General features: G+C 41.8%; 1 protein-coding gene across 1 annotated transcript; it reads left to right on the top strand.

Moving 5' to 3' along the window:
* The first annotated feature begins 1,248 nt into the window (after window positions 1-1,248).
* On the top strand, window positions 1,249-52,448 carry SHROOM1 (shroom family member 1). The gene is made up of 8 exons (XM_020813670.3): window positions 1,249-1,434; window positions 31,193-33,870; window positions 37,689-37,759; window positions 42,688-43,152; window positions 45,191-45,754; window positions 47,541-47,691; window positions 51,008-51,280; window positions 51,745-52,448. The coding sequence occupies exons 2-8, from the start codon at window positions 31,321-31,323 to the stop codon at window positions 51,997-51,999; spliced, it is 4,329 nt and encodes a 1,442-aa protein (XP_020669329.3). The 5' UTR covers window positions 1,249-1,434; window positions 31,193-31,320; the 3' UTR covers window positions 52,000-52,448.
* The last annotated feature ends 8,500 nt before the right edge of the window (window positions 52,449-60,948 follow it).

Raw genomic sequence — 60,948 nt, 5'->3', positions numbered from 1 at the left:
CGGTGAAAAAAGTTAAGGTGAATTATATTTTCCTGATCACAGGAATATACATGTCAGACCCATGAGTATGAGTACAAACATAGGGGATATGCACCATAAAAATGTTGCCCCACATGTGGAAAGTCATTGGTAGTTCCATCTGTAGCTCCCAACAGAAGAGCAGGGACTGTGAAGTTTCAAGGCTACCCTTCAGACTGTTTCGTTTATTCTTCATGAAGCAAAATTGAAAGGTGAGGCTGTGCCTCTGTGTGATTACAGTTAGGTTTCTCTGAGGAGAGTATGTCCACAAGGTCTTTAGTCTGTTGTTGTTTTTGTTAATAAGAATGATACCACAAATTACTTCTTGCCTAAACTAGTGTAGTAGAGAAATGCTGTCTTTGGGCAATGATAACTTCTGCCTCAGTTCTGCCTCATTTGACTGGCAATGCCTCCTTGAAGCTGCAAGAAGCGTGTATTCCATGCTCTTCTGACATCTTTTTCCTGGGCTTGCTGGGCCCAGATTGGCAGTCCCATATATTTGCAAAGCAATGTTTTCACTGGACTTCAGCGGTCCCTCCCAGTGGTTATGTATCCTTCAGGTATAGTCAAACCTGTGTTGTCACTGGATTCTAGTAAGTGTCCAATGGCTGCACAAGTAGATATGGGTCTAACATTTCTTCACATCATGATTCTGTATATAATTTTCAAAGAGTACTCTTGTAAAAAAAAAAAACTGTAAATAAGGGAACACTAGCTGCCCATCCTCTTTAGGAAAGCCAAACTTTTGCTTCTGTGCTTTAAATAAATTGTGTTGTGAAGGGGATGCAGAGCATTCATATCAAAACTGTGTGAATGCCTGACAGGTGGAAAACAGAATAAAAAACAAGGGGGACCAAGGAGCCCTTTTAAGGACCAAGGAGGCACATGAGGTTCCTCTCCTAAGAAAGAGGACATGAATGACATGTAGCTGTCCTGTGGGCCTTTCAGTGCCATAAGGGTTCCTGTTACAAACTGAACCAGTCTTGACTCATAGTTTAATCAGCAGCATAAATCCTCCTGTTTATCCTTTTGTCCAGTGCTGGCGGGTGCTTTTCTTTTCCTTGTGCTGGAGGAGATCTGGGTCAGGCTGACAGGCTTTTGCTCTGAAGGCTGAGTTTCAGGTTCAATTATTCTAACTCCACCTACTTCCACAGGATTGGACGGGGAATTCTTCCAATTACCTTGATGATCTAAAAGTAGCTAAGGGAACCAAAGAAAACTCAACCAGCTGAGTCCAGCTCCCTTACCACGTTTAAGGAAATGCACACAGGAGTAAAAGAAGAACTGCAATAAAGTAGTTTGCTCTGTGCTCCCAGTGCGAGGGAAACAATATTGGCTACATCACTCAAAAGGAATCTCAAGCTACGGCTTGGAAAATACTGTTAAACGAAGACAACATCAGAGGATGACACGCAGGTAATTTTGACTGTTTTTTTTTTATCAAGGATTTGCTCTATAGTTCTATATTTAGAAATGATAAATCTGGGGGATTATGTATGGTATCTAAATTATGTTGATTGATTCAGATTTCTGATTATGTGCACATAGTTTTAGGAAAAATGAATAGAGGTTTACAAAGCAAGGTGGACTTGAAACTCTCAGTGGAAGACTCAGAAAGGGATAATTGTGTATCTTAAAGTTCAGTCATGCCTAGAGACAGTGCTAAACAACCGTTTTAATGCAGTTTGTTGCACTCTCAATGAGAAAAATAAATTAACAGTGAGGGCAGCAAGAGATGCCCAAAAAGATGAAGAAACACATTGAAATGCTGTTTCTCACCCATTCCATTTGCTTTTTGTACTGATGTCTCTTTTGTTATATTAACCTGGAACCTAAAGGTTTAAACATGATATTATCTGCTAATAATAGAAGAGCCTGATATAATTAGGTTATATCTTGTTTAGGACAGGAGCCCTTTATTAATTCAGAATGAGCTGCACTAAAAGTCCAAGCCTTTTTAGCTGTAAGCCTGGGTTAATTTACACTGGAGATGTTTCACTGAAGTAACTTAAGAGCAAGTGGTTTTGCGGGCTATGAACATGACAGTTGCCATTGTTTCCTGATATCGGCTGCTGTTTGAAGCTAAATGGATCTTTACTATTCATTTGTAAATTATTTGTAGCCATCCAAGGCCAGCAGTTAGCTTTTAAATTGTGAATGTGCCATGCAGGGACCCATTAATAGAATTCTCAGCTGTTTCTTCCTTTAGTCAAATTAAGTAAGGGCAGAACTGTATAAAAAACTCCACCTCTTTCTTGACAAAATGCACTGGGGAAACCCTCAAGCCAAACTTTGAAAATAAGTCCTGTTTGGAAAGAAAGAGCAAAGCATGAAATCATACATACTGGAGTCACATAGATGGTTTGGGAACATCATCTAGAATCAGAAGACATAAATGTATTAAAATAAAACATATAATCTGTCACAGGATCACTGCAAAAAAAAAATCAACCAAACAAACTTTCAAAACAATGAGCAGATACGTTAAAAAGGGTATGCCCCAAGAAGCAAATGATCATTTTTTCATAATGGGTCTGTTTTGAGTGAAGAATGTTACTTCGTTATGTCACTCAGTGCTGCTTTCAGGTGGCCTGTTGGGAGAGAACCTGTACAAGAAGATCCCTGGGAGGATTTACCAAAGAGTTTGCCTGGGGTTAGGGATTAATGTCATCACACAGAAGACATCTTTGAACCCATGCAGAAATGCACATCTATAAGGTTTGCAAGGCATTACAAACCTTTGTAAGGCTGGGAAGTTGTAGAACTGGAATGGTGAACTGAATCATGCTGTTAGTTATAAAAGACAGTGGGGATTCAGGCTTTAGAAAGGAAGGTATTTCAGATATAGGCTTCGCAATGAGCTCTGAAAACATGCTGCTGTATATCTTCTGGACTAAGTTTTGAAAAAGCAATGGTTGAAATCTAGTAGTAAATTACACCTGGTGTAGACCCATTGAATTAGTGAGAATTTGTTGAGTCAACACCTATGTAAGTTGAATGATTCAATGGGCCTACTGTAATTGTGATTTACTATTGGATTCTGGATAATTAATTTTATTTACAAATGCAATAACACTCAGTACTATTGTGGCAGGAGTAACAGTATGATCAACCAGCATCAGGCTGCAGTAGCTCTGTGTCTAATGGGAGGTCTAGTCTTGTAGGATCAGAAATGTAGAAGATGTGACTTCAAAATTAAAGTTTAAACATCGGTTTCATGACTCATGAGGTAGTATTTATGGGGGAGTAGCTGTCTTGACATATGTGTAGCTACTGCCCCCCCACCACCTGATGCTTGAATGCTGGCTGAAGATATGCTTGCTCTTTGACCATTACTTCCCCCAGTGCAAATGCAATGCTGCTAATGAGGTGGCCATGTCCCACAAGGGACAGTGATGAAAATCCCTCTTGTGTTGCTATTGAGAGCCAGTTGTATTTGTGCTTTCTTGATACTGTGCAGCAAAGCCTAAGATCAGGTTTTAAGATGCCTGAATCTGGGAAGTGAGGACTGCAGACAAGAAGGCCTTACACAGAGAAATGGTTGAAAAATGTGACCACTAAAATGGTTGGAAAATCTGACAGATTTGTTCCTTTGGTTTAAGTAGGGTGAAGTGTGTTAACCTTTATCTGAACGAGGTATAAAAATCTGTAATGCCAATACTGGCTCAAAATGCATATGCATACATGTACATACTCATATATATATTTACATTTCTATCCTGCCTTTGCACTGTAAGAGGCCAACACAGCTAAAATGATAAAACATGAAATTAGAATATATAAAAAGATGCAAAGGAAAAGTGTAACTACCATTGTTGTTCTGTGTGTTTTCTTTTTCTACATGGTTATTTCTGGGAGCAGAATCATATCCCTGATTCAAGAGTTATGTAGCAAACAAACACAAAATGGGCTAGTTTGTCTTTCTACTGCTGCCTTCGCTCAAAGCCTTCCCTCAGTCTCAATGACAAGAAGAATGGCGATGTGTGGTGCAGCAAAGGATGGCTGCTTTTTGCCTAGTTGATGCTGTTTCATTTCTGAGCCGTTTCCCCTGATTTTTTTGTCACTGTACGGTATGCAGTGAAACCAGAGACGTTAAGTGTAAACCTTCCAGACCATGTAGGCCATGGTATGTGGGAGATGGAGTAACCACAGCTGTGGATGGGTTTTGTTCCTGTGACAGATGCCCTTTGGCTTCAGGCGTCTCCAAAAGGCTTTTAAGAAATAAAGACTGTAGCATGTTAATGTACTTTCTGTATACATGAAAATGTAAACGACTGTATTTTTGTTTTATATAAATAACTTAAATATTTGGAGAAATGCTTGATCACTAACGGGTGGTAATTGTCTGCGCCCACACAGGGGGAAACCGTTCCTCCCTAAATTTTAATAGTAAATCTTGCAGAGAGGCCAGAAACAGATGGTAGAGATGGTAGAGCCCATGTCTGGAGGAGATAAATTCTCAGCAGATGTGAGTTTAGGGGTGTCACAGCGTAAAATTATCTCGCCTTTGGATCGGCTTGCTTTGTTTGGTGGTCTTTCTTTCTTTCTCAGTATCAAAGTCTTGTAATATTTAAAATTATGGCTCTATATTAAATATATCTTAAGAATTAAATACAAATTAAAATATTAGAAATTATTGTCAGGTTTGGTCCTAAAAGGGGCCACAGGGTCATTTTGCTCAGCAGCAAGTTTGCAGTGCAGTGCTTCTGGAAGTGAAGGTTCGACCGGCTGCACGTCATGGCCCAGGAGGCATCCAAATGGTACAAACAATGCTTTCCCCTCTTCCAGGAGGCTCCTTCTACTTCCTCTTGCTTTGTGGTGGGTCTTCAGCACTTAAGTAGGGGATTCCTTTGAAATTTGAGTTCACAAACTTCGAAAGACTGCTCCAGCCACCTTTGTGTAATATTAGCAGGCTTTTAGCTCCACTCGCAGGGTCTACCTAATACCTTTTTCTGACCTAGGCTAAGGGAGGTACGTAAGAGGTCTGGCTCAACTTTATTACAGATGGCCTGCCACTTGATACAAATGAGCAGGAGTCCTGGCACACGATGTTTCCCACCCAGAACAGAATCTGTCACGAATTTGCCTTGTTTACACATTCCATAGAGTGGGAGAAATCAGAGAGGTGCAAGACCACACTAGGTTCAGGAAAAAAATCATAGATGATTGTTCCCCATGTAGAAGAATGACCGCTTTGTTCTGATTTCATTTTTATGAAAGGGAAGTAGGGAATTTTGGATGGAGGACTACAGTTCAGTTTATATAAAGTCACAATGAAATCAATAAAGGACACTCAGACACTCATCCAGCAGATCTTTCCAGAAGACATCAAGGCCCTTTTCCACAACTGCCTAACAACCAGCTACTTTCCGTGGCATAATGATTTCTATGAACAGACAAATGGAGTGGCCACTGGGAGCCCCCTCAGAATAGCAAACTTCTACATGGAACATTTCGAAAAACAGGCCCAGGCTTTGGCACCCTTCGCACCCACAGTCTGGTTCCGATACATGGATGAAACCTTCGCAATTTGGAGCCACAGTGAAGAAAAACTGGAAGAATTTCTAAGCCATCTCAAAAGCATCCACCCAAATATACAATTCACCATGGAAAAAGAAATAGAGGGCCAATTCCCTTTCTTAGATATCATGGTCATACGCAAACCTGACCTCCTATTGGGAAACAAGGTCTACAGAAAACCCACCCACACAGACCGGTACCTACATAAAAGCTCCAACCACCACCCACAACAAAAAAGAGGCATGATCAAAACACTGGTAGACCGTGCACATTGGAACTGTGAAGCTCAATTTCTCAGCACTGAACTCAACCACCTGAATTGGGCCCTACAGCCAAATGGCTATTCCAAAATAGGCACGTACAAATAAAATATTTCTGCCATGCATCAAAGTGGTCACAGACCGCATGGGGAAACTTTTGAAAAAAAATCTACAAACAGTATTCAGTCCCACCTCAAAAATACAGGAAATGTTTACCGTCAGCAAAGGACAAAAGGGGCCCTCTCACCTCTGCAGGAGTATACCAGATACCTTGCAGTTGTGGCCAGGTATATATTGGGATCACAAAACACAGCATCCACACCCGAATCAAAGAACATGAAAGACACTGCAGATTAAAACAACTGGAAAAATCGGCACGAGCTGAACATGCCCTGAAACAAACTAGACATGAAATTCTATTTCAAAACACTGAAATACTGGACAACACCAGCAATCATTATGTTAGACTGCACAGGGAAGCCATTGAAATCCACAAACACCAGCAGAGCTTCAACAAAAAAGAAGAAAGTTTAAAACTCAACAAAGTCTGGCTCCTAGCACTGAAAAATACAGCGTGCAAAAGGTCAATGAACTCTACCCAGCCACAAGGACTGGTGATCACTGCACACAATAGACTAGCTAATGAGACGCATCAATCACAGATCGTCTCCCCCCCTTATCACAACAATATACCCATAACAAAAAACACCTTGATCACCATAATCATCCAGTCTCCTAAAAAGAACAAAGAGCTGATCCCACAGCTACAAATACTCAACTATCCCACACACTACACCAGAACACAGAGTTCTAACTCCTGTCCTCGGAAGATGCTGGCCACAGAGACTGGCGAAACATTAAGACGAAAAACCTTCAGAACATAGCCAAACAGGCCGAAAAACCTACAACAACCATCGGATCCTGGCCATGAAAGGCTTCAATAATACATAAGAATGAAATGTTGTTTCTAGCTGTATGTGTTGTCCCTTGATACATTACACTGTGGTGTAATGTGTAGAGTGCTGGACTAAGACCCAGTAGTACTGAGGTCAAGACTCCACTCAGGCATGGAAGCTCACCCAGGGAGTGGAAGTGGTAAAACCACTCTTTAAAATCCTCACATCCCAAAAGCCCTATTAGTGTTGCTATAAGTCAGTTCCAATGTGACAGCACATAACAATCTTGTCCATTATGAAGTATTGTTGTTTTGTTCCATCAAGTTGTTTCTAGCGTCCAGTGACCCTAATGATGGTTTTTGTATTTTTTTAAAATTTTGTTTATTTGTTTTAGGCATGAGTTTACTATTGCCATATCCGATGTTGTATATAGAATATTATATACAATGTGTATATGGCTGAACAGGTCTCCTGAGTCTGACATTCAATACACTGCACCCCACTGGCTCTCATGACAAAACATAGATTAAATATTGATTATGTTTATTTATCTTGCATTATTTGCATGCTGCCTTTCTCCCAGTGGTGGGAGTTGAGCTGACTCACAGTGTTAAAAAGACATTGTATCAAGTCTCTTCTGTGCTATCTACCTAGTCATAACTCAAGGAGGCAAGTTATGTTAATTGAATTTAAGACATCTTAGCCAGATTTCTACTGAACTCCAGCAAAGCATAATGCTTCCCTGGCAAAATTCCATGTGAACTCTTGCTTGCCATGAAAGAAGACAAGATCATCCCACTGGAATGGATGGGGTTTATCCTTATGCCAAGAGGTGCCATCTGCCTCCTTGCACAAGCTCAGAAGAGGTTAAATCACTCACACCATGGATTATTGACACAAGCAGGTCCATCAAACAGGTTTCTAGCCACTGAAACCAAAACGAAAAGTTAGTCATGTTGGCTTACTGATTTCTGACACAACTAAATTAGTATGGCTCCAATCCATTATTAATTAATTACTTAGCATATTTTAAACCTGACAGATAAATGTAATTTGTCAGAGTACCTAATCCAATTTTGCCATTCCATGTTGATCTAGTGAATTTTGAAAGCAACTCTCACTCCCACTCTAGCAAAGGAAAATCAAAACAAAATGAAGAGCAGAAATCCCATCTGTTAAGTTATGGCCAGAATCCAAGTGAATATTTATGCTTCTCTAAGTACAGTGATGTAACGTGGAGCAGTGAATAGACCCTGAGCAATGAGTCCCTGATCTAGTTCCCAATCATGTGCTGAATCATGTATCTAGTGTGCTAATAGAAAGTCAGTCGGAGACTTGTTAATTAGAAGCTATTTGCCCCTCTTAAGTTACACAAATGTGCTTGTGCCGATGTAAATATTCAATCAGATTGTATCCACTGAAACACAAATTAAGCTAAATTAATATTTAGAGGAATAGAAAACATGCTGGTAATTGAAAACTATTTGAAATTAGCCAGTTTTTGAAAGAAGGCTAACAGGCATGCTTGTTAAAATGCTTAAGCAGCATGAGAAAATCTCATGCAGAATCTGTTATTAGTGAAATTATTGCTGCCACCGTAGCCTGTCACATTAACAGCACTGGGGGTTCCAAATAATGTTTTCCAGCTGACAAACATCTTGTCATGTCCATGTTTCTTCTGCATGCTCCATTCCTTTGGCATTCTGAAAGCGTGCGGTTGACCAGCAGACTTTCTGCATAATGACAGTTTTCCAGGGCACCACCTGCGGAGGCTAGACATGAGCTATACCTAGAATTAAGTGCAAATAAATAACATTCACAGATGAAACCGCAGGCCTGCTTCTGGTTGGAGTTCCTTTGCTTTGGAAAGCTGTTAGCTCCAGCAGGTGCTTTTGTCAGCAGGATGGAAGAAAAGCCATGTTTGGAAGTTCTGTTTTTCTCTGAAGCCCCCGTTCCTCCTCCCACCGTTGAGGGAGAACCTCCAGAACAGTCTGCAAGGTGGCACAGGAGACGTCAAAGAGGGAATCAGTGGAAATTGCTTTCCCTTTCTGCTCTAATGATTAAAACCTCCACTGGGTGAAAGAGCTGTCTGTCAGCAGATGACTACCCATAGAATACGATCCAGGGTATCCCTCCCTTTTTTGAACAAAAACTGGATTACAATTTTATGTATTTGAATGATTATATTCCACTAATCTATCAACTGATTTTTGAAGAGGCTGTTAGAGCTGATGATATGATTCAAAATGAATTATTGCAGACAATTGTTTTCTGGTTAGTGACCATCTCTTTCAGTTCACTGAAAAGAGAGTATGGCAAGCTGGGTGTGGATATATCTTCAGGTTTTTAAATCACTTTAATGAAGGGGTGGGAAGCCAGTTTTGCATGCCTGGCCAGGTCCTCACCCCTCTGGCTCTAGGCAGAGCAGATGATGTCACTAGGCATGCCCACACCCTCCCCTGCTGTTACCTCTGTAACCATGCTAGCCTGGTGTCCCAGCACTGGGTGGAGCTTCCAGGCATCACTGAGCTGGATCCTTGCTCTTTCCTTGCCTTCCCAGGTAGGGAAGCTGCAGGAGTGTTTCTCCAGCCAACCCTTTGGTCTGGTTTCCCCCGTGGCAATGCTTTCTATATTACTGACATTCACATTTGAAGAAATGGTGATGGTGGCCAATGAACCCCTCGCAAATGTTGTAACACTTGCCTCCATCCTGTGTTCCCATGTCTGTAAGCTTTTTAAGGCCACGGTCACATGAGCCAAATGTTGCCTTCCTGTCCCACATTGAGTTTGTATCATAAATTTGTGGTCACATGATGCCCAGCCATTAGAGAATCATTTACTTGGTGAGTGTGCTAACTGTGGATCATTTCTTGCTCAGCCAGAGGCTTCTACTTTTTGTTGTGGATTTTTTTAAAAAGTTGCGTTACTATGTGTGTGAACAGTCTTATCACAGCTTTTTTGGACTATTGTCACTGTGCATGTCCTTTTAAACTGTTTTAATTTTAAAAAAAGTTTTCTGCTGCATTTGTGTTGGTACATTGGTTAACGTCTGTCAAATAGTGTCATCAAGAAGGTCTATGCACTTAATGAATTGGAAGGAAATGACTCGGTAACTCAAAAACACACTGGGATGCACATCCTGGTATAAATACCACATGACCTCGAACGACGACAGGAATGCGATTCTAAGTTGCATAACTACAGGGGGACATTTTGCTGGTGTGACCACAGCTTCTGTTATGTCCATTCTTAGTTTAATTGCCATCACTTCTGTGGTGCTAAATGGAGGTGCCGTGTGCCGAGTAAGAATCTCAAGCACTCACAGCCCAGCTTTTACCAGCGATCTTCGCTTTGCAGAATCTAAAATGAGACCATCCCTTTTTCTACCTCACGTTTGTAGTAGGCACATGCTCTGCATTATTGAGGGATTTATACATTTAAGGCACCTCCCAATTATAGCCAAAATGAGCTCATGCTATTCATATTTTGCCCTGATCCACAAAGGGGTAATCTGTCTTCATGGCAAATGTTCTGTTTGCACCTGTCTGTTATATTCCCAGCTCCATTTTTTTCTTCTTGCTGTCTAACTGAGAGGAGGTACAGTGGGGTCTTGACTTAAGAACGGCTCGAGTTAAGAACATTTTGACTTAAGATCCACTCTCATAGGAAAATATTGACTTGACTTACATACTTAGATTTGAGTTAAGAACTGAAAAAAACCCACGTGGGAGGCAGGGAAAGTGCAAAAAGTGAACTTTCAGTTAACTGTTGGCCAGTGAAAAGGGTGCCTGTCTGCTTCCTCACTCCTCCCAGCGTTTAGAGAGTGGATTGGGAGACAGTCTTCAGACTGCCTGGTACTGCCTGGACGGTCTTTTCCCTGCCTTTCCTGAACCTTTCTTGACCTAAGAAAAAAAGAAACAAAATATCCCCCTCCAGTGGTCGAAGGCGGAATAGCAGCTTCCCATTAGTTTCTATGGACGGAAAAGAGCAGATACGGATCAAATGGTTTTCAATGCATTCCTATGGGAAATGCAGATTTGACCTGAGAACTTTTTGACTTGAGAACCGCCTTCCAATACGGATTAAGTTCTCAAATCAAGACCCCACTGTAGTTTTATTCAGAAGCATAATTTGCACATTGGTATCTGTAAACAAATTTTATTTGATTGGTTGTGTTTTTTTTTCATATACAGTACTGGAACTGTTGACTTCAGAGCTGCTTACTGTAACTGCATCCTATCTTATTTTCCTTTGTTGGGTTCCAGACATTCTTTCTGATTAGTGGGCTGTAATTTCACTGGCCAAAACCCTGTTGCATGGTTGTGTCTGCAGAAGACAAGCACCGCAACCCACAGAAGTTTCTCATCAGCAATTAATAAGTCCCTATTTGGATGTTCAGGCACAAACCTACCCAACCAAAACCATGCCCAAAAATCCACATGGTGGCCTATCCACTAGAAGGGAGGAGATACTGTGAGTTGCACCATTTGCTTCATCAGGCGTAAATGAGCAACAGGAGTTTAGGCACTGTGATTCAAATAGTGAAACCTTTCCCAATTTGGTATGTGTTCACCTACAGTCAATTGTAACAACCTAAAAAGGGTTCGTGGTGTTGATAGTGAATGTGACCAGAGAGACATAAACTAGGAAAGGAAAAAAAATCAGACCTCATGGTTAGCAGTTCAGATCTCAGATTTTCTGTTGCCAAGCTGAATGGCTGGAGAAAACTTTCAAAGAAATTCAATCCAGGAAGGCTGTTTTCCCAAGAGGACTGAGGGTGGGGATACTGAATCACAGAAAAATACTGTAAACAAATGATCCAGAAGTGGAGAATAGGAAAAAGAAGCAGGCAAAAACAATAATAAATCTAGTGGAAGAGGGTTAGTTAATTCACATTAAAAATGAATGTTAAGTATAAAGGTAGTGATGGAATGCACTCCAAAGACTACATGAAATTATTAACCTGAATAATCGGCTATTTCATTTCAGAATAAAGCAGAATGAAGCTAGAAACAGAACTATGTAGAAGTATATAAATGCTGCATTAATGCTGTGAGGTAGCTCTGAGCAATCAAATATTAAAGAAAATCCTGTCAAATCACTTTGTTCTGCAATCTATCTGGATGACCTAGTGCTCTCATCAGTACTGTATAGAACAAATCTGAAACAGACAAAATGTATACATTGATGAATTTAATCAAAGGAAGAAAAAACTGTCAGGTGATGAAGACTATGACAAAGTTCAGGAAGCAATTTTAAAAGCCAAAAGGCACACATATATGCAAGAGGAAAAAACCAGAGTATATCTGAGGTGTCAGAAGAAAGGTTCTCTAAAATGAAATTATTCCCTGTAGAAGACTGCACAGAGGCAAGTGCCTCTTAAAGCCAATGCCATGAGTAAATTTTAAGAAAACGTGTTCAAGCGACACAAAGAACCTCCTTCCAGTGGTTCATTCAGGAGCAGCAAGTCACATGACAACTGACAGAGCATTTTGAAGGCATATTTACAAGCCCACCCCTGCCCCACCTGTCTTGTGGGCAGGGACCTGGTGAGGGTGGATGCAAGCACAGAAAGTGAAATGTCAAAGGGACAATAGTATTTATTACTGAGATTGACATTGCTGTCTTTCTGAGTGTGCGGATTAAATAAATAAATCCTTATATTCTAGGGGATGTGGTGGCGCTGCAGGCTAAACCACAGAAGCCTGTGCTGCAAGGTCAGAAGACCAGCAGTCGTAAGACTGAATCCACGTGACGGAGTGAGCGCCCGCCGCTTGTCCCAGCTCTCGCCAACCTAGCGGTTCGAAAGCATGCAAATGCAAGTAGATAAATAGGGACCACCTCAGTGGGAAGGTAACAGCATTCGGTGTCTAAGTCGCACTGGCCATGTGACCACGGAAGATTGTCTTCGGACAAAACGCTGGCTCTATGGCTTGGAAACGGGGATGAGCACCGCCCCTTAGAGTCGAACACGACTGGACAAAAATTGAGTGTGTTCTGAGTGTGCGGATTAAATAAATCAATCCTTCTTCTATTCTACACATGTGAAGCTTCAACAGTTGAACTGTAAGACATAAATCCATCTATGGAACCTGAAACTTGGCCCAGGCACAACAGAAACTTAGCTCAGGCTTTCTCACTATCTCCTATTTACCTGGCCTGAACTTCAGCTTCGGAAATGAGTCTCAGATTTCAGGACATAAATTAACAAGTGAATTCAACTTCCTGCTTCAGCTCTGGGGACTGGGAGAAGATGTCAGTCACTTCCCCTTCTTGGTCACCAAATCCTACCCAAGGTGGTGGTGGTGGTGGTGGTACAACTGTTCCTGCTCATACTAATCTTAGAAATGTCTGAATCTTATTCTGGGGCTCTTGCATTCAAGTGTGAGATTTTTAGATATGTCGTCCAAAGAAGCAGTTTTGATGTGCAGTTGCCTCTCTGGTCAAAGTGAAGCTTCCCTAAGCAGCATTGGGGGGGGGGAGAGAACTAAAATCTCATTTATTTCATGTGGTTCCTGTAAGAGCCTGTTGCTGTGATACCAGATGCTCAAACATAATGTCTTTTGTGCTCACTACCGTAATACAGTTTAAATGCTCTGTTTCATGTGTCGCAATGATCTTGCTTAGAGAATTTTTAACAAGTAGCAGATTTTAACTTGCATTTACAAATAGCAATAGTTTTCAATTCATTATATAGGTATAACAAATTGCCAAGTGTTTAAGTGCTACATAGTTACATTTTTTTAAAAAATAGAGAAGCCTGATTGATTTCACAGTCATTTTGCCTAGAAATGGGGCATTCTGCATACGTTTCTGGGTAAGAGCAGCACTAGTGGTTGCAACAGACTCCAAATTACATGTCTGTGTAGCATGATTTTCTAGCCTCCTGGTCTACAATCCATACTGATGGCTCTGCATCAGTAATGCTAGCTATGGCTTGTCTTTTCAGAGAAAATTATCTACATTATCCTTCTAATGTGGTTCAGTTCTACCCTTTTAGCTGGGCCAGAGTTAATCTGTTTGGGAGTTATGATTCTTCCAGAGAAGCATCTTATTGTTCAAGAGTCTTCTTATCTACCTCATTCCCAAACTTTCTATAAGCCTTATCTGACTGCTGTTTAGATTCCAGTCTGCCACAAAGCAGTTCTTTATGCGACTCTAAATTGATGTTAAATTCTACTTGAAGAATATTTATAAATATCTTTTCTAACTCTGGTGCTAATGAAGTTCCAAGAAAACTGGCATTTGATTAACCTTTCGTTTCAGCTAGAGAGAATTTAATTCCATACAGAGTTTGGAAAATTATCAGCCCTAACCACAATTAGTTGTAATTTGGAACCTGAAGCTCCCACTCCGGCATTTGTTGTCAGTGGCATTGGATTTTCTATTTGTGATACACTGAGTTACTTGTTATGCCACTCGTGTCATTACTCATTACAGAAGAAATTATTCATAAATATACATACACAGAGAAGAAAAAATAAACCAAAGCAAAGAAAGGACCAATGTTGCCAAGTCTTACATTTGCCTATAAAACTTGAGTCTTGTACTCCAAAGGAGCTCTTTCTGTTTCTCTTTCACATTTTATTAGTCAGCTTCCTAAGTGTGAACTTCCTCTTCTCATCTCCATTTTTCATCCTCCATTGTCACAGCAGGCTGCGTTTCCATGCTGATTTTGCAAACATGGCTATTGTTATCATTTTCGAATCCATGTTATAATGTAACAGCTCAAATCCTGTTGCTTAGTTGTAGTACACTAAGCAACATCTACAGTAAGCCCATTCAGCAGAACTGATGGAAGAGTTGACTCACCAAGTTCCCACTGATTCAATATATCTTTGTATAGCTAATACACAGCTTCATAACCCTCATACATCTAGAAAATGGCACTTTATTTCTTCAGGAGATATGCTTGAATTTTAGCAATAATGCATGCTTTAGAGCCAGAATGGGTCCAAGGTCTTTCGTATATGTTCTTCTGCCTACATGGGTATGTGCAGTGAATCCCCATTGTTACTTGCTGACATTACACATGTGATACTGAGCCAGTTCCTCCTGCAACAAAAGCAGGAACAAAGAAAGATCAAGTCAAAAATACCTGCTATCAATGGGGTGAATGGTTCTATGGGAGGTCAGAGATCCCGTATCTTTAAAAATGTGTAGTTTTTCAAAAGGTGGCAAGTTGCACCTACTGAGAATCTTATCTTCCAAAAACAAGGAACCCTTGCATTTGATAGTCCTATCGGTTGCCTTTCCTTGCATATGGCTTTTTCTCACTCTGCATGGAGATCCCAGTCCAAAGCACCCCTCTTCTACAGAGCGAGTAATTGAATCACCTGAGATGAAAGGGGCATGTCTCCATCTTACATGAAAATGTCACTCACACTGAAGTGCAGAAGGAGCTGACCTTGTGAATGAAGGAGCAAAGAGCTGTGTGAGGCCAAGGAGCTGAAAGTTCATATATAGCACTAAGCGATCAAAGTCATCAGGGGTTGTGAGTTTTCCAGAAGACTCACTTGGGAGTTTTCCAGAAGAAGAAAGGTATTTCACTTCCATGCATTTGAGGGCTGCATTATTTGTTTAGGATGCTTGTAATAAATAAACCATTGTTTCAGAGCCCTGGACAAAGAAAACAGAGAGCCAGGGCTCCCCTCTACTATGTAACAAAACTGGTATAGCAGCAGAAGCCTTCCTTCCTTCCTTCCTTCCTTCCTTCCTTCCTTCCTTCCTTCCTTCCTTCCTTCCTTCCTTCCTTCCTTCCTTCCTTGTCATGCACACAAAAGAGACCAAAGCGGCTGAAACACCCATCATATTTAACCCTCTTAGTCATTTGCTAGGGCCTTTGCCTTTGCTACAGCAGGAAAGTACTGCTTCTTTTGGGAAAAAACTGTAGTAGATGGATTCATTTAAAAATGCAAACAGAAGTTGTTTCTCATTGACAAACACAATTATCTTCAGAGAGAAATTAGCACTAAATGGAGAAAAGAAACAGATGACAGAAACTAAAGCAATGCCAGCATGCTAGATCTCACTTTAGAACCAGCCTGGTCCAGTGTCCTTATCATTGTAACTAGAAGTGTAAAATGCCAGTAATGTCTGACAGGTAGAATAGTATCCCCAAGATTTGAACTGCTGCTTCGGTTTTCCCAAATTCTTCCTGCCATGTTTACATCTTTAAAAGAAATGGCCACTAGAGGGCACAAGGGAACCTTTTCAGTTTAAATAAATAAATAAAATGAAATGAAATGATGGTGGTGGTGGTGATGATGATGATGATGTTGTCAAGTCAGTTATGACTCACAGCAACTCTTTTCAGGGTTTTCCAGGTGCAGAGTATTCATAAGTGGCTTACCATTCCCTTCTTCTCTACAGGTTGCCCAAGGCTACACAGGCTGGCTCTTCTCCCAGGCAGCACAATGAGGAATTGAACTCCCATCCTCTGCCTCTTTGCAGCCAGATAACTTAACCACTGTGCAATCCAGCCAGTTTTTTTTCTCAAAGGGAAAAAAAATTAGGAAGGGGGTCATGTGAGGGAAAGGAGTATGTGTGGATGGGTGTGTGTGCAGCTGCTGGAGATTGCCAATGGATTGTGAGGCTGCAAAACTCTTCACCGTTCATGACATTCTCATACAAAAAAAAGCAGAAAACCTTTCTGGACATGGAAGGTGACCCAAATCCACATAAACTGTTTTTCAAAGCTTTTATATTTTTTACTTTTTTTTTTAGTGAAAGCTTTTGTATAAATCTTAGTTCTCTTAACATCTTTTGGAGTTTATACAATGCAACCTATAATATAGGTCAAAGATATAAATGTAACTAAAATATAAACAACTCCCCATCATACACTACTGTGAGAAGAGTCTTCTACTATTGTAGGTCCAAAGAACCTCCAACCCATGGGTCTTCTTTCTCCTTTGGCTCTGGCTTGCCATGCTACATGGTTATTTGCCCATCATCACTGCATGTCCCATCATCATTGTAATCCCCATCATCCTCTTGTCTATAATCAGTGTTTGTACAACTAATGGGCTCAGATACAGTTCCATTACCTGCCCCAATCCCTGGCCTCAGGTTTTGGCATTGGTATGTCAGGAAACAAGATGCTACTGACCAGGCACCCCAGACGTCATCTGTTCTGATTCATCACATAAATTATCCCCCCAAAATCCTCTGTCTGCAAATCGATTTGGGTTCATTCCAGCTGATGACAAATCAATAAAAGTAACATTTTATACTTGAGATATTTTGGGGTTTTTAAAATCTTATATCTTTTTAATGTATAAAATATAAAGCATTTATTTCCTTTTTTTATATTTTTAAAGGTTAATATAAAACGGTGTACAGTACAATCTTTTGTATTTTTTTGTTCTACTCTTATTTTCATTACATTGAATTGCATTTATTTTTAGATTGGTTATGCAACCCCATGCATTGTATTACAACAGGATGGAATGAAAGGGTCCTGGATAGAGTATTTATCAGATTATACCTGAGATCAACTTTAAACAGAAATGTGCTATCGCTCTTCATCCATTTTGCCCTTTTTACCTTTCTAAACTCATTTGCTGATAAATCAGTGATACAATTATATACTGTATATGCACATCCAAGAAAAGCAATCAGTTTGCTTCTCAACGCACACAGTTTCACTTGCGCACATATGAGCCTCGTGGCGCAGTGGTTAAAACGCTGTACTGCAGCTAAAACTGTGCTCACGACCTGGGGTTCAAATCCCAGGTAGCCGGCTCAAGGTGGACTCAGCCTTCCATCCTTCCGAGGTCGGTAAAATGAGTACTCAGCTTGCTGGGGGGGGGGCAATGTGTAGCCTGTATAATTAAATTGTAAACCGCCCGGAGAGTGCTTGTAGCGCTATGGGGCAGTATATAAGTCCAATAAATAAATAAATTAAATCAACAATAGGATTTGGTCAGCGGGTATGAAATAATTATGAAGGAGTTTCCAGCTTTCTGGTTTCTTATTTTTGTGAATTGGTGATTATATATCATCTCCGACTTATGGTGATCCCAGGAATTAATGATCTCCAAAATGTACTCTCCTCAATAGCCCTGCTCAGCAATTGCAAATACAAACCTGTGGGTTCCTTTAGGGAGTTAACTTCTCATATTTGGTCTTCCTCTTTTCCTGCTGCCTTTCCAGCGTTATTGTCTTTTCCACCTTTTATTTTAGGAAATAAGAATAAAATAATAATAGGACGATGGAACCAGTTATTCGATAGTGGAACCAGTTACCTTGGGGGTTAGTGAGTGCTCCAACACTGGAGGCACTCAAGAAAAACTTAATCACCTGGCAGATCTGCTTTGATTGTATTCCTGCATTGAGCAGGGGGTTGGACTCGATGGCCTTAATAGGCCCCTTCCAACTTAAATGTTCTATGATTCTATGATACATTCAGGAAAATGTCATCTGAGAAGATTCAAGCTCAGCATTAGTGGTCCTTCTGCTGAGATCAGGACCTTCTTCAGGTGCTCCAAATACAGTCCACTGTATGGCATTATTGTAAATACGTTTTGTCTATACTGCACATGCTTATAATACAATTCTTTCTCTGTAGGCCAGGAGTGGACAAGGTGCACAGGCAGAGCCCTTCGTGTGTTTAGTCGTTTAGTCGTGTCCGATTCTTCGTGACCCCATGGACCAGAGCACGCCAGGCCCTCCTGTCTTCTACTGCCTCCCGGAGTTGTGTCAGGTTCATGTTGGTTGCTTCGCAGACACTGTCCAGCCATCTCATCCTTGGTCGTCCCCTTCTCCTCTTGCCATCACACCTTCCTAACATCAAGGTTTTTTCCAAGGACTCTTTTCTTCTCATGAGATGGCCAAAGTACTGGAGCCTCAGCTTCAGGATCTGTCCTTCAAGTGAGCATTCAGGGTTGATTTCCTTTAGAACTGATAGGTTTGTTCTCCTTGCAGTCCAGGGGATTCTCAAGAGCCTCCTCCAGCACCACAATTCAAAGGCATCAATTCTTTGGCGGTCTGCTTTCTTTATGGTCCAGCTCTCACTTCCATACATCACGACAGGAAAAACCATAGCTTTGACTATTCGGACTTTTGTTGGCAAGGTGATGTCTCTGCTTTTCAAGATGCTGTCAAGATTTGTCATCGCTTTCCTCCCAAGAAGAAGGCGCCTTTTAATTTCAGGGCTGCTGTCTCCGTCTGAAGTAATCATGGAGCCCAGGAAGATAAAATTTGACACTGCCTCCATATCTTCCCCTTCTATTTCCCAGGAGGTGATGGGACCAGTGGCCATGATCTTAGTTTTTTTGATGTTGAGTTTCAGACCGTTTTTTGCACTCTCCTCTTTCACTCTCATTACAAGGTTCTTTAATTCCTCCTCACTTTCTGCCATCAGAGTGGTATCATCTGCATATCGGAGGTTGTTGATATTTCTTCCGGCAATCTTAATTCCGGCTTGGGTTTCTTCCAGTCCAGCCTTCCGCATGATGTATTCTGCATATAAGTTAAATAAGCTGGGGGACAATATACAGCCTTGCCGTACTCCTTTCCCAATTTTGAACCACTCAGTTGTTCCATGACCAGTTCTAACTGTTGCTTCCTGTCCCACATATAGGTTTCTCAGGAGACAGATAAAGTGGTCAGGCACTCCCATTTCTTTAAGAACTTGCCATAGTTTGCTGTGGTCCACACAGTCAAAGGCTTTCGCATAGTCAATGAAGCAGAAGTAGATATTTTTCTGGAACTCTCTGGCTTTCTCCATAATCCAGCGCAAGTTAGCAATTTGGTCTCAAGTTCCTCTGCCTCTTCGGAATCCAGCGTGTACTTCTGGGAGTTCTCGGTCCACATACTGCTGAAGCCTACCTTGGAGGATTTTGAGCATAACCTTGCTAGCGTGCGAAATGAGTGCTATTGTACGGTAGTTGGAGCATTCTTTGGCACTGCCTTTCTTTGGGATTGGGATGTAGACTGATCTTTTCCAATCCTCTGGCCACTGTTGAGTTTTCCAAACTTGCTGGCATATTGAATGTAGCACCTTAACAGCATCATCTTTCAAGATTTTAAATAGTTCAACTGGAATGCCATCACCTCCACTGGCCTTGTTGTTAGCCAGGCTTTCTAAGGCCCACTTGATTTCGCTCTCCAGGATGTCTGGCTCAAGGTCAGCAACTACATTGTCTGGGTTGTCCGGGATATCCAAATCTTTCTGATATAATTCCTCTGTGTATTCTTGCCACCTCTTCTTGACGTCTTCTGCTTCTGTTAGGTCCCTCCCATTTTTGTCTTTTATCATGTTCATCTTTGCGCAAAATGTTCCTCTAATATGTCCAATTTTCCTGAACAGATCTCTGGTCTTTCCTTTTCTGTTATCTTCCTCTATTTCTTTGCATTGTTCGTTTAAGAAGGCCCTCTTGTCTCTCCTTGCTATTCTTTGGAAGTCTGCATTCAAGTTTCTGTAACTTTCCCTATCTCCCTTGCATTTTGCTTCCCTTCTCCTCTCTGCTATTTCTAAGGCTTCGTTGGACAGCCACTTTGCTTTCTTGCATTTCCTTTTCTTTGGGATGGTTTTCGTTGCTGCCTCCTGGACAATGTTACGAGCCTCTATCCAAAGAGCCCTTCAGAGCCCCCCAAATATTCCTTCCAATTGCAAATCATGCTTTCTGGGGAGCATGATTTGCACTGCATTTCTGATTTTGTCCCTTCCCCCCCTCCCAACATGGTGGTGGTGATGACTGAGACCTTGAAATGAAAGTGTCCGGCTGGGGGTGGGGGGACATGTGGCCATCCAAGGGCCAGGGTGAGAAAAAAAGAGCCCCATTGTATTAGAAGTTGCCCACATTGGCTGAAAGCTCTTATAGAAGGTTCAAAGAAGGACAAATGTCATGTATACTGTTGCTCCAGGAAAAGGGTGATGATAGTATTGTGCCATAAATTGCCAATTCCAATCCCCACCACCATTATTTTCCCGTAAAAGAGGCTAACGTTAGAAGGCGGCCATGGTGCTGCATATTTTCTTTTTCTATTGCATGTCCCATCATCCTTCTACAGATCCCCACATACTGTTGCCTTAAAAGCCCTGTGGAACAAGTTAATTTATGACATCTTTCTCTGGGCCTTAATTGCAATTTGGAAGATGATAACTAGCTGTTTTCATAGGAAAATATGGATTGGGTCAATTTATTTTCTGTCTCAAAACAAAATGTCTTGGATGTCTTGTCATTTGCATTCCACACTCTTGTAAGTTTACATTCTCGTACCCCAATTCTTTCTTTCTTTCTTTCTTTCTTTCTTTCTTTCTTTCTTTCTTTCTTTCTTTCTTTCTTTCTTTCTTTCTTTCTTTCTTTCTTTCTTTCTTTCTTTCTTTCTTTCTTTTATTAATTAAACTTATATGCCGCCTATTTAGACATAGTCTACTCTGGGCGGCTCACAAAGCACAAAGTAAAAAATTTATATAGAATGACAATTTGCAACATTTACACAATAGACACTAGTTCTTTGAGAACTTGTACAGTGTAAGTGTACGATCCAGGGTTTTGTTTTCTTTGAATGTGGTCACTGCAGGAACATGGCTTTCTGTAACATTCCTGTTTTTTTTTTTTAAGGACTTATGCAGAAAAGGTTGTGCCTAGGAGGAAATTCATGGCATTCACAACACACTGGGCAGGCAGTATATGGTCCATGTAGGATGCATGCTTCTCTTCCCCCCCCCCCCGGTGGTTTTATGGCCTTGAGATCTCATTAAGCAAGCCTTTGGGTCTTGTTTTAATAGTTTACTGTTTTTTTCAGTGGTGCAGGGGCAGATCTCAGTGGGGTAAAATTGGCTCTCAGATCCATTAAGTTGTCCCCCTGGCTTAGCAAGAGGGGACAGTACAGGACAAGGTCTCTTTCAGAACTGTCTCCGGTCCTTGCTGAAGACAACCGCCACTCCACTAATTTTCTTACTACTAGGAAGTCTGCCATAGCCGATACAGTATATAGCTCAGTGGGGAGGACTGTGAAGTCAGGAGCTTGAAGCCACATCATGTCTCATCTATGTCATTCAGAGTATGTGTGTGCCTGATCGGTTTACGTGCCCTGCCACTTCCGTGGCCTTGGGAAAGCTGCATATTCCCAGAGCTCCACCAGGAAGAGGTTCTGGCAAACCACGTCTATGTGCTTTACATACCACAAAACTTTGGGACGGCTGACATAATCTGGAATTTACTTGGTAGCACTTAATTTATTCATTTTTAAGAATCTGCCAGCCTAAACTTGTCTGACAGGTTTGATCAGTCTGGTTGTTTTCCTTCACAATGACAGGTTCAGGTGACTGAAGAATGTTTTAAAGATCATTGAGGCCAACCTAATTTTATTACAGTAATCAACAGTAGAGAGTAATACGTCAGTTTGAGGTTTCTGTATGGTTCATACTTTGGAATGAAAATCAAACTAATTTTTTAGGCATTATGGGCTTGGATTGTCACCATGCTGTCTTGCTAATAGAAGATGCTGTATTATAGAAAATAGGAGGATCTTGGCAATTAGTGGATGTACAGAAATGTGCCCATAACAGAGCTCTTGAACTGGGGCAGCACTTTTCAATTTTATTCTATACCAATGCAATTTCAATGTACTGTAAGTTTAATTATTGCTTTTCTTATTTTCCCATTTTAGAAAACAAAGGGTGTCCTTTGAATACTTCACTTTGCCTGAGAACAGAGTTGTGCTAGAGCAGCCTTTTCCCTTATAATAAATTATTGTTGGAAGCCCCTGAGGTGCAAAATTAACTGAAGTGATGACACTCTATTCAGATTTTTGCTACAGTGCACCCTTAAGTGGTGAAAGATGTATGTTTATCATAATCACAATTTTCTTCACCTCCATATGTTTCATTATGTGTGCTTTGTTTTGTATTGACCACTGGAAAGTAAATATGGGCTCAGTTTGCAAGTCTGATTGCTGAGGCATGTATTGATAATTATACACTGTCAAGTAAAAATCTGACTTAGGGCAAACCCCTTTGTGAGAAGGAAAACAGGTTAATCCTAGGAAACATGCAATTGCCTTAATGTCCCATTTCTAATTCTAAAAAGAAAAAATCAAGTACTGTAGTTGATTGGCAATACAATCTTACATGCGACTGTTTAGAAGCAAGTCCCACTGAGCTCAATTAGATCAACACTCATCTGAGGACAATGGGTAAAGGATGGCAGTCTCTGAGGCAAGATGCTGTTTGGTTAGGAAGACATGTCCTGTACTTCCTGAATAACACAAAGAGCAAGGAGTTTTGTAGGGGAACATTCTCCCCATGTATGAATTTATTCCAAACCATCTTGCAGCTTCGCAGATTCTGGGCCATGATGACCAAAATCCTGTTGCTTAGTGTAGTCTGTTGAATTAATGGAGATTTGGCGAGTCAACTCCTCTGTAAGTTTTATTGATTCAGATGGGCCTACTCTAGCTGTGACTTTTATTTGAGTGCCGTAAGTCATTGTTAGAGTAGGCCCATTTGAATCAATGATACTGTACTTGGGAAGCATTTGACTCACAAAATCCCTCTTGATTCAATGGATGTACTCCAGTGTGATTTTGGCCATTGTCAGTGTTTGTGTGGGATAGCAGAGATGCTGGAAGCAGTGTAACATGTAGGAAATGTCAGAAGTGCCTTCTTTTATGCTTCCAGATATGATAGTGAAGTCAATTGCTGACTGTTAGACCTAGAATGGATATGTGCATTGGACATGTGTCTTAAGTCTGCACAACTGCATTGTTTCTAACATTGTGGCTATGTTCTAAAAAACAGCACAATGAGACAAATGGATTAGCCACTCTCCAGCCTAGCAGAGAGGCTTGTCATCCCGCCTCCTGCCAGGACTGGGTAATCGATTGCAGACAACAGTGCGATAGGACTGCACTGCAGAGCCGGCAGCAGCGGTGAAATTGTGAGTGGACAGTCCAGCCCCATGGGGCCAGACTCTCATTATTTCCACCTGTGTGGGGATATTCGTATACAAATATGAATACCCCCATCCCTAGTGCACTGGCATAACATCTCATGAGACATCTTGTTGCGCAAGACCTGGTAGCAGTATTGCAAAGCCTGGAAATCCTTCCCTATCCCAGCAAAATGCAACATGTTTTGGAAATACAAAAGATGCCTGCCTTGCCTCTGTGATGTCTCAAGGATTTACTGTACTGCCTGTGCTCTGTTTTTGTTCCTTAAATCTCTGGGAGGGACAAGTTGCTTATCTAGCAACCTTTTTTGGAACTCATGTTTGGGAATCAGTGTTGCAATCAGCTGTCTCTGATGCGTGCTGTGTTTTGCTTGCTGATCATAAATAGGATTTTCTTGGGCACAAACAATTAATATGATTGTCTTGGGGTCATTTTTCCAAGCCTCATTACAAAGTCTGCAAATAATTATTGTAATTATTAGATATGCCTACAGGCCAAAACAGGCAGGACTCCATTTCAGATTTTACACTTGATCCTCTGGAAGGGTGAGAGTAATGGAAGTAGTGTGACTAAATCAGCATTTCAGGCCAAAAGCAAAAGGAAAATACTGTAAAAAGAAGACAACAAAAAATGGTGGCACATTAAACACAGTTATAGTTTAATGTGAGTTTTTGTGGATATGCCCACCTCCTCAGACACAAGAAGAGGACTTGACCATGAAACCGCATCATAAAATATAGCAGTTAGTTTTTAACGTGCCACAACATTTTGGCCTCCTTTATTTTTCTTTTGTTTTTGATCTGATATGCTAGCATAGACTAACCCGACTACCTCTGCTAACCCAGCATTGTAATCCCAATTAAGGTTTGTTCATGTGTCTAATCTAAAACCTGTTTGTGGCTAAACATGTGAGTAAATGTAAAATGTATTTTTAAAAAGCTTATGAGCACCACAGCCGCAGTAAATGTTTATTAAGAGCAGAGATGTATAGTCATAGAGGATACATGCTCTCTCAGATCAGCCCAGCGTAAGCTGACTGTGAAATCAGAGGAGAGGCTGAAGGCTTTAGTTTTCTGGCAGACTATGTGTATGAAAATTGAAAAGGCCTATGCAGTCCCTTCCTTGCTGAGCCTCTTGAGTGGTAATGAGAGAGGAGATTTTCTGCTTGAAGTCTACAAAAAAATAAATAAAATAAAATAAAATAAAATAAAAAAATTATATACTGTACACAGGCACCCAGCTTCTGGAATATTGTGGTTCTGCAAAGACCAAGATAACCAAATAGGCCATTTCTAAACTTGCCAGCGCTGCCCACATTGTAGCCTTGAAAGGAATCTCTTTCCCCCCTTTAGCTTCAGGCTCCCGATAAAGCTCTGAAAGACTAGTTGTGGCCCTGGATCTTGTTTCGGACATCAAGTCCTCAGTCAGAAAGATACTAATCTCTAGAATTCGCCCGTGGGTTTACACAGTAATTGTCTGTTAAGTCTGTATCTGATGCAAGAAAAATGGTGTTTCAGTAGAAGTGAGCCACTTGAGTTCTAGGGGCTGAGCGAGTCTTATTTAAAGCCTGGAGATGGAGATCATCATTCGCTGTAGCGGCTGGTCTCCCATTGGGCTTACTTTGAACTGTCCACCACAGGGAACGTGTCAATGGGTAAAGATCCCTTTAGCTGTCATAGAAATGTGACTTTCCATAAGAGGGACAAAAAAGTTACTGGTTGTGGACTGTAACTTTCAGAATATCCAACTGTCGTTTCCCCCTTCTCCATCTCTGGAGTTCCACACCGGCTGCATTTAACCTTGTGGTTCCTGTGCAATATGTGTGTGTGTGTGTGTATATGTATATGTATATATATATATATATATGTATATATATATGTGTGTGTGTGTATATATATATATATATGTGTGTGTGTGTGTGTATGTGTATGTGTATGTGTGTATATATATGTATGTATATATGTATGTATGTATATATATGTATATGTATATGTGTATGTGTATGTTAGGTGTATATATATGTGTGCGTGTTTGTATGTGTGTGTGTGTGTGTGTTTGTATGTGTGTATGTGTGTGTGTGTGTGTGTATGTATGTATGTATGTATGTATGTATGTATGTATGTATGTATGTATGTATATATACATATGCCCCACCTTTCTCTTTCAAAAGCCCTGGAAGGCATCTCGGAGGTCCCCGCCGCCACCGCCGCTGCCACTTCCCCTGGGAGACCCAGTCTACCAAGCTTTCCCCAGGCAGTAGACCAGGCCTCCCGGGGGTTTGTACGTCGATTCTCCATTTGCAAGTCGAAATGGAATTTTGCAGACGGAGAAGTGTGTAAGTCGAACCGTTTGTAAGTCAAGACCCCACTGTAATCTGCCCTGTAGGTCCCCCACTGGATGTTTTTTCCACTGCATAGTGAGAGGATTTAAGTCAGCAATCTACACATTCTGGCAATATGATTGAGAGCAATAGCATAAAGATGTTCTAGGGATCCAGATTGTCTTCCTACTAATACTGAGTTATGGATGGCTTCAGCATATCATATTAATTCTTCACAATAGCATTCTAAGATCTATTACACATTATATTCTGTTCAGTTGTCACCCAGCACATATATGTGTTGATATGCTACTGCAACTCGAGTTTCAAGAGGTAGCTCTCCCTTTAATGTCTAAGTCTGGCCCTGAAGGCAGTCCTTTCCCTGCACAGGACCTCTAGTTATAAATCAGATAAAGGTATATGCGTAACTGGATGGAATCCGAAGAATGCTGTTTAATATTTATCCTAGCTGTTTGTACCTTGATAAGCAGTGGGTCTTTCACAGCTGGGTACAGGAGGTGGCACTGGCAGGCCAGCTGTGATGTTTGCTTTGCATTTCACATGCTTATTGATCACATTCTTCTGAGGACAGCTGGACTTTGTAAAAGAAAGATTAATAGCTAAGTTTTCTTTTGGAGGTTTTGTGGAGCTGTTAGGAAAGAGCTCCTTTTTTCACCTGTGTGTTCATTACTCAGTGAAAAACAAATAGCAAACAGGGCTTAGCTTCCTAGTATGACACACAGATATTAAATGCAAAACTGACTGACTGCAAAAAGATGATCCATCTAGACAAAGTCCTCATGCATGCCCCAACCTTATTCTGTTGCCACTGGAGAGCTCTTGTTCTCCCACCGTGTCTAATTTACAGATTACGAGGCGGGATGTTTGAGATGTCAGGGAGCAGGCTCCCTTTCCCTGAAAAAGACCATCAATCACATTATGGCTGAGAATTCCAGGGAGGAGTGAATAGCTGGTGGAGATGTTGAAGAGCTTTCCTAGTCACTGAGTGAACGTTTTCATGCTTAAGCTGTAAAACAGGGTGACAATCCCCCAATGAAGATGTTCCAAACATTACCACCACATCAACAGGGTATGGGAAAACAGTGGGAACAGGAATCTGTGTCTTGGGTCTTTATTCGTGTCCCAGCCAGTATCCAACCAGGACTATGTGTAGTGCATATGCTCAGCCACAAGGGGAAAAAAGTTTGGAAAAATAGAACTTTCATTCCTGTCTTCAGTGACAGATTTAAATGTTTAGAAAAAAATCTCCTGGTTAGAACCCAGGAACACAAAAGGTTGCATTCTATTTTTATATGTATAAGTTACTGATATTTAATTCTATTTGCTTTGGGTCTCAAGGAAGTGAGGAAGAAAGGAAGTTAGTTGGTTTCAAAATAGATGCCAGTACCTAGAATCCATTACAATCACTTCTCCCATCTGCTACATTTGTGAAATAAAGCTCAATAAAATGAGGCCATCCACCCTTGATTCTAGAGCAATCCATTCCAGTCAGTGTTGTTGTAATTCGTTCGTTTAGTCGTTTAGTCGTGTCCGACTCTTCGTGACCCCATGGACCAGAGCACGCCAGGCCCTCCTGTCTTCCACTGCCTCCCGGAGTTGGGTCAAATTCATTCTGGTAGCTTCGATGACATTGTCCAACCATGTAATGGTTGTATTTAAATACTGTAATGCCTTTGTAGGGTACCTGCATTGTCTTCTGTGTACAGTACCATGCATCTTTCTTTCTTTCTTTCTTTCTTTCTTTCTTTCTTTCTTTCTTTCTTTCTTTCTCTCTCTCTCTCTCTCTCTCTCTCTCTCTCTCTCTCTCTCTCTCTCTCTCTCATTTATTAATTCATGCATCCACCCATTCATTCATTCATGCTTGCTTGCTTGTTTTCATGCTAAAGTCAAAGGGTTTGCTATATGACAACTATACTGGAATAAATTAAAATTAGCTCACTGTTTGTAACTCTTTACTTCCAGGTGTTGTGCAAAAAACAACAACAGGTCAGCCTTTCCACAGGCTAAAGTTTCTCAGTCAAGAGATTTTCCAATCAAAATGTAAGGCTTTTTGCATTTTAAATATAGAGATATATAGGAACAGAGTGAGGGGATGTACAAATTCATCATGTAGAAGAACTGGATTATCTCATCATAGGCTACCCAATGTAGGAAATATTCAGAAGTGCTTATTGCCTTCTTCTGTGCAGTACTAATAAATCTTTGCTTGTACGAATCTGCAGTTCTCTGTGCAAGATCCACTACTGCTGCTGCCCAGTAGCTGCCCTCCAGGAGTTTTTTCTCCCCATCACTACTGGAACTATCTATTCTCTTCTGCTGATGTGACCATTATCCTTAAGTGGGATTCTCTGGAAGCAAAAATGATGAAACTGAGACTGTTGCACTTTGGGCATATGATGAGAAGTCAGAAATTACTAGAACACACAAGAATGCCAAGAAACGTTAAAGGCATCAGGAAAAGAGGACAACCAAATATGAGATGGATTGGCTCCATAAAGGAAGCCATCACCCTGTGTTTGTAGGAGATGGGCAGATCTGTTGATAATAATACATTGTGGAGGTCACTTACTCATGGAGTCCCCACAAGGCAGAGGCAACTTGACAGCATATAACAACATCACAAGAACAGCAAAACTGGGAATGAGAAAAATACATAAGCAAAGCCAGTGAAATAACATTTTTAAATACTTCCTGTTACACAAGTTCCCTAAATAAAGCAGAGCAAAACACATTGGCATTATTTATTGAGCAATGACTCATCTTATTAGTTTTGCTTCTTGCATTGATTCTGGATTTTGGTTGCAAAACTTGACATGTCACATTCTTTGATGCGTGATAGTCTTTGATGCTTCTTCTATTATTTTGAATATTTGGAAATATGACAAAGCAACTGTGTTTCCTTCTTAGGCTTCATTTGGTAGATGCAAAAAGTGTTCTGTGGCACTTTAAACCATTACAGTTCATCCCAGGCTTTGGAGCTGGGGAAGGGTGACTCATCCTGAAATGGCTGGGCGAGGAGCCCCATCCTACTTGGCCCATAAGCTGATGATTATGGACTGCACCCCATTTTGTCAAATGCATGATGTGTATTCTGAGCTGGCAAAAAGAGCTGGATGTACTAACTGTGGAGGACGGCGAATTCAAAATGTGCCAACATAGTGATGAGCAGTAGTTGTTTAACAGTAATTGGAAGGTAATAAAAATAACTCAGCACCAACTGAGAAGAGTAGCAAATATATGAGGATGGTATGGAGGGTGGAATTTAATCTCTTCAGTGTGGAGAACTGGAGGCGGAAGTGCCAGAAGTCCTGTTCCATGGATCTGCTCATTGTAAAGCTGATGAGGCAACAGGCTGCCCTACCGGAGTTCCTCCCAGCACACCAGTCTAAAGTTTTAGGGTTAGGCATTGCAGAAAATGTGTTGTGTTGAGGGCAGGCATGGATCTGTCAGACCTAAAGCCCACTTGTTCCCCTGAAACACCCACAGAAACCGTCCATCACTGCTTCAGTCCTGGGGCTGACATGGGTTTTTCTTTTCCATTGTAATCAATGAGGAAGGAGAGAAATAGCAAAATAGCAGGACAATGGACATGGTGGTTTCTCTGCCAGGGGATTTCCATGCTTCTCAACAGGAACGTCAAATAGGATTTCTCTGCCCACGTGCTAAGAATGTCACCAACTGACTTGATAGTTGTTCCTTTCACATAAGTGCTATTTATAATGAAGACCTCAGATGGCAATGTTGTGTGCAGTCCCTCCCCCTCTGTCATTGCCTTGCTCACAATGGAAAGGGGCACACCACCCAGAACTGTGGAAAATCTCCACTCACAGAGAGCCTTGGTGGAGATGGGCAGGGTGACATCCTAGTCTTTGCTACTTTTCATACTGCTTCTTGACAGATGTCACCTTATGTCATGGTAAACAAACATTGTGGGTTAAATAAGAGGGATTTATTTAAATGATAAAAAATTAATAGCAACCAACCCCTCTCCATTGTTTCGTACCAAATGCTTTTTTTAGTCTGAGGTTGTTTGACGAGCGGGGGCTCCTGACGGATTGCTGATGGCGGGATTATTTCTGTTCCTGTTGCAGATGTGGCTGCCACCCCCAGATCCCAAGGCTGTCCCTTCCTTCTAGGGTGTTTTCAGCCCCAAACTAAGGAGGCAACGACACCAGCTAGTCTCATTTGTTTGCTGTGTCATGGAAAGCCATCTCCACCTCCCTTCCATTGGGCCCAGCCCTTTACTGTATTCAACCATTCATTTAATTCTGAGACAGAGAATATGTGGCCTACTAGATGTGACTGAACTGTAGCTCCCAGCCATATTTCACTGCTAGGACTTCTGTCATGTCTCCATACTTGTCTATGATGTGAACCTGCTTGGAATACTGTGTACTGGTCTGGGCAATTTGGCCCTGGCAAAGAGTTTTTAGAGTTGGCAAAGATGTAAGAAAGGAAAACCACAATGACTGAAAGGCTGGACCAGTTCATCTAGGAAGAAAGGTAATTTTTTTACATGTGGGATGTTTTCCCTCAGGAAAAAGACAAGTGAAGAGGACACTGATTGTGTAGAAAATAATACACAGTGTGGATAAAATGGATTGGCTTTTCTTAATCTCCCATCATGCTCTTAATGAATGAGCCATTGTACATCTAAATAATGGATAGCAGTTCTGCCTTTTCTATCCATCTTTGTATTCTTATGTGTTGACATAGCTAAATATTAACATAAATTGCCAGTGTTTGAAACATGTGAACTGTGAGCCAGATGTACAGCAAATATTTGTCCTAAGCATTGCCCAGTTGCAAAAATAATTAGTTTTACCGAAATTGTTTTGCTCAAATCTATTAGGTATATATTTAGCACAGGCAAATGGTTATGATATACTCTGAGTTATAATGACTCAAGAAATACATTGTTGACTATTCCATTATCAGTGCCTGAATCAAGGACTGTCCCTGTTTTGAGTATCAAGCCAAAATATTAGAGCCTGTAGTCTTCTAGTCTGTCTAGATGCAAGACAGAGAATGTCAAACTGAGATGTCAGATGAGAAGGAGGGAACTCAGAGGAAAGCTGAGAGGACTCATAGTGACCAAAGCTCAAGATCGGGGTCAAATTCCAATAAACAATGGGGCATATGATGAATGAAAGCAACAGCATAGCTGTTCTGCTTCTCTACTTCCCGATGATTCCACCCCCACCCTCAAAAAGCCATTAGAAATTATTTCAATTGTCTCTTCCCTTTTACAGGCACCATCTTGAAAATCCTGAAGTGTGATGATGATACATAAAAATTCCAGTTGGTGGCTAGAAGACCAAAGATTTCTCTATTTATCAGTTCCTTTCCTGCAAGTCCAGACTGATTTGTAGTACTGAATATGTCTTCTTGTGAGAATGGAGTGTCAGGATGGAACCCAAGACACATCAGAGGAATAGATGAGCTCTTGGAACCAGTGGCCTCACTTGGTGATGATTCCAGGTTTGCCCCAGAGAAATCTCTCGGTGGCATCGACCAGTGCCTGCACATTCCTGGCAAAGCAGATTCGGCATACAGTTCGTTCTCAGGGGGCTCCAATCTTCCAGAGTTTCCTGTCCCGCTATGCTACAGTGAGCAAGACTCCCCCCTAGAGCAGCTGCCTTATATGGATACAGGGTATGTTACAGGCATTTATAATCCCTGTGCAATACCGGAGGAACTTAGACAGGTCTATGAACACAAGGGAACAGGAAAGAGCTCCCACTGCAAACTGGAGGTCACTAGTCTCAGCGGACTGCATGGAAGCACTCCTATCCCTGGGGCGTTGCACCCATCACCATCGCCACTGGGCAAAATTCCATCTCCTCTTCCTTGCCCTCCAGCTCAACTGGAGAGCTACGAAGCGAACACGGATGTAGATCAAACTCCTGGCATTTGCTTTGACTGCAGTATACAAGCAGACGTGTACATTCAAGAGATCAGGAAAGACCTCCTCTCTGACGCTGCAACAAACTGTTACAATGATTATTGCCTCTCCCGAGGTAAAGACGAAACTCCAGTCACAGAAAAGAGGGCTGGGTGTCTTGCCAAAGCGTACACAGTGAAGAAAAAGAACTCTTTCATTTTCATCACACCTTCCGCATTTTCCCAAGAAAAATTAATGCCTGATTCTTCCCAGACGATTTTGCAGGCTCAGAATGCAATCCACGCTTATAAAATCCCTGAGATGGTGAACTCTGACTCCTTTCCTTTGCTACAAACCAGCCACAATGCTGTTAATGATACACAAAAGAACAAACAGTGTTTTCATGCCTGCAGTGTACACAAACCACCCACTGCAGAAGGAGATTTGCCAAGCACCGTGGCAGTATCCAGTCAACCAGAGGGACAGATTCACCCGGCTCTGCAGCTGTCCAGAATACAGGGTCGTTCAGCGCTGGAACAGGACATATGCATAAGGACAACACACTTAAAATACACTGACAGCTCTCTTCCTGGTAAGTCTGGGCTGGGAATAATTAATAGCTATGAAGAAAAGAAAGGTTTCATCTGTTCAGAAGAAGAAAACAGTAGAAATATTTGGCAGCCACTTCTAAAACAACAAACCACAATGCAGAAACCGCACTCTCATGGCCTGGACTTTACAGAAACTCCTCACGCCATAATTTATGAGCCAACCAATACAGTATCGTATTACAGTCATGATGCAGAGGATACTATATCTCAGCCGTTCAACGGATTTAGAAAACCAGAAGAAAATGATCATTATAGTAGCCCTGAACTTCTTATGAACTCAAGACAAGACGAAATGCTCAAGACTGTCGGTTTTCCAAAACAGCCATGTTCGAAGAAGGCTGAAAGTCAATCTCAGGAGGATTCTGCCAGCGAAAAGATAAACAGAAGGACGACTCCCTTGCTTTACTACCTTTCTGGTGGGAAAAATCCCAACATTATGAGTCATGAAGCTCATAATGCTCTGGACCCAGACGTCTCCTCAGTGAACTCTCCAAGGAGCGCTTGCCCAGTCTCAGCTATACCAGTAAAGATACTAGGAGACAATAACCAACATGTGGATGAGACTGCCTGCACAGATGAGGGGTTAATTATGGAGAGCTGTGCATCAGCATCCCTTGATGAGAACTTCAAGAATGACTATCGGGAAAAACTCAAAGTTGCTCAAAGCAAGGTCCTCAGAGAAACTTCTTTCAAGAGGAAGGATTTACAGATGAGTTTGCCTGTTCGGCTAAAACAGAAAGCCTCTTCAAGGCCATCTATTCAACATCTCAGGTCTTTGTCTTTATCTAGTACTAATGAGGAGCCCAAGTCAATTCCACCCCTGAAGCCATTGGGACACCTCCGGAAGGAAGAAGAATCCCAAAGGCTGCCAAATCTCCGAATTGGAGGAAGGAAAAGGGCCACCACCGAACAAAAGAAGATTTCCTATTCTGAACCAGAAAAGCTCAACCAGCTGGAGGATCAGAGAGACCAAAACGAGTCATGGAAAAAGAAAAATGCAAGGTCCCACTCGGATGAGATAAGTGAGCAAGACACCAGGATCCTCAGGATTAAATCCATGGAGAGTCGAGGAAGGGCTCTTACTAAGGCAGAACTGAAGCAAATACAGCACAAAGCCCTTCTTGAGTACATGGAACGAAAGACAGGGCAGCAGCCAGCTCCTGCCAGCAACAACAACATGCAGCAGCAGAAGCCCCCTTTGCAAGGGAGGACTGCAAATCCGAAGAGGTTTTCAGAAGACACCAGTAACAGTGGAAAGTTACAGAGTATGGATGGTCTGTGTCGAATTCTTGAACCATCTTCCTTCCCCACTGCTTCAACATCTGTAGATCCTAGGGCCAGCAACTTTGCCTCAACAAAATGCCTTATTCGCTCTGTTTCTTCTGCCACCAGCAAAGGCCATGGGGGATCAAGATCAACGCCTTTACCTGTGCAGGTAGCCAAATAGCTATTAAGATATTACTTACTGTTTGTGCCAGATGTGTTACAGTGTTGATCCCTTTCTTGTACTCATAATCTAAATGCTTACTTGCGTGGGCCAATATGCTGACATTATTATAGGCATTAACTTGTGTTTTCCTTGTGAAAAGAAATGACTCATGATTTTATTGGAAAGGGCACACATTTGCATTATGTGGTAGGAAGTGCTCATTGAATGGAAAAATGTGACATAATTATGCATCATAGTAATGTACATGCCACAAATGTTTATAGTCTTTGGTTAAGTAGACTAGTAGAGTCTAGGTTCATAATCTGCACCTTTTGTATGACTCTTTCCTTCAGTCTGAATGAATGGGCATGATCCAGCTGAAACTCAGTCCCTCTTGATTTCATTTGCACGTCAGTGTGCTCAACTGTAGGCATGATACATTAATGGAGTTAGTCTACTTTACATGATCATTCTCTCATTGAAATAACTGGGGATTAGGTTTGGCTGGTCATGCCCAATTTTTCTTAAAATCTAGTGTCAGATCATCTCTTATTCACATCCCCCAGTAATTTAATGTCATCAGATGCCATTATATTAGTACTGAAATAAAGGGCAGCTGTGTGATCATAACAAAATAAAATTCAAGTGCAAAAATAGGCAATACCTTTATACAGTAGATCACTAAAAAATGATCACACAATAAACTGAGCTTTCATGGATTAAACACAACTTCATTAGGATTGTACCAGTGTGAAGAACTTAAAAGTCAAAAACTGAAAAGTCCGAAAGTACATGGCAAGATTTTTTTTTGGACCAGGAAAGTCACACCCCACAAATATTTCCAACATCACAAGTTAAATGTATATGTCCCAGTGCAAAAAATTCAAAGAATGACATTTAAAGATAATGTTGGAAAACAGGATAAGGAATACAAACACAGCTAAAAGGGAAAGAAAATAGAGTGTAAATGATTGAGAAGGTATTTGTTTCCTTTTCCAACTCAAGTTATTATTTCTTAGATAACAGCCTGTCCTTAGTCCCTCCTTTCTTGAGATATAGTTAAGTAAACAGCAGCAAACATAAGTCCTGTACAGACGTTTCAGGTCCATGGGAAAAGTTGTGGGAACCAGAGAAAACTTGTAAACTGCACCCTTCTTTTGCCATTTCTGATTGTCTTTCACTTGTGGAAGATGACATTCTGAATAGGAGATCCTGTCCTGGTCATGATCCCCATCAACTTAGAATTACAGAGCTAGAAAGGGCCCTACGAATCATCAAGTCCAGGCTCATCAAGGAAATACAGTAGGGAACTAAACTCCCAATCTCCAGCTCCTCAACCAGAGACGTAATCCACTGAGGGCTGTAACTGGCGGGGAATAACTGAGGCTTTCCCCAGGTTGCTCAAGTGTAGAGGATACCAAAATCTACAGTTAAATTTGCTGGCAAGTTATAAGAAAATGAACAGCAGCACCTCACCTCTGCCTTATTAAGCTCTCTCTGTTTTGGAAACATAAACTTCCTCTTTCTTTTGGGAGAACCTCACATTCTTTTCCCCTTTTTTCATGGGGGGGAGTTTGTGCCCACTCATCAGGGAAGAGTGGGCAGGAGATGGGGTTATTTGACCTGGGTGTCACCCAGTTATGGCTCGGCTGTGTTATCCAGTGTGTATGGAGAGTGTCCATGAATAAGGCAGGTTCTCCTATTCAAAAAGTCAGCCTCCACATGGCACGGCACCCACAAGCGGTAACAGATGAGGGCAGGCATAACATTCTGTCCAGGCGCTCAAGTGTATAAAATTCTGTCCAGGTTCTCCCAGTGAAGAGGAGCCAAGGAGCCTCACAAAGGACTAGTTGAACTAAAACCAGAATAAATTACAAACTTAAAAAAAAACCAATTAGACATATAATAGTAATAAAAATGATTATCTACACAGTTAAAAGCTTTAATGCACACTTAAAAGAAACATATTCACCGCATCCTGGAGAAACTCAGTCTTGCCCAATTTAGTTCTTAAGAGGCAGGTCTTGAATGGAAACGACAAGAGGGAAGGAGGCCAATTTAATTTAACCTACTCTGCTTTTCTGACTTTCTGTGGGTAAAGCAGGGCTGGCTCAGTGGCCCAGTCCCTCGTGACTCAACTTTTTAAAGGATCTCATCACTCTTCGGAGCCAAATCTGCATTCATCCTTTATGAACAACAACAACAACAACAAAGTCCAGTCCGTCCCTGCTGCTAAGACTCTGTAAGGGTAAACGAAAACTGTTATAAAGTAATATGGAGAAGGTATTGAACACCAACAAAATTGAATATAGATATCAAAGCTATATCATCTACATGTTGGAGACGTAAGAAAGAAAGAGGAACATACTATCATATGTGACATCTTTGTATCTTAGTCCCTAGAACTTCTTTAATCTCATTAAATTTAATCAACCATTCCTTCTGTCTCTTTTCACATGTCCACCACATATGATAGTATGTTCCTCTTTCTTTCTTTCTTCCTTCCATCTCTGATATATAGATGATCTCTCTTTATTCAATGTATTCAATTTTGTTGGTGTTCTATACCATCTCCATATTACTTGACAAGTGCCACAAACACAAGTTCCACTGACAGAGGTGTTCACATAGGCCAAAATTATTCATAAAAAATCAATTTCATAAGCAATTTAAAATAAATGACTTTCTCGCAGCCGAGTAAAATGGCTTTCCTATTAAAAAAACACACTTCCTCCTCAAAAAACCAGCTCTTCCCTGTGTGCTGTGTAGTTGGAATTTTTAAAACCGATTTCAAACATGCTAAAGCCAATTCAGAAACCGGTTTCTTCCCATGTATATCTGAGCCCTTCTTTGTGTTTGCATAAAGTTTTTGTTACTTGCTGCAGGTAATTGCCTCTATGTGATGAGATGCTGGTACATATCTTGGCTATGTTGCCCATTGATGCACCCAGTTGGGCAAGTGAGACACTCCCCACTAACTTGTCAATGAGCTGCAGTTATCTGTAGCAGGTTAAGCAAACCTCATACCAAGAAGGATGAAGTAAAGCACTTTACATAACATTGTATGGTCACTTTTGACACAAGAAGAGACCAGGTACCCAAGACAACCTGACTCTCTCTCTCTCTCTCTCTCTCTCTCTTAAAACTTTCACCCAATTCAGGTTACTTGTTACACATCTTGATTATTTTACTTTTAACATTTAAGATTTCTTTCCCAGGTTAAGGCTGGGAATGTCTACTTCCACTAGGTATCATTAAGGATGGATTGATTTGCCAGTTCAGAGTTTTAGTCAGTTTCTCATTTTCCTAGTCATAGCTCTGCTTTGTCCCATTTCCACAGAAGGAATTTATTTATTTTTATTTATTTATTCAATTTTTACCCCACGCTCTAGACATCGTCTAGGAAGCAGATAGAAAGGAGGGAGGGAAGGCAGGCAGGCAGGAAGGTAGACAGGCAGGTGGTCATATGCTGTTCCATGTGTACATACCTTGAAATGGAATTCTTATACTGTATGCCATTTTGTCTATTATGCTCATTTTTGCATTATAGTACATTTTGTATATTATGTACATATACATGTGTACATAATATTTACAGTTTTATTGTAGCTTTCAATTGGAGAATTGCATGACAAAAAGTGCAGTTATGTTTGGATCTGAACATTTGTTCAAGGAAAGCAAATCAAGGAAATACATATTAAAATGTGAACTGGATGGATTTCCCCCCTATGCTTTGGTAGCATATGTAAAAAAAAAAGGAGAGAGCCACTTGTGTGCCTTTCTCTTGTACAGAGAGATTCCTTCATGCTAATTTCCCTCTGCAGGATTTCTATACACCTACAGCTTGTCTGACGTCGCCAGCTGAGGATCATGGACACTATCTGAGTCACCCCAAGTAAGTGTGTCATTTCAAATGATAGGGCCTGCTCATCTGATTAGCATTTTTCACTGTGTGATGGGTCTTTATAATAATCTGTGCCTCATGATGTTTCCACATGGAAAAGGGAGTCCTATCAGCCCTTATGAAAACATAGACACAGCTGTTGAGTTGCCAAAATAATTTCTATTTCTTTCTGGTTCGATTTCTGCTGACACATTTTTCCGCTACTGTGACTGGGGAAATTGTTTGTGGCAGAGACCACAGCCATGTTCACAGAAAGGTTGAATCAAGTCACATTCCGTGCTTTCTGGGTACAGGTGCCTCCAAGGAGGTCGCCTGCGTGGTCTCATGGTGAAAACTGTAAATGTCTGGTCTATATCTTACATAATGGCTATCCAGAGGTAGTCATGGAAACTTCTAAACAAGGACATCTACCCAGTCCCTGGGCAAGCTGGCAATGCTTTTGAGAACTATAATTTCTATGCAGTAGAAGTTTTTCCTAGGGGTGCACACTAGCACCAACATTCAAATTTGGAATTCAGGTTTGGAATTATAGCCCTTCAGATTCGGAATTTTAAAAATGCAGAATTTCCAGATGCACAGAACTCTGTTACAGTCAATACAAATACTATATAATAATTGTTTTCCCCATTTAAAAAAAATAAACAGACAAAACCTTTTTAAGGATATCCCTGTGTCCTTTGACTGATTGTGCCAAACCGAAAGGGTGCGCACCAGCAGGTGGCAGAACCTAGATATTAAGAAATGACTATAATGAGCATACTCGTTTAACCTTGAACTCGAAATGCCATCAGCATTGGGGAAGCAGAGGACAGGGACTAGGCGAATACCCCAAGCAGCATTGGAAGGCAGATTGGAGAAGGGGATGGCCAGTGTTGAGTGGGAACTGTGCCAACACAGTTAAGTGACGGAGCACAATCTTGGAGGAGCAGATGGAAAAAAGAAAGAGGCAGAAGGAGGGGGAAGCAGAAGTATTGGAATACTTAGTACAGTGAGCAGAGTGTGCCATTCTCACTTACAGTGGTGCCTCGCTATGTGAAAACATCGCTGTACGGAACGGGGAAGCCCATCGTTTAATGCGTTCCAAATGGGCAAAAAACTCACCATTCAGCAATGTTTCCAGGGTCCGGCAGCCATTTTCGTGCCCTTGGTAAGTGAAGGCAGGGCGCGAAAACGCTGTGCACGGCCATTTTGGGGCTTCCGGCGGCCATTTTGGAGCCACCAAACAGCTGATCCGCGGGCATCATTTTGTGAAGATCGGTAAGCGAAACGCTTACCGATCATCGCAAAGCGAATTTTGCCCATAGGGGCCATCGGTATGCGATCGCATTTGCGATCGCAAATACCTCATCGCTATGCGATTTCGTCGTTCTACGGTGCGCTCATTAAGCGAGGCACCACTGTACTTAAATGGGACTTCAGGGAAGCCCAGCAATGGTAGATTGGCCTTAAAGAAAAGATCCTTTCCTACATCTTTGCCTACCCAGTTCTAGATAGTAGTGACCAATATTTGGTAAAAGGCTGAAATCCTGTTTTTGAAGCTACACCCGTGGAAGACTGATTATGTCATCATCAGGGGGAGATTTTTAATTCTGTCCTGTGGCTCCCTCACATCTCATGCAATTGTTTTCATAGTATGGACGCTATGAGAGCTGTGTGGTGGAAGAAGTCTTATGACATTACTGACTAGTGATTTTTGGTAATCAGAGACATCCTCCTCTCGTCCCATGGCTCCCACAGCTTTCAAGCGATAAAAGAGATTGCACTGGGGCTGTGGCAGCCATGGGGCAGAATTTGGAAGTGCTTAATTTCCAGAAAATATCTCCAACTGATGACTTCATCAGCTTTCCACAGGCACAGCTGAGCAAACAGGATTTTAGCCAATCAGTTTGCCCTAAAGTTAACCAAAAATGGAATTTCAACTAATTAAGAAACCCCATTTTAAAAATTGCCAACTGCTGTGAAATGTTTGATTCCTCCAGAAGAACAGAAAGACCAGGACTTACCTTGCCAGTAGCAGTATTAGCAAAAACATTGGGGGCTTTTGCATAAAAATCTTGGCTGAAATCCATTTGGAGAAAAAACATGTACATGGAATGGCAATGGTGCACTATTTTCCCCCTCCTGTTAGATCCTCTTTGCATGATCAGGCATGTAATGAGTCCTGCACTCAGTTCTACAAGCAGTGTGAGACTGGGTTTGTGAAGAGTGCCAACACCATTGCATGAATAAATAGCTTTCTGTGTGTGTTCAGTCGTTTAGTCGTGTCCGACTCTTCGTGACCCCATGGACCAGAGCACGCCAGGCCCTCCTATCTTCCACCGCCTCCCGGAGTTGTGTCAAATTCATGTTGGTTGCTTCGATGACACTGTCCAACCATCTCATCCTCGGTTGTCCCCTTCTCCTCTTGCCTTCACACTTTCCCAACATCAAAGTCTTTTCCAAGGAGTCTTCTCATGAGATGGCCAAAGTACTGGAGCCTCAGCTTCAAGATCTGTCCTTCCAATGAGCACTCGGGGTTGATTTCCTTTAGAACTGATAGGTTTGTTCTCCTTGCAGTCCAGGGAACTCTCAAGAGTCTCCTCCAGCACCACAATTCAAAGGCATCAATTCTTCGGCGGTCAGCTTTCTTTATGGTCCAGCTCTCACTTCCATACAACACTACAGGAAAAACCATAGCTTTGACTATTCGGACTTTTGTTGGCAATGTGATGTCTCTGCTTTTTAAGATGCTGTCAAGGTTTGTCATTGCTTTCCTCCCAAGAAGCAGGCGTCTTTTAATTTCGGGGCTGCTGTCTCCATCTGCAGTGATCATGGAGCCCAAGAAAGTAAAATCTGTCACTGCCTCCATATCTTCCCCTTCTATTTCCCAGGAGGTGATGGGACCAGTGGCCATGATCTTAGTTTTTTTGATGTTGAGTTTCAGACCGTTTTTTGCACTCTCGTCTTTCACCCTCAATACAAGGTTCTTTAGTTTCTCCTCACTTTCCGCCATCAGAGTGGTATCATCTGCATATCGGAGGTTACTCATATGACACATTCTAAATACAGTAGAATGTTAAAATAAAAAGGATCTCTTTTTTTGGCCATGGGTGCAATAAAAAAAACATGCGCCAGCCCAAATAAAAGTTAAATACAGAACCACCAAAAAAATACTTTATAAGTACTGTATGACTTTCCTGGGCTTCAGGACAGATTTATAGTCTATGGATGATATACTGTATTTCATTATCTTCCATTGGCAGAGAAATCTACAGGCTTCACCAGAACAGTGCACATTAAACTTCATCTGTTATCTCCACTTCCTGTTCTTTCTCATTACTTTCCCAAATGAAATGCAATACCATAATGGGGTTCCAACGCATTCCAATAGTAACTTCGAAGCACTCTTGAACATTTCCAGATTTATTAGGTTTACATGATTAATCCTCTTAAAAGGAGAACATCAGGAATATTATTCCCACTCTGGTATATTTGCTTTCTGATAACGGAGAGAGATGTTCTTTCAGTATGTTCATTAAAATATCAAACACACATATTATTGTAATTGTTGTTTTTCAAACACACCCCAAAAGCCGACTTTAATTAGACAAGGGGCCGTTGTTCTGACGTAGTACTAGTTTGCTACCTAACAGGCATTGCATTTGGATAACTATAGGTTTGGATATATTAAGAAACCAAAATCCAAAAACAAGTTTTGATCATACTTCTAAAACAGATATGCAGTATTTTAATGGGCAAGCATTTGAGTCCTGCAGGCCTTTTCTTCACTCTGGACATTGCTGGGCCGGGCCTGGGAGTAACAGAAAAATCCAAGAGTATCCTAGCCAGATGCTGAGACTTTAGGCCTATACTTCAACTAAAATCCCAAGATGGAGGCTGCAAATGTACAAGACCAGTTGGATAGCTCAGAGGTTTAGGCATCCGGCTCCAGAGACAGAGTTTGGAAGTTCTGTCCCCCCCTCCCCCCCCAATTTGCCTCCTTGATGGGGCTGGACTCAATGATCCATTAGGGTCCCGTCAGGTTCTGCAATTCTAAGGTGGTGGTAATGGTGGCGGTTATACAAAAATACCAGGCATATATAATAAAAATTATAAAAACATTGGCTGGTATTATAAACCAGATACAAGTTTTAATCAAAAACCTAAGTATCTATTAAATATCAACATAGTATCTATGATGTTCCTAATGTTGCCATTTTTTTGTAGCTCTGATGATGTTACTTCTGAAATCTGCAACTTATAATTATTTATTATAATAGTTTATAATACTGTGCAAAATTTCTTGATATTGTTCGCCAAGCCCTGATGATAACGGTGATGATGACGATGATGTGTTGGTATAAGTTTGCACCTTAGTAGGGAATGTAAAGTCAGTGGGCTTTCTCCAGTTTTGTAGACAAAGGGATGCCAGTCATGGAGTGAATTCTCCAGTTTCCTTGGTTAAAGCCGATGTTCTCTGCTTTGGCTGGAGAAGAATCACCTAACGACACAGCAATCCCCATGACAGAAGAGCTGGAGATTAAATCGAGTAGAACACTGGCCAAAAAAAGAGTTCTATTCACAGGTTGACTAGAGTTCTAAAATGGTGCCGCTATGGAAAAATCGGCTTACATTACATTCATATTAATTATCAATGAAAAAAAGATGGTTGGATTTTTATATATATATATATTCTTTACAAAGATTATATATAATTTGAAACCAACTTTAGCTCCCTGTCAAAGGTGAACCTGGAGGCAGACCAAAAAGATGCTTTGGGGGCTGCAAAGCAAAGCAGTTGCATAATTATAGAAATCAATAGCTAGAAGAAGTGGGAAATCTGTGGAAGAATCAGGAAGCTCAGAAACAATTAGATGGTCACCGTTGAGCCAAAGTGTAGATCAGTTTCACCCTCTGAAAGGCTGCTGTGTTTTCTCTAGGGCAGAGACTGGTCAAAATGGCCGAGGGGCAAACCATCAACATCTTCAGGATAACTGTGAGTCTACACTGAGACACCTGCCCAGGCAGTCACTAGCTGAAGATTCGACGGGTTATGCATTTGAACAGCCCCATAGTACGAAGAGGAGTAAGGATAAACTCCCTAGCACTTTGGCAAGTCCGTCCTTGAGCCCTGCCCCTTTGCCAACTGGGAGAAGGTCCCTGTGCTCAAACGTACAAGGAGAGTCTCGTGATTCTTCACCAGTCTTGTCTCTGACTGAAATGGATGAGGATGTTTTTAAGGATTCTTCTGCCAGTGTCTCCGACATGGACTCGAACCTTCCCCACTTCCCTAGACAAAGTCTGGGTCTCACGGTAGTCAGGGAAACATCAGCACGTACTTCTACTGCACCTGTTTTACAGATTTCTATGAAAGAAAAGCCTATCAAGGAAGAACAAGCTATGAGGTAAATAAGTTTTTCTCTTATTGAGATAGCAAGTTTCTTTTATTCAGTGTACACCTGCTGGTATATGAATTCAAATGTGCCATGGGTCTAGTTGCTTTAATGCAGTGGTTATGTACCATAAAAGTTGATAGAATATGTCTTATTAATTGAAAAAAAAGTGGATTTAAGCAGACCAAAGTGTTGTTGTTTCAAACTATAAAGCTCCCTAGTGCCCTCTAGTGGCCACTTTTTTAAAAAACTAAAGTTTTGCAGGATCTAGCAGCGACTCAGGGATGTTGGGGGCAGCTCAAACCGTGACAGAATTGTCCCCTACCCCCAGTGAGCACAAGAGAAATCTTCTGATTAAAAAACTGTGGTGAACCAGCTAGGGGCCAGGGGTTTGGGAGGGCCATAAAAATGGTGCTGAGACCACATGTTGTCCATCTATAGTTAGGTATGTACATCACGCAGGAGTGAATCTGCCCTGTTCCAGAAGGGAGATGAATGAACCAGGGTTGCTTAACAAACCGGGATTGTGGTAGCTATCAATGGTACAGTCTTAATTTTCAGCATATCTCTCCTGATCTCAGTCAGCAAGGTGAGGAGGTATAAACCTAAGATATGGCCAGAGAGAAGAATATCAGTCTATGTGCCTTTGCATGTGTGTACATATACATATGCATGTCCATATATTTCAGGGAAGGAGGAGAAGGAAGGAAGCCGTTGCTGGCTGCTTCTTTGTTCAAGATAGTATTTTAGATGCTAATGTTTGCACTCCGAATGAAAAGCTAAATGTGACCTCTCGGTGGACTGAAGACCTTCTGCTGAAGCCTGCTGGGCATCTCACAAGCTCAACCTTTACAGCCAGAAATTTGTAAAGCACTGTTCTCAATGGAGCTTATTTTGAGCTCATATTTATTTATTTTGTTTGTTTGTTTCCACTTATAAACTGCCCCATAGTGCTTAAAGCACTCTCCATGCAGTTTGCAATTTAATTGTGCAGGCCGCACATTACCCCCACCCACCCCTTTGCAAGCTGGGTATCCCTTTTGCTGACCTGGGAAGGCGGGAAGGCCGAGTCTGCCTTCCTGAACATGTCAGGATTGAACTCAGGTTGTGCAGCTTCACCGTTGCGCCGTGAGGCTGGATAATGACATATGGGGTCTCAATCATGTCTGAACAATGTATGTGTGCACATTTATGAATGATGTATTTATTTTGTTTGCATGTCTGCATTTTTAACCTGGATATGGGAGTATGAATAATAAAAATGTAAGAGATCTCTTCTTTTTAAATCTGGAACCTGGATAGAGCTAAGAGTGATAAGCTCTTATGCACCAAAATTTATCACTAGAAGATGCCTCGAGGCAAATTCCATATTTGCGTGGTACCTTCGGCATGTCCTGATCATTGTTGTAGTAGGAGTCACCAATTCAAGTTGTGTGCCCCTTTCCAGCAAAGCATCTGCTCTGAGCTAAAAGAAACAATGGAAACAGAGAGGTAGCATGTCTGGAGGAAGCAGAAGCCAGGGAGGAGGGGCAGGGCCCCCAGGAACTGCTTGGCTGGGCCACTTATTGCTCCCAGGCCTGAGTAATGTCACTTGGAAAATCACTTGGTTTGCCTTCTCTGATATGGCTGTCACCAGTAAAGGAGGAGGGTTATATTTAAGGTACATATGCTGCTGTGAAAGGTGAACGTTGATCCTATGCATACTTACTTGGGAATAAGCAAGTTGCTCTTGACTTCAGGGACAGTGCTGTAACATTACGTACCAAATAGCACAGTTTTAGCTTCAGTATATCAACAAGAAAGAACTATTGTCAAATTGTGTGGAATTGCCTTTGTTAATGACCTTTACAGTTCGATGTGGGGAAACTTCCAGGCTAAGCTCCTGAAAGTTGGACAACATTTTATAAGGTCTTGCTTATTATTTCAAAAATTTTTCCTCCAGCCTAAGAAGTTTCAGGTCTAACTTTTCGCCAGCAAAGTTCTTTTTTTAAAAAAATAAATTTTTTTTCTTACATAATTCCGAGTATATTGACACTATACTTTCTTCTAGCTTCACTGTTGCTGGGAAATATGAATCTAATCCAGGAAACAACAAAAAAGATGAGGATTCACGTAGCCCAGGGATCGCTTGTGAATACCCAGCATTTTGTCTCCAAAAAGAGAGCAACACAAATTTTCAACTGAAGAAGGAAATGAGTGAAGAATCTCAAGGGTCCAGTGTATCTCACGGGCAGCACTTGGAAGGAAATGACGGAACACATCCCTCCGAGGAGGGGGCATACCATGGCACAGCCCTGTTAGATCACCTAGGATGTAAAAATACTGGATGTCCAATGATAAATTCAAAAGGCCTGCAAAATGATTTTGCCTACAGCATCCCAGTGCAAGCTGCTGATTCATTGATAGCCCAGTCAAAATCTCCGGAGGACCAGCTATGTGGAGATCATGCTGTTGAGATCATTGCCAAAGACAAGTCTCTGGCTGACATCCTAACACCTCAACCCATTAGGAAGACTGCTTTAGAGCTCATGGAAGGTCTTTTCCCTGTGAACCTTTCAAGGCCGGGCAGATCCTACAGATGGAAGCAGGGGATTCAGTTTGCCCAAGAAAACGAGTAAGTTCCCAAAGGAGGTTGTTTCAAGTAAGATATTGTGATCTGGGTGGGAGAGGGGCAGTACTAATCGTACAGTTGATATTGACGTCTATATGGATTGTCCGCGGCCTGATAAAAACACTCTAGATTGCATTAACGGCAGTGGTAAAGTGCTGAGAAAGAGACAGAAGTAGCCACAGAATTCCAGGTCATGTTTCCACACCATTCCTGCAGTTTCCTACACCTTATGTGATGCAAACTGTCCTGGGAAAGGGACCAACCCTTAGTGGCAGAGCACTTCTGCTGTGCTTTTTTTAAAGATCTGAGGTTCAATCTCCACTTAACAGGATCAGGCACCTGATAAAGCAAAAGTCCTCTTTTGGAGAATCGGGGGAGCCACAGCTCATGAAAGCAGAAAACATTAGGCGAGATGGATAAAAAGTTACGGGAGTTTCCTATGTTCCTTTTCCAGCACAAGCTCTGTTGAAACAAACCAAGTTGCACGGGGATCGTCCTGTAACAGACCCTTTCCCATAGGATGTGGATCCCATGATTTTTGTTGTCCTGTGGGAATGTGACCAAGTGACGAGGCATCCACATGACTTGGTTTTCACTGGATGAAAGAACATTAGAGGTTTATGATGTCTTTGCTACAGTTTCCCATTAACTGTGGTACCTTCTGACACATTTGTCTAGGATGGGATTTGGACACAGCACTGGAATTACACATTCATACTGGAGTGAAAGCTAAAAAGCAAAGTGTGCTGCTTATATGAGCCTACCCGGCAGTTAAGATCTAGCCAGGGGGCCCTTTTGAAAGAGCCGTCCCTCAAGGAGGTAAGAGGGACGGCTTGTAGACAAAGGGCCTTTTCGGCAGCTGCCCCCAGACTATGGAATGCCCTCCCGACTGAGATTCGTCTGGCGCCGACACTGATGACATTTCGGCGCCAGGTCAAAACCTTCCTGTTCCAGAAGGCTTTTAACTGAAATAATATTAGCTGTGGGTCCGATGGCAATTTTATATATATTTTAACTGTATTTTAATTGCTACATAACTTTATTGTATTTTAAATGCTGTAAGCCGCCCAGAGACCTTTGGGTAGTGTGGGCGGCATATAAATTAAATAAAATAAATAAATAAATAAATAAATAAATATACCACCCCATAGTGCTTAAAGTACTCTCTGGGTGGTTTACAATTTATTAATGTAGGCTAAGCATTGCTGTCCCCCACCAGAGCAAGGTGGATACTCAATTTAACAACTTCAGAAGACTGGAAGGCTGAGTGAACCTCAAGCTGGCTATCTGGGATTGAACCTGGGTTGTGAGCAGAATTTTGGCTGCAATACTGCAGTTTAGCCACTGCGCCACCATAGCTCCAAGGATGTACATTTTGGTGACAAATTGCTACCAGTTAAGAAATTAGTACCATTTTTTTCCCAGTTGCATACCAAGCACATGGCTGCTGTGTGATAAAGAAAAATTAGTACTGACTTCATAATTGATAATCTGTTATGGTGGTGAGCCTACCTAATAGGATTCTGGCCAGTGTTTTAATGGGGTTTCAGTCTTTCTCAGAGGAAAATGTTCAGGTGGTAGACTCTTGTTCAACACTGTGACCTTTGGTGTCCCTTATTGTTCCATTTATTCTCCATGCCATTATATATACACATGAGAGGCTGGTAGGTTAGATATTTGGTAGGGAAAAATGTGACAAATCTAGAATACTTATTTAAGCACAAGTCTTTCAGTGACTGAAATGCTTGTCATATGATTAATGAAGTATGTCTCCTTTGTATGTGGATAGCCAAAGAAGCAGTGAGTATCCAACTGATCCATCAACCAGGGCTAGCAATTATCTTGGACAAGGAGCTGAAGATGCCACATTTCACATCCACCAAATGCTGAGTAAAAACAAAGAGAACTTAGATGATCCAGAGAACATCACATCCCCAAAGGTAAGTAAACGAGAGACTGTGCCATGCTATACATACATACATACATACATACATACATACATACATACATACATACATACATACATACATACATACATACATACATACATACATACATACATACATACATGATGATATGACAGGCATAGATTCAGTTTTGAATAGTCCAATTCTTCCTCCTTGGAAAGGCAGTATAGGGTATACAGTGGTGCCTCGTTTTACGATTGCCCCGCATTACGACGAATCCGCTTTATGACGATCTTTTTGCGATCGCAATTGCAACCGCAAAACGATGGTCTAAATGGGGGAATTTCGCTTTGCAATGATCAGTTCCCTGCTTCGGGAACCGATTCTTCGCAAAACGATGTTGTTTAAACAGCTGATTGGCGGTTTCAAAATGGCCATCAGGTAATTAAAATGGCTCCCCGCTGTGTTTAGGGACGGATTCCTCGCTATACAGGCAGCGAAAATGGCCACTGTATGGAGGCTCTTCGCTGGATGGTGCGTTTTTACCCCATTGGAATGGATTGAACGGGTTTCAATGTGTTTCAATGGGGTTTTATTTTCGCTTTACGATATTTTCGCTTAACGGCAATTTTCCTGGAACGGATTATTGCCGTTAAGCGAGGGACCACTATACTGTGGCAGAGAGGGACAGCACACACCCGTATGATTTCTCCTAATCCCAATCATGATGGACTCAAGCAACAGAAATACTCAGTAATATGTAAATGCAGCAGAAAAATAAATCCAATAAGAGGTAAACTTATAGGACGTACTGTACCTTATAGTGAAAATTATCCAGATGTGTTGGCTGAGCTACAACTCTTATCCATTGTAGTCAGCAAGGACAGTGGATGATCAGATTTGTAGTGTCCATCTCTTGGGAAAGAATGGTTTAGCAAATGTTTATTTCTGGCTCATTTCTTTGAGTCAGGAAGCATGTTTCCTTGTGTGGACATTCGAAAAAGGAAGGAGGGTAGACAGCAAGAGGAGTCCAGTCTATGTTTGCTGTGCCTACTAATCTCAAATATTCCTTTCAGGGCCATTTGGTAACATGTTCATGGGTGCGCTATACTTCTGCAAAATAGCTTGAACCGGGCCTGAAAATACTGTTGGAAATACTGTTGGAACCCTCATATGCTACCTTTAAGAGTTTTTTGCTCAGAGGGACCTTTCTGGGTTTACTGACAATCAATCCAGTAGCAGCCAATTTTTATTCCCTGTCTCAGACTTTTGAAGCGACTTCTTGAAGAGACACTTCTTTGGTTGTTGTGGGTTTTTCGGGCTCTTTGGCCGTGTTCTGAGGGTTGTTCTTCCTAATGTTTCACCAGTCTCTGTGGCCGCCATCTTCAGAAGACAGCACTCTGTGCTCTGGTGTAGTTGGCTTGGGAGTGGAGTATTTATGGCTGTGAGATAGGCCGCTGTATGGAGGATCTTTTTCTGTAAATGGGTGATTAGTGTGTCTTGTTGTGGGTGTATTGTTGTGATAAGGAGGAGAGATTATCTGTCACTGTGACTGATGGGTGTCATTAGCTGGATGGAGTTTGTTGACCTTTGACTCTACCCAGCCACAAGGACCGGGTATCACTACACAAAAAAGACAAGCTAATGACACCCATCAGTCACAGTGACAGATAATCTCTCCTCCTTATCACAACAATACACCCACAACAAGACACAGTAATCACCCATTTACAGAAAAAGACAAAAGCCTATCTCACAGCCATAAATACTCCACTCCCAAGCCAACTACACCAGAGCACAGAGTGCTGTCCTCTGAAGATGCCGGCCACAGAGACTGGTGAAACGTTAGGAAGAACAACCTCAGAACATGGCCAAAGAGCCGAAAAACCCACAACAACCATTAGCTGCCTAGAGTGGTCCTGACCCAACCAGGATATAAAATAAATAAATAAAATAAATAAATGTTCATGGGTGCGCTATGCTTATTTATATTAAATAAATAAATAAATAAGTAAGTAAGTAAGTAAGTAAGTAAGTAAGTAAGTAAGTAAATAAATAAATAAATAAATAAATAAATAAATAAATAAATAAATAAATAAATAAATAAATAAATAAATAAATAAATTAGATCCTGGCCATGAAAGCCTCCGCAAATACAAACACCTCTTTAGTCTTCTTTACTTGCTCTTTTGAGTCAGACAGTCTGTGTACAGTTATGACTATGGAGTCAGTCAGTAAGTCATATAGCCAGTCATGAAGCTAATTAACTAGTTAATCTCTAGCCGCCTAGAGTGGTCCTGACCCGACCAGATAGGCGGGATATAAATTAAATAAATAAAATAATAATAATAATAATAATTGATGTAAACAGTTAATATTTTTCTACAGAATACTGTATGTTTTGATCTATGAAGAACTGTGAGTAAAACTGAACCTTTTACTTCTTTTCTGTCAGTGTCTCTGAGTGAGTTATTGAGATAGTAAGTGCCAGTTGAGGAAAACTAAGTAATAAGGTTTGGGCCTGATGAAGGAGACTTGAAGCTAATTCTGCTCTGTTGGTCCCTAAACTTTTTCTACTATGTAGTTGGAGATTTTTAAGACAATAAATTTCCACACTCTGCCAATAAATATTAGGAGGAATAACTTTAAGGGGAAATAGCTTCATGACTGGTTGCTGGGGAAGACAAGATGATGAACTGTATATCAGTGTGACCTAGCATTGTAAAGAAATATGGCATCCTACATTCAGAGAACCAGTGCATTTTCTGTTGATAGTGCCAGCCCATAATTTTTGCTTTCAAAGTAAATGAATGAAACCACAGCTGTGGAAGTAATCAAGCTGAAGCTTCGTTGGCAGGAAATCCATGGTTTTTAAAAAGCTGCAGAGATTCCTTTTCAAGGGAGGTGTGGTCCTTGTTGAAAAGTAGCTATATTTCCATCCTTGCTCCTCTAATGTTGCCCACCCATAGTGTCTTCTGCCATGTGTAGCACTCTTTTATGCAAGCACTTTTTAAAGGCTGCTGCTTCCTGAGATGAACCTGAATTGTGGTGGGTGCAAATTATGCACTGGCGATTGGATATAATTTTGTGTTTCTTTGGAAATATCCCAGTAAACCAATAGACAAATTTAGTAGTGACAGTTGTGGACTAATGCAAATTAAGCAAGCAGGGGAAGTAGGGGATCACCAGCCTAAACACCTGTTAAATAAATGAGACGGCATTTAACAAAAAGGCTTGATTCATCTATTGTACTTGCCTTTGAAATGTCTTTCATGTTTTGTCTGGCCCAGAGACCCCTTTTTCTAAAATGTTGCCCTTAAATCCAACTCAATTACTTCTCTGCTTCCAGAGAGAACTTATTTCCAGCATCCAGTTGAAACTACAGACTCTGTGGGCTGAGAGGGAGCTGATCCAGTCTGAAGTGAAGGAGCATGTGGAGCATGGCAGAGCACTTGAGTCCATGGTGCAAGACCTCTGTAAGCCCAATGAATATGAGCGCTATATGATGTTCATTGTTGACCTGGAGAAAGTGGTGAGCCTTCTTCTGTGCCTCTCCAGCCGCCTGGCTCGAGTGGAGAATGCTATGGAGAAAATAGATGAAAACACAGATGCTGAGGAGAAGGTAAGTCTCAAGGCAGGCGCTGAAACTCAACTCTTCTAACCACTGACACTTCTGGTGGCCTCATCTTTATGGACATAAAGATATTTATAAACATAAATATTTAGACTTGTCCAGTTCCATGTATGATGTTGTTTGTGGCCCAGTACATATCATGTTAATCAAGCAGGATTGGTTGTGACAGGGCCAGGCCCCCTACGTACTAATGCTAGTTACATTAGATGAGCACCTCGGTTAGGTGATGCTGGTGTGAAAAATAGTTTTGTAGCTGCCTTCCCCCCTCCACACACACACACACCCCTGATCACTGTTTTTCAAACATTGCTGGCAGCATCTGAGGCAAACCTTTCTTCTGCCCCAGGAGGGTGCTCTCCCAGTTCCCCAAGTTTCCTATTATGTGAAAGTAATGGGAGGGCAAGCAGGTGAATGATGTAGGTACGTGAATTGGTTTGTTTGTTTTTCTTCAGCAATCCCTCAATGAGAGGCACAAGCTTTTGTCTAGGCAACGAGAGGATGCCAAGGATTTAAAAGAGAACCTGGACCGACGGGAAAGGGTTGTGTCGGGTATCCTTTCCAAGTACATGACAGAGAACCAGCTTCAGGACTACAGGCACTTTGTTCAGGAAAAGACTTCTTTGTTGATTGAACAGAAAGACCTTGATGAGGAGATTAAGTTTCTTGAAGAGCAGCTGGAGAGGCTACAGAAGAGCATCGCGCCGTAAGGCCGACATTGATAGGATTCCTGTTTTCACCATTGAAACACTTGTGCCAGACGTCCATCTGCATTCACGGACATATTGTTTATGGACTGAGCAAAACTGTATTTGATGACTTCACGCAAGCATCCTCTGCTTCTGAATACTGCTAGCTGAGATTGTATACCTGGGACTGGATTCAGGGGTTTCCAAGTGCAAAGTTCCTCCCAGGTTTTTTACTTGAGTCGACAAGGGCTTACTTGGCCTAGGCATACATCCATGGGAGACAATGACAAAACCTTTACTGTAGGTAGCTGATTTGACGTTGAAATGACTGATGCTCTCTGCATGTCTCTGTCTGTGTGTATGTGTGCAGTCTTTCAATAATACTTCGATGTGTTGTTTTGTTTCTCTGCCAACTGCCAGTCTGCTTCCAGGCTGACATCACCCTAATAAAAACAGCAACAACAAAATTACAGATACGTTTTCCTCTTTATTGGTGGAAGGAGGATTTAAATGAGAGAAGATGTAGGCATTTGAATGTGGAATGAGAGACAAAGGACATCGACTCCGTCTGCCCAGCGCAACAGGCGCTTTATCCAACCCTTGCTCCAGTTTAACCACAGAGGTTGCATCCTTGCTAATAAAAGAGCATTTGCAAAGCCAAGGCGACTGGTCTCGTAGGAACACTCATGAAACACAGCCCGGAGCGATTCTTTGCAACCATGCTGTGCAGAACGGACCTTGGAGAATGCCATGGGACTCACAAAAGCCCCCACCCGTACTTCTTGCCTGCCTTTCTTTGCTTCTTTCCTGCTACCCAACCAACTTTAAATATATAATTGGAAGACCACATGCTATTTCTCTTACACAGACTCTTTTTACCCTGCACTTTCAGTGAAAAAAGTGCAGAACTCTCAGTATCATAAAATGGACCAGCAGCAAAATGTTTATTTTTGTGTATGCTCCTGTGTGCGTGTGTGCGCGTGCATATACAGATATACATTTTAAAAGCATATACACACACACACACACACACACACACACACACACACACACACACAATATACAATATATATACAATATATCTGGGCTGATCTATGATCCTTTCTGGGTGACCTTGAGCCCATTATGGTCTCTCAGTCTGACCAACCTCAGAAGACAAGGAAAAGAGCCCATGTAGGCCACCCCAGCACTTATAGAAGGAGAGGATATAAATGTAACAGATAAATAAAATACCATAATACTGTCTCTCTTCAGTAGTACTGGCGCCAGGAAGGGGAGGGGGAAGAATTCTTGGACACAGAACACTCTGAGGTCTCCTTGGCTCATCTGAAAGTGGTGAGTTGGGTAAACAGAATTCTCCTGAGAGGCATCTGATCCCCTTGGTTAATCTGTGCAGAGAGAGGATGGGAGCCCTGTTAAGACATTGCGCCCTCTGCTGGTCTTTCCTGACAGGTAACCAATCCTGCCATCTTTTGGAACCAGTTTTTCCCCCCCAGATACTCTAGGCTTGTGATTTTCTGAGTACTGCTGCCTAGAACCATTCAACTGGCAACTGCAAGAACCGAATCTAAGGTATTCTGAACAACAACTTTTCCAAGTCGTGTTAAAATACCAGGAAATTAAAGCTCTTCAGTTCCTATTTTCATGCTTGAAACACTTTCGCTTTTCAGGAAATGTAAACAAAGATATAGGGCTGCATGCATCCAATGTTAGCACCTACAGTAGAATCAATGAGACTTAAATCAGTGATGAATACTGTCCGATTCATTTCATTGGATCTACTTTAGGTAGGACTAACATTGGATTTTGCTCAATATTATAAGCAGGCTTTGTACTTCAGATCTTAGCTGAGGTGAATGCCATGCATAAAGATGGACTGGACACTCCTGTTCTTGGGTGTAATCTGAGACAGACAGACAAAGAGATATAACAAAATTGTCTTTACACTAATTGCTCCTTAGAGCAGAACAAGCTTTCTACTTCCCCTGCTAAAAGGGGTGATTAGTATCAAAAGTTTTACATGCTTCAGCAGCTAGGCTACTAAAGTTTAACTTCATTAGAACTGGTTCTCCAAAGTTTCAGAGACAAAACTTCAAAGATCATAACTGGAGATGTCAAAAGACTGAATCCAATGTCTTCTGTAGTCTGACACTTGTGCTCCTCCATGAGCTATGGCTAGGGATAAATAAATATTTCAATTTCGCTCTCATCTACAGTCTATTTTTAAAAGCCTTGGAAGGTTTTTTTTTAAACAAAGTTCAAGAAATTTTGAAAGATGAACCAAACAAAATTCCCACCTGTTTGCACAGGTAAAGTATAATAGATACAAGTTCTTTCCAGTACAGAGAGGATTATATTTTATTGCCTGCTGTGTAATTATTAATTACAAAGACCCCATCAGAAAAATTAGATGGCAATGCTAATTTGGCCCCCCAAAATGGTTTAATATACGGGATTCTAATACAGACTCTTATAAGCTAAGTGATCAAAGCCCTCTTTCTGGGTGGATGAATAGGAAAGATTCAGTTTCTCCCACATTCTCAAGTTCTTTCCCTCAAATTAGGAAAACATTTACAAATTTGGGAAATTCTTCCCAAACTAAACTAAGTTTTACTCGTCCCATATGTTGAAACAATTACAGGAATTAATGTGGCATTTGACAGGGAAGTGCTTGGCTTATAAACCAATGATTCATCCGAGCAACAGGAGAGAAATAATATAGTGCAATTATTTTAAAAGTACAGAGTAATCGCTAGATAATTTTACCTTGCAAAAACACTGGCAGATGGTAGGGCTGCCGTTCTAGGAGTTCTTTCTAGGAATATTATTTGAAAAGTTCCATCATGGGAAGAAAGCTGTTGCTTGACTTTTGACTGCCTTCAATTGCTTGGGTGAAGTCGGATCGGAATAATACATTCAGTCCAAGCCTTCCCCCCCCACCCCAGTGTACACTGTTACCTTTGTGTTTTTGTTTTGTTTTGTTTTTGGATTTCAACTCCCTGAATTTTCCAAAAATTGTCCAGGCAGAACACCTTCATTTCATTCACCTGGATAAAGGCTGAGGCCTCATCTAGATCTTATTTCTTGCCCTCGTGTTTCCAGGGAGGAAGTTGCTGCTATGTTTCTTGAGGGTGGTAGGCTGGTCACCCTGTACGCTCAATGGGAGGAGCACCATCCCAGGCAACATTGGGATGGCTTCCTCCCAGGTAGTATTGCAGCAGGAAATGAAGGTGTATAATAGTGGCTCCCAACCTTGGGTCCCCAGATATTATTGGACTAAAATTCCCAGCATCCTTCATCACTAGCTGTGCTTGTTCGGATTTCTGGGAGTTGTAGTCGAAGAACATCTGGGGACCCAAGGTTGGGAAAAACAGGCCTAGTAGAAAGCCCAGAAGAAGGCCCTAACTTCCAGTTGGGTGAAATGAAGGTGTCTGCAGATATGTATTTGTGGGTTGAAACTCCCAGTATTCTGCCTAGTGAATCCTTGGAGAATTATGGGCACTGGAGCAAAAAAGAAAAATACACAGTACACAACACCCCCCCAACACACACACACACACACACACACACACACACACACACACACACACACACACATACACACACACGGTGCACTCCTAGAGTTGAGTTCAGTATGGCTTAGAGCAGGGGTTTTAAACTCAATTTACCTGGGGGCCGCTAGAGACAGAGTCTGGGTGAGGCTGGGCCGCATCAGATTTTCTGCCAAGCGGAGCAAGAGCCCGAGGAAGCCGCCCAGGAGTTTCCTTAGCCGACAGACAGGTGGGCTGGCTGGCAGGCTGCAGTTCTGGATGGAGGGTGCAAGAGGTGCTTTCTTGGGAGAGAGCCGGCGAGCGAGGCAAGGCTTTTTTTTTACTCTTGACAGCAGAGGATGTGTGGGCGCTTTGGGGGGGCAGGCAAGGTGAGGGCTACAAACTATCATCTGGGGGGCTGCAAACGGCCCCCGGGCCGCATGTTTGAGACCCCTGGCTTAGAGTATCTGTATCTTGGGCACACTAAGGAGTAAGTACATAAGCACTTAACTGCAGATACCTTCATTTCACTCTGGTGGACAAAGATGAACTGGATTTATGGACACTTAATTCAACATGGATATGAATAGAGCTGCACGTTTACTCTCTCCCTCAATAAGTTGTGATTTCAGCACTACCCTGTTAACAGGAGTTTTCTTTAACTGTAGCAATCTCTTGTAGCAATCCAATATAATATCTGGATCCAGAGTCCAGATTTGCATGTCTGAACATATTCAGCAATGATATACCAAGAGAGGTAAGTGTCCCCTGGGTTCTTCTCTGTTAATGTAGTTTAAGGCTGTCTCTTCCCCACCTCCATCATGTTCTATACGCAACATTAAACACATGGTTTAGAATCCTTTCCTGCTACTTTCCCCCTATAAAGAGCAGCTGTTCTGGATGTGTATAAGGGTTGTGGCATGCATGGGGAGGTATTTTACCCTTTCCTCCCCACCACCATGCAAGTGATAAAATTTCCCTTCTTCCTCCCATTGCAGTTTGTTGTGGAAGAGCTCCCACTGAGGTGGAAAGGAACTTCTTTCTCATACTAAGTAGCAGTTGGGGGACGAAGTAACCAGAGCGATCATGCAGGACATCATTTGTGGGAAGAGGGCAACTCTTTGGAAATTGTAGATGGAGCTCCATGCTGCCTACAGAACTCTTTTACATGGAGGCTCTTGTTTCAAGCTCATAATCAGATTGTTGGATATACGCCTTTTCTCTCCAAATAATTTATTTGAAATCCTAATTGTGTTTGGTATGTTTTATGAAGACTGTTATATCAAAATATGCCTTTGCTTCATATGAAGATTCCCCACAATTATAAGAAAATTGGAATGATGTAAATAAATACGTATGGCATTTCTATTCATTTCAAATGCACGGTGCTTTGAGACTAAATGCTGGCTTCATTGCACTATACCGTTCCAGATAAATACTATTCCAAACTGCCATATGGTGTGTTATTAATTGTTTGGCTACATTTTCCTTTCAAACACCCATCATAATTTACATATTTGTTGATTACTTTGAGTGCTTTTCTTTCAACTGAAGGACATGTAAAGAATGACAGCTATGAAAATGCAGATTTAGTTGTAGCAGGATCTACAGAAAGAGCAATTTGAGAATGAATTTACCTTGGGAGGATTAAGGGAGAGGCAGAATCTATCTCTAACGTTGTGAGAAAGACATCTAGTCTTAAGCAGAAAAGCACCAGTGAATTCAATAAGACAATGGTTCCCAACCTTGGGTCTCCAGATGTTCTTGGATTAGAATCATAGAATTATAAAATCATAGAATAATAGAGTTGGAAGGGGCCTATAAGGTCATTGAATCCGTGTGTAGGCATTCCTCAGTCTTGAGAGACTATGGTAACAGGCTCTGAATAAAATTCTTGGAACAGCATCTAGTGTGGCTGAGAAGGCCAATTCAAGACTGACAATCTCTTCCACGCTGAAGAAAAATACAATCTGTCCTCTGTCCAGCTCCCTGATTTTGCTGGTTTCAGGACTGCCTCTTTGCCTTGGCCTGCTGAACAAGGGTCTCTTCAAATTGGGAGAGGCCATGCTGCACCGCCTGCCTCCAGGGTGAACGCTCAGATAGATGTCAAGGTTTCCCTTCTGTTGAGGTCCATTCCTAAGGCCTTCAGATCTCGCTTGCAGATGTCCTTGTATCACAGCTGTGGTCTCCCTCTGGGGTGATTTCCCTGCACTAATTCTCCATACAGGAGATCTTTTGGAATCTGACCGTCAGCCATTCTCACGACATGCCCAAGCCAATGCAGATGTTGCTGTTTCAGCAATGAATACATGCTAAAAATTCATTGAGACCATGCAGGATAGTGGGGGACTTGTGGGTTTCATCAGCATAAGGAGGACAGCAGGTTCTCTTCTCCTTACTCTAGATACTGTGGACAGCGACTCAAAACTACTGCCACTACTTAAGAGAGGATGAGTTCACAGCAGCTGCTGTTGCTATGGATTTGGACGTTCAAGATTTCAAAACGTCACATACCCAGCAGTATCAACTGAACTTCCACCTTTGGAAATGCTAGAATTACTGTTTCCCTCTGTCCCCCACAGACGGACGATTGCATGTTAACTTGCCACCTATGGCAGGTGATTATGGCAGTAAACTATAATTGCAAAATTTGCGTTTTTCTCCCTCCTCACCCTCTCAGCCAAATAGTCATTTTCCCTTTGGCCAAATAGACATCCAATTAAGCAATCGAGCCCTTTGGAGCTTGCATTCTGGCTCCTGTTCAAAGCCCTGGAAAATTACTGGTTTGATGAGGTACCAAGTAGCAGAACCTCCCCTTTTGCCCCAGCAGCTTAACCAGCTGGCTCACTAATTGCAAACATTTCTGAAACTAGATGAAGAATCGATGTGTTCCCTATTCCATCCTACAGGATCTGCAAATCATGTGGGCACAGTTAATTATCATGCATGTGCTCCTTTTCTTACTGAGCTCCACTGTAACTCAGCACTGAAAAGTAGGTGTTAAAAAGGGAGTGCTTTTTGTTATGCAAGATCTTGTAATTTTGCTATAACTCTAAGTGCAGCAGCAGAGCGAGTGGGTGTAGAAATCGTACTGAGTGAGATAAAGAGGCAGAAAACCTCCACGGGGGTTTTGGTAGGCATGGAAAGGCACTGGGTACAGAGTAGGCAGTGGTGTCAGTAAGAGCTGGCTTCTGAGATTAGGGAGCATTTCCCTGCAAATGGAGAAAAACAGGTGGCAAAGATTTAATGTGGTGTTTTAGTGATATTTACTAAACAGTTTGTTTTTCCAGATAATAATCCATGTCCAGTATGCTCCTATATCCAAAGAAACAGTTAAAACTTCACTTCAGGTCTTAAATCAGTCTTCTCTTGTCAGCTGAAGCATGCAGGGGCCATGCCAGCTGAAGAATTCTGGGGACTATTACCCAGTGCCTTTCCATGCCTACCCAAACCCCGTGGAGGTTTTCTGCCTCTTTATCTCACTCAGTACGATTTCTCAGCCCACTCGCTCTGCTGCTGCACTTAGAGTTATAGCAAGTGATCAAGGGCAAAGCCTCCTTCAAAAGGGAGGCTGGGAATGGGTTTTGCCCAGCTTTGATAGAGCACAGAAGCCCTACCTACCTACGTTGTATTACAACTTCAGGGGCCATGCCGGCTGAAGAATTCTGAAGACTATTATCCAAAATACTAAAATTTCCAAATTCTTGTGTGTGTGTGCGTGTGCGTGTGCGTGTGCGTGTGCGTGTGCGTGTGCGTGTGCGTGTGCGTGTGTGTGTGTGTGTGTGTGTGTGTGTGTGTGTGTGTGTGGTTTGCTTCCTCCAGAGCTCAGGCAACTGTGTACAGCAGGTCTGCTTTGAAGCACAAGGTCAAGGAGCATTTTGCATAGGCTGGCTATGCTGTGTTGTTGGACCAGGACGACAACCTAGCATAACTGCAGGTGCACAATCTGCATGGAATCCAGTGTCATCTTCCCATAGGCACATTTCCTGCATTAAGAGCTACAAAATGCCTCATTGCCAGATCGAACTGGTGAGGCTGTGAAGTGTGCAATATGCTATTTCAATAGTGCAGTCCAGTATAGGCCTAGTAAATTTTAAGTCCTGTTGGGTTTCATGGGCCTGACATCCAGGGAAGTGGGCCATGTGGAAGGACGGCAGCTTTTCACAGAACTGAGTGACCACTGTAAAGATCTCTTCCCTGATCCTATTTTGCTCTTAGGCTTGATTTGACTGATCTACAGCATTCAGAGGTTCATTATCTCAATTTAAATACTGTATATGAATGTGATGCCGTGTGTGTATGTTGACAACTCATGTCCACTCTCCTGCTGTAGTCAAACTGGAGACTATAAGGCAGGGGTTGGGCAAATGGCAGCCATCCAGATGTTATTAACAGTGATGGAGTAGACAAGTAGGTGCTCAATCCAGACAGTTTCCACCTCCCCACAAGAGAAGCCCAGAAATGCTCAATCAGTCCTCATAAAATAATTGGTAACGTCAATTGCCACTCAAGGCGAAGCCAACTTCAAGTGCTTTTTACTGGAACAAGGATAATTCATGGCAGTATGCTGTTATATTCCAGAGAGCTATATTCCAGAGAGAATGTAGTAACCGAAGAGGCATTAAATAACATTGCGTGCCTGCCTGTCCTGGAAGAGTTGGACAACGAACCAACTTTAGCAGAAATAAAAGCGGCCTTGGATTCTGTTGCCTCTGGCAAGGCACCCAGGAAGGATAACATCCCTGCTGAAGTGCTGTAAAGAGATCATCACCACCGAGCTGTATGAAATCTTTTGTCTTTGCTGGAGGGAAGGTGGAGTACCACAGGACATGAAGGATGCAAACATTGTCACATTATATAAAAACAAAGGAGACAGGGGTGACTGCAATAACTACCATGGCATCTCTCTTCTCAGCAGTCTAGGGAAGCTGCTTGCCCGTGTTGTGCTGAAGAGGCTCCAGGTGCTTGCAGACAGAGTCTAGCCAGAATCACAGTGTGGATTTTGAGCTAATAGATCCACCACTGACATAGTATTTTCCCTCAGACAGTTGCAGGAGAAATGTAGGGAACAGCCACTCTTTGTGTCCTTCATAGATCTCACAAAGGCCTTTTTGATTTGGTTCACAGGGATGGCTTTTTTAAAATACTTCCCAAGATTGGATGTCCACCTCGACTCCTTAACATCATCAGGTCCTTTCATGAGGAAAGGAAGGGCATTGTAGTTTTTGATGGCTCCCCATCAGATCCCTTTGACATCTGAAGCGGAGTGAAACAGCCCTGTCCTCATGCTGAAACTGTTTGGGAACTTTTTTGCTGTCATACTGAAGCATGCCTTTGGAACTGCAACAGAAGGTATCTATCTCTGGACTAGAACAGATGGAAAGCTCTTTAATCTTGCTAGATTGAGAACGAGGACCAAAGTCCAATTGAAATGCATGCG

The sequence above is a fragment of the Pogona vitticeps genome, chromosome 2 (genome assembly GCF_051106095.1).
Source record: "Pogona vitticeps strain Pit_001003342236 chromosome 2, PviZW2.1, whole genome shotgun sequence".
In the NCBI taxonomy this organism is placed as follows: domain Eukaryota; kingdom Metazoa; phylum Chordata; class Lepidosauria; order Squamata; family Agamidae; genus Pogona; species Pogona vitticeps.
The sequence above is the reverse complement of the archived record's forward strand: the minus strand, read 5'-3'. Positions and strand labels throughout refer to the sequence as shown.

Coding starts and splice junctions, on each gene's coding strand:
- SHROOM1 (XM_020813670.3), top strand. CDS start 31,321: ATGTCTTCTTGTGAGAATGGAGTGTCAGGATGGAACCCAAGACACATC. Junction 43,153..45,190: donor AAGGAAGAACAAGCTATGAG/GTAAATAAGTTT, acceptor ACTTTCTTCTAG/CTTCACTGTTGCTGGGAAAT. Junction 47,692..51,007: donor AGAACATCACATCCCCAAAG/GTAAGTAAACGA, acceptor CTCTGCTTCCAG/AGAGAACTTATTTCCAGCAT.